This window comes from Acomys russatus, chromosome 2 (genome assembly GCF_903995435.1).
Source record: "Acomys russatus chromosome 2, mAcoRus1.1, whole genome shotgun sequence".
NCBI lineage: Eukaryota > Metazoa > Chordata > Mammalia > Rodentia > Muridae > Acomys > Acomys russatus.
The window spans coordinates 64,702,723-64,774,811 of record NC_067138.1 but is presented as its reverse complement, the minus strand read 5'-3'; the positions used below and the strand labels follow the sequence as shown (position 1 = coordinate 64,774,811).

Below are 72,089 nucleotides of genomic sequence, written 5' to 3'. Positions count from 1 at the left end.
GAGAAACACTTAAAGAAATGCTCGACCTCATTAGTCATCAGAGAAAGGCAAATCAAAACGACACTGAGATTCCATCTTACACCCATCAGAATGGCTAAGATCAATAACTCAACTGACACCACATGCTGGTGAGGATGTGGAGAAAGAAGAACACTCCTTCATTGCTGGTGGGAATGCAAACTAGTACAACCACTTTGGAAATCTATCTGGCGCTTTCTAAGAAAAATGGGAATAGGGCTTCCTCAAGACCCAGCTATTCCACTCCTTGGAATATACCCAGAAGATGCACTACCACACAACAGGGACATTTACTCAACCATGTTCATAATGGCCTTATTCATAATAGCCAGAACCTGGAAATAGCCTAAGTGTCCCTCAGTAGAAGAATGGATAAAGAAATTGTGGTACATTTACACTATGGAATACTACTCAGCTATTAAAAACTAGGAATTTCCGAAATTTGTGGACAAATGGATTGAACTAGAAATTATCATAATGCGTGAGTTCACCCAGAAGCAAAAAGAGTTAAATGGTATATACTCACTTATATTGAGACACTAGTTCAAGGGGCACGTCCCCATGGAAAACTTTACCTACCAGGAAAGTGGGTCAGAGGGGAGGACATCCTATTGAGACTTTAGGTGTGAGAAGCCTGGGAGAATGAGGAAATAGAAAGATCCAGAGGGTCCTGGAAAACTATAGGCAGGTCTGGGCCCTGGGGTCCTCCTCAAACTATGACACCAGTCAAGGAAAATATAGGCAGTAAACTTCAAACCCCTACCCAGACTAGCCGATGGACAGGACATTCTCCACCGTTAAGTGGAGAAGGAGATCTGACTTTCACACAAACTCTGGTGCCCCATATTTGACCATGTCCCTTGGATGGAGATGCCTGGTGGCACTCAGGGGAAGGATAATAGGTCATCAACAAGAGACTCGATACCCTATGAGCATATACAGGGGGAGGAGTTCTCCCTCAGTCACAGACATAGGGGAGGGGATTGGGGGGGAAGCGGGAGGGAGGGAGGAATGGGAGAATACAAGGGATGGGCTAACAACTGAGATGTAATTTGAATAAATTAATAATAAAAAAATAAAACAAAAAGGAATTTAAAAAGAAAAGAAAAGTGGTAGCTGTATATAAAATCAAGTTACTGTTAAAAAAAAAAAAAAAAAAGAAAGAAATACCTGTTCAGAGCTTTGGATCATTGTTAGTCAGCCTATTTACTTTTATTGGTTTTGTTGGTATTAAGTTACTTGAGTCACATGCATTTTGGAAATTGCTGTTTTTAGATGTACATTTACAAATTTTTTATCCCTTTTTCTAGGTTACCATTTTTATTCTGTTGACTGCTTTCATGGCTATCACAGATTTTAGTTCAATGTTATTTTATCAATGTTTGCTGTTCTTACTTACGGTTTTGTCCTAGTTTGCTTTTCTATACATCTGATAAAATACTTAGACTAAAGAAACTTAATGAGGAAAGGATTTACTTGGTTTACACTTCTTGGTCATAATTCATCACTGAGGGAAGTCAGGGTGAGAACTCAAGCAGGAACTGAAGCAGAGACCATGACCTACTTGCCAAGAGATGGTGCTGCCCACAGTGAGCCTTCCATATCACTAATCAAGACAGTGTCTTACTCACGTGGCACAGGCCAATATGATCTAGATACTTCCACAACTAAAATTAACTATCATAATGTTATATATTTTTAAAAATTGCTAAGATTTCTTTTAAAACTCTCTCTCATCTCTCATCCTGATAGATACTTGTTTCTAGTAGTTTTATAGTTTCAAGTCTTACTTTAAATTATTCCTTCCACTCGAGTTGATTGCTGGACATAGTGTGAGGTAAGAGTCTAATTTACTTCTGCACATTGATATCCAGCTTTCCTACCACCATTTATCAAAGAAGCTTTTACTCATTGTGTGTTCTTGGTACTCTTGTCAAAGATCAATTGACCATACAAGCCATGTGGCCTCTATTCTAATTCTGAGTGTATGCTATGTTCCATTTGTTCATTATGTTCTTGGTATTCTTATCAAATATCAATTGACCGTAGAAGCCATGTGGCTTCTATTCTAACTCTGAATGTCTGTTCTGCTTCATTTGTTTATCTTTCTGTTTTTATGCCAGTGTGAATGATGCTTTGTTTATGATAGCTTTGTAATATATGTTTGAAATTAAGTGCTGTGATGCCTCCAGCTATGTTCTTCTTGTAGAATATTGTTTTAGCTTCCTAGGATGTGCTATGATTTCTTTGATCTGAAAATTTACCAAGGCTCATGAGTTCGAGACTTGGCTCACAGATGGAAATCTTAAGGCATGTCTTGGTCTCCTGGTACCAAGTTCAGCAGCATGCTAATCGATTGAGGAATTCACAGCTAAATGAGATATAGAGGTAGGGACTAGTTGAAAGAAGTAGGCCATTGTGGTCATGCCTCTGAAGAATGTAGATTGTCCCTCTTCTCTCTCTGTCTCACTCCTCCTCCTTCTCCTGCTTTTCTATGCCCTTCCTGGTTGTAATTAGGTCAGTAATTCCCTCTGTCACACTTTTATGTTGCCATTATATTTTGCCTCACCTGATATCAAAGCAGTGGAAACAGTTGGCCAAAGGTTGAAATCTCTGAAACTATGAATTAAAGCAAATAGTTCCTCTGTTGGATTGATTTTCTCAGGTAGTTTTTTTTCACTTTTTTTTATTAATTTATTCTTGTTACATCTCAATGTTTATCCCATCCCTTGTATCCTCCCATTCCTCCCACCCCACCCCCCCATTTTCCCATTATTCCCATCCCCTATGACTGTTCCTGAGGGGGATTTCCTCCCCCTGTATATTCTCATAGGGTATCAAGTCTCTTCTTGGCTACCTGCTGTCCTTCCTCTGAGTGCCACCAGGTCTCCCCCTCCAGGGGACATGGTCAAATGTGAGGCACCAGAGTACGTGAGAAAGTCATATCACACTCTCCACTCAACTGTGGAGAATATTCTGACCATTGGCTAGATCTGGGAAGGGGTTTAAAGTTTACCTCCTGTATTGTCCTTGGCTGGTGCCTTAGTTTGAGCGGGACCCCTGGGCCCAAATCTGCCTATCATATTGTTCTACTTGTAGATTTCTAGGACCCTCTGTATCCTCTTATTTTGCTATTCTCCCATGTGTCTCTCATTTAGAGTCCCAATAGTATGCCCTCCCCTCTGTCCCAGTTTCCTGGTAAGTGAAGGCTTTCGTGGGACATGCCCCTTGGGCTAGTATGCAGATATAAGTGAGTATATACCATTTGATTCTTTCTGCTTCTGGGTTAACTCACTCATTATGATCATTTCTAGCTCAATCCATTTATCCACAAATTTCGGGAATTCCTTGTTTTTAATAGCTGAGTAGTATTCCATAGTGTATATGTACCACAGTTTCTTTATCCACTCTTCTACTGAGGGACACTTAGGCTGTTTCCATGTTCTGGCTATTATGAATAAGGTTGCTATGAACACGGTTGAGCAAATTTTCTTGTTGTGTGCTGAAGCATCTTCTGGGTATATTCCAAGGAGTGGCATAGCTGGGTCTTGAGGAAGCCCTATTCCCATTTTTCTGAGATAGCACCAGATAGATTTCCAAAGTGGCTGTACTAGTTTGCATTCCCACCAGCAATGAAGGAGTGTTCCTCTCTTCCCACATCCTCCCCAGCATGTGGTGTCGCTTGAATTTTTGATCTTAGCCATTCTGATGGGTGTAAGATGGAATCTCAGAGTTGTTTTGATTTGCATTTCCCTGATGAGTAAGGAGGTAGAGCATTTTTTAAGTGTTTCTCAGCCATTTGATACTCCTCTGTTGAGAATTCTCTGTTTAGTTCCAAGCCCCATTTCTCAATTGGGTTATTCGGTTTGGTGGTGTTTAATTTGAGTTCTTTATATATTTTGGATATTAGACCTTTGTCAGATGTAGGGTTGGTGAAGATTTTTTCCCAGTCTGTAGGCTGTCGCTTTGTTTTCTTGACAATGTCTCCTGCCTTACAGAAGCTTCTCAGCCTCATGAGGTCCCATTTATTAATGGTTGACATTAAGGCCTGGGCCGTTGGTGTTCTGTTCAGGAAGTTGTCTCCTGTGCCAATATGTTCCAGGCTCTTTCCCACTTTTTCCTCTAAGTGGCTTAGTGTCTCTGGTTTTATGTTGAGGTCTTTAATCCACTTGGATTTGAGTTTTGTGCAAGGTGACAAATATGGGTCCAGTTTCATTTTTTTACACATAGACCTCCAGTTAGACCAGCACCATTTGTTGAAGATGCTATCCTTTTTCCACTCAGGTAGTTTTTTTATGGTGAAGGATAAACATCAATTCTTTTATATTCAATATAAATTTTAGAAATACATTTTTCATATTTATGTGAAGAATGCCGATGGAAGGTTGGTAGGGATTTCCTTGAATCTGTTAATTATTTAGGATAGTATGGTTAGTTTAACAATATTAGTTCAATCCACTAACATCACATATCTTTCCATTTTTTCTGTGTTGTCTTTAATTTCCTTCAGCATTTTCTTTCTCTCTATCCTTCCTTGCTTCCATCCTTCCTTCCTTCCCCTCCCCCAAGACAGGGTTTCTCTGTGTAGCCTTTGCTGTCCTGAAACTCATGCTATAGACCAGGCTGACTGTGAACTTGGAGGTCTGCCTACCTCTGCCTCCCAAGTGCTGGGATTAAAGGCATATGCCACTACCACCTGGTTTGTTAATTTAAAAATATTTACTTTATTATTTTATATGTATTTTTTATATCTATGGTATTTTGCCTGAATGTTTGTATGTACACCATGTGCATGTTTGGTGCCTGAGAAAGTCAGTATGTCTATCATCTTTTTGGTTAAATTTGTGTTTTATTAATTGTATTTGCTTTATTTTAAATTTTGTTGCTATTTTATTAGGATGATTACTTGAGTATAGAAACACAATTGCCAGTTCATATTATACTCTTCAAATTCCTTGAATTCATTTACTACTTCTATAACAGATTGAAAAAAACCTACCTTTAGAGTTCTCTCCATATATTATCATATAATAGCCAATCACACAATTTTCTTTCTTTTTCTTTTTTTTACCAGTTTCATTTTATTTTAGAGCAAAGAGCATTTTTACAATGTATGCACACAATTTTCTTTTTTAAGTTAGAAGACTTCACTGAATTTCCTTATTGAATTGTTCTGGTCTGGATGTCCAGAACCATGTTTCTGCCAGCCAGTTTTATCACCACCATGAGCAAAATAGAAACAATCTAAGTATCAAGTTACCAATTAAAATTAATCACCAAAATCTACTCTTTGTTAGTTTGACACCCAAGCACATTTATTTAAATCATAAAATTCTACCACTAGCCCTGGTCAGTTGTCCATCTTGTACTTTCATTCATGCTATCAGTTCTCATAGTTTTAACAATAATGATGTTAAAAAGCCAAGTTCAAAATCTTGTTTGAGACTAACAGATCTGTTACCTGAATGTCCTTATAAAGAACAAAAGGCAGATTACATATATCCACTATGTAATAGTCCAAGTAAGCACTCTGGAAAAAAGGAGAGGGAGGTGGGGACTATCTAAGATGGATTTGAAAAGAACAAAATAAAAACCCAGCAGGGCAAATATTGACTTCTGTAGCTCCATGTCTTATAGCTGGGTTATATGTTGCCATGAGCTCCCAGTCCTTTCATAACTCTATGTCTATGGCTTTGTTTGCTGTAACCCACTTAGCTCTTTGGCCTCTCTCCTGGGCTAGCTTTGCTCATTTCCCCAGAAGATACTCTACATCATTGGTACCACCAACTTACTGTAGTCTACACTGCAGTTTCAGTCCTCTGAGGCCTGATAAGAATCACCCAGCAGGGTCTCCATCTAGCATTCTCAGCTATCTCTAGCCTATATCTCCAAATTCTCTCTACTAACCAATTTCAGAAGCTTTTGAGCAATGTGTCAGGTAGTCACAATCATGGACCCACTGTTCTGATATTGATGTTTTGTACTGATTACCTTTAGTGGGTGACAAAAATCATTACACAATTCTATACAGACCTGGAAAGATCAATTCTCAACTTCATATAGAAAAAACAAAAAACCCAGAATAGCTAAAAACAATCCCATACAATAAAAGATCATCCAGAGGAATCTCCATCCCAGAGCTCAAGCTGTACTATAGAGCAACAGTAATAAAAATAGCATGGTACTAGCATAGAAATAGGCTGGTTGACCAGTGGATTCAAATCAAAGACCCATAAATAAACCCACATAACTACAAACACTTGGTTTTTGACAAAGAAGCCAAATCCACACAATATAAAAAAATAGTATCATCAACAAATGGTGCTAGTCTAACTAGATGTCTACATGTAGAAAAATGAAAATAGATCCATATTTATCACCATGCAAAAACCTAAAGTCCAAATGGATTAAATACCTCAACATAAAATGAGACACGCTAAATCTGTTGGAAGAAAAAGTGGGAAAGAGCCTTGAACTCATTGGCACAGGAGACAGCTTCCTGAACAGAACACCATCAGCTCAGGCTCTAAGACCAACAATTAATAAATAGGACCTCATGAAACTGAAAAGCTTCTGTAAGGCAAAAGACAGAACAAAACTACAGCCTACAGACTGGGAAAAGATCTTCACCAATCCTAATCTAACACAGGACTAATATCCAAAATATATAAAGAACTCAAAAAAATTACATACCACTAAAACAAATAACCCAATTATAAATGTGTTACAGAACTAAACAGGTAATTCTCAACAGAAGAATATCAAATGGCTGAGAAACACTTTAAAAAATGCTCAGCATCCCTAGTCATCAGGGAAATGCAAATCAAAATGATTCTGAGATTCCATCTTACACCTGTAAGAATGGCTAAGATAAAAAACTCAAGTGACAGCACATGCTGGCAAGGATGTGGAGAAAGGGGGGCACTCCTCCATTGCAGGTGGGAGTGAAAATTTGTACAATCACTTTCGAAATAAATCTTGTGCTTTCTTAGAAATCTGGGAATAGTGTTACCTCAAGTCCTAGCTATACTAATCCTGAGCATATGCTCAAAATGATACTCCACCATACAACAAGAGCATTTTTTCAACTATGTTCATAGCAGCTTTATTCATAATATCCAGAATCTGGAAACAACCTAGATGTCCCTCAACTGAAGAATGGATAAAGAAACTCTGGTACATCTACACAATGGAATACTATTCAGCTATCAAAAACAAGGAAATATTGAATTTTGCAGGCAAATGAATGGAACTAAAAATGATCATACTGAGTGAGGTAACCAAGACTCAGAAAGATACTCATGGTATATACTTACTTTTTTTTTTGTATGTACTTACTTATAAGTGGATATTAGCCCAACATAGAAGTCCTCTGAGAGATTGCATCCAGTGGAGGACCAGGACAGATGCTGGGACTTGAAGCAGGACTATGGGAGAAGAGCTGCAAATTGTATACCAGAGTTGGAGGATGGAGGGTCTAGGAGGGGGCAGGAGCTCCACAGGGAGACCGTTGGGGTTTAAGAATGTGGACAAAGGGGGTGCCTGCATGGACTGATGTACCATTTAAGGACAGTGCATGCAGAAACCAAGATCTCCTGATTAGATGTAACCAATAGACTGCCCATTTTCCACAGGGGAGCGGAACTGCTGCTGAACCTCTGACATGCACTCTGGCACCCACAATTTGGTCCCTGCCCCTAGACAAGATGGCCTAGCAGGCACACAGAAGAGAAGGCTGCAGGCTAGCCTGATGAGCCCTAATAGCTTGACCCCCTGCCAGAGGTCTGTGGGCAGAGAAGGGAGGGAGGGTGGGAATGGAAGAAGAGGAGGGAGGGGATGGCAGTCAGGATGCAGTGTTAATAGATTATGGTAAATAAAATATAAATTTAAAAGAAGAAGGTCAAAATGAAACAGACATAGATGAAAAAGAGACTCCTAACTTAAGCCAGTCTATACTTACATGAATTCAAACTGCAGAATAAGCAGGTAATTATACTGCTTATCCCACTACACGGGAATAGCTCTGACACTTGCTGAGACATGAATGTCTATGCATAGACAATGTTTTTTGTTGGTTCAGAATCCCAGTGACTTATTTTTACATGCAATTCTTCACATGATGTGAATGAAGATTTACATATGTCTTCTTCTGCTCTTACAAAGAACAGAGAACCAGCCTTAATCTGTTCTGTGCATCCTCCACACCTTATATTTTTATAATGTTAGGGCTGTATCATGCTTTTGAGAAATTATATTTCGGAGCAAAAGAATGGAACACTGATGCTGGATCAGACCTGACAGGATCCACTCCTTTCAGCATGCTGGACTCTGACATCCTGCATCCTTCATGTTCCAGCACCAAGTGCTTCAATTGTTCCTCATCAGAACAGGACAGCTTCAAAGAAAGCTTCTGATCCCAATTGATCCATTATTTCAGACTGTCCCACATAGGACTTTTATTAACCATGGAGTTTCCCATTATGTAGAAACTGAACCACAAATGCTATTCCTAGGTTGCTTAACCATTTTCCCCAATTGTATTTGGGCCTCTACAAAAGTATTATTTGTGCCAAATTAGCCAGAAGAAGCCTTAAAAAGAGAATGATGCCCTTTAAGGGAGGTTGGGTAGGGTTTTTGGTTGTTTTCTTGGCATAAGGATGTTTATTTTCATTGAGAGTTGGTTATAAGTTATTATTGATCTTATTCAGAGAGAAAAGGATGTTGGACTCAGGGATGTCTCTCTTTTCCTTTATCTTTTTTTCTTCGGTATGGATATAGAGGTAGAAGAGAAAGAAGGGTAGAATTTCGATATATATAGGCTGACAGGACAAAAAATAATTATTGAACCTACTCCTCAACTTAAGACCTTAACTGTTACTCACAAACATGGTTATTTTTAATTCACTGGTATAGAATTTTGTATATGGATGCAAAATAAAACATTTGTGTGGAATTCAAGTTCACAATTATTTTTCACACATATTAAATATATTGCTACTCAAATAGGAGGTAGTGTACCTACACAACTCAAATATAATACAAAGTTTATTTCCAGTACTTTGAAGGTGATATTAAAGACTATTTAGGACAATTAAGTGCTACAAGTTAATTGTTAGTTATCAACTCATAGCCATGTCAATTATTGTCTATTTTTATCACAAGAATATGCAACTATGTTTAACAGATAGATAGGATTCTATAGATAGATAAAGTAAAATAGTTAGATAAGGTCTTCAAAAACCCCAGAGACCTACAGAATATGGCATTTAAAGATGCTTTTATTATTTTAAAGATTCTTTGACAGCAGGACAGGTTAACTCCTGGTAACACCCAGCCAACCTCAAAGAAGATGATGAGCATCAAAGAACCTCCTTATGGAGATGGCTTCAAATGTAGCAAATAAGCCACTGGGCAAAATGCCCTCATTTCTGCTACCAACAGAATTCTGCCTAAAAGTGGGAAACCTTGGATGCAGGCAGAGTCAATGGCCAAACTGTGCAAAGACAGGGTAATCAAGTCCTCATTAGTTCCTGCCTCACAAATATGCCTGCCTGATATAATGAATGGGCCAGAAGGCTAAAGACAATGCTGCAATGTTATAGAGAGTTTTGGGTGACTGTTCAGGCAGCTAACCATCTCTGTCATTTTCTCATTTTGGAAGCTGCTAACTTGCATTTCCTGTTTATTCAGATAATTAATTTTATTCCTTCTCAAGCCTCTGATGGGTTTGAAGACCAGATAACTTAGTTTTACAAATAAGCTTAGTTGTTTAAGGGTTAAGATGTTTTTAGCTCTAGATAGAAGTTTTTAGGTTGATAGAGATATGATAGACATTGATTTACATTCAGACTTGTAGACTCATCAAGATAGGAAAGATGTTGTCTCCAGAGTTTCCAAAAACAAATAGGCAAAATACTATGAATGTAACATTTATATAATTACTAATTGTCTCCTGGTCCTTATTGTTGTATGTAGTTTATTTTATATATGTGTAATACTATAAATACGTATGTAAAAGTAAAAAATAAAATAAAGGTTATTTATATATTTCTTATGTGGGTCACTTATCATGTATTATCTTAAATATTATTATATATAACATATATCATATTATATATATTATTTCTTAAAATATTTATTATAATATTTTCATTCTGGAACATTTTATTTAATTTACAGGCCTTAAAACTTTGAAAGAACTCAATTTGCCAATTTTTTCCTGTTAGAATTAATGCTATTGATTTTCAGGTTTTAAAAATTAATTTATTCAGACTGCTTCTCAATTGTTTTCCCATCACTTGTATCCTCCCGTTCCTCCCTCTCTCCTACCTTGATTTTCAGTTTTTAAAAAAAGATTTATTTACTTACTTTAGGTATGTGACTGCTCTATTTTCATACACAGCAGAAGAAGGAATCAGATTTTATTACAGATGCTTGTGAGCTACCATGTGGTTGCTGGGAATTGAACTCAGGACCTCTGGAAGAGCAATGAGTGCTCTTGACTGCGCAGCCATCTCGCCAAACCTGATCTTCAGTTTTAAAAAGTACTCATGTATTCCACATTCATGAAAACATTCTACAGGCCCTAAAATTTTTATTGCTATAACTTTCATAGTCTATGGTCTATCTAGAATTTATTTCTATGCACGGGACAGATACATACTGTGTCTCTATGTTTCTCATATAAATATTTGATAAACTAGTACATTCACTGAGGGGAGTAAGGCTCCTCTTAGCTGTGGCTCCCTTGTCATACTTTTGAGGTCCCATGGTTTAGTTCTGTATGTACGTGGTATAACTCCTGACTCTACTCACTCAATTTTCTCATGTTTTCACAAGAAATCATTTCTCACACCAATTTCCTAGAGCAGCCTCACTGCCCACTTAGCTATGTCTGAAGCTTTCTTTTTCACGATTATTTTTGCTGTTTCAAGCTAAAATTATATTCTTAGAGAAATTTTATATTAATTTTGTGTGTTTCTTCAAGAAAGATTACTGAGTTTTTGTTACAAATAAGTTTGCTTTGATGTGGCTTTTTAAGGCTGGTGAGTGGCCCATATTGGTGTTTGAATGCAATGCCAACCTCTCATTCTCAAAACAAACCCAGTTCACTCATGACACACTGTTGTTTTTACATAGATTGCTAATGAAATGTTTCACATTTCTGCATGTATGTTCATAGGGAAATTGGTGGTGATCTACATTTCGTGTGATGAATTTCTCATGTTTTGTGCCAGAAGTATGCTGGGCTCAAAGTACGACTTACAAATATTTCCTTTTTCTATTCTCCTGGGTTTTTCAAATTTTAAATATAATATTTGAGTTAATATTTAAATAACCAAAGAATAAAACATATCACACACATGATATTTTATTAAAGATTCTTTTTTTTCTCACATATGCATTTATTTTGTGTATGTGTGTGACTGTATTAGTGCACTCATGTCATGGGCCACATGTGGAGGTGTGGGGACACTTGGAGTCCGTTCTCTCCTTCCATCATGTGGGATCCAGGGATGCATCTCAAATCATCAGGCTTAGCATTATTTCTTAATACATATAAAAACTATTCATGTTTTTAATAATTTCCCTCCAGCTAATTGACTTGTTATTGTAATCTGCCAGCTTTGTTAGATCTTCAGACATTACAAACTCACAGTAACGTATATTTCTAAAGTCTATGAATATGTGATTGTGTCTTCCTTCAGTTCTTCTTCTGTTTCACTTTGTTAGTATTTGCTTTGTGTGTGTGTGGATAAGGTTTCCCGCTCTGTTCTAGGCTGAAGTAGAACTTACCATGTGCCCCAGGCTTCAAACCCAGTGTCACTGCCCTAGTCTCCCAACTACTGGGAATACAGACAGGCGCTACTGTGTGCATCTCACCTCACTAACCATGCCATGGCTTCTCAACCTTACTAACATTTCACAAAAAATGTGTTCTCACTTCTCTGTGGCTTGTTTAATTTCTAGTCTATTAATTTCTGATCTTGCCTTAACTTTTTTCTGTCTCTGATTTCTTGAGTGGAACACTGTAATAATTGTCAGTTTCTTCTTCTCTGTCACAGACATTGACAACTATTTCACTCCCAAAATCATCACATACCTCTTTTAGTCTCTGTTCCAATTGTTTTCATTACTATAGTTCTTGAAAATGATTTTTCACACATCTTTATTTAGAAAGACATTATTTGAGATATTTTCTGATTACATTTTTGCCACTTATTTCTAGTATACTTCTATTCTAATTATATAATCCTCCAAAATCATTTTAATTATTTGGCATTTATTGAGAGTTTCCCTCTGGTTAGTTATGTTTTTAGTTATGACAAATATTTCATGGCCTTTAAAAAGAATGTACACTTTGAGTTAGTGAGTGCTACATTTTCTATGTACGATTTAAGTTTGTTACTTTTATTATTCCAATAATAGTCTTATTGACATTTTTACATTTATTAAATTAGCCACAAAAGCATTGTTATATCACTATAAAGTATCATCTTGAATTTCTGTTAAAGATCTGTTTTAAAATTGTCTTTGTTACCATTAACAGAGTAAACATTGTTAGGTTAATCTTCACATGGTTTGCATTTGTGCCTTAGCTCTTTATTTCTGACCTTTCTCTGTTGGGAGCTATTCTATTAATAAGCACCATATTGTTCTATCTTTCTCTGCATTGAAATATTTAATCTAATTCCATTTAATGCAGCTGTGCATAGAAATATAATTTTGCCTACAATCTTTTTGAAAATGTACTTTTACTTTTAATTGGCACATGGTACTTTTACATGCTTATGGAATGCAGTGTGACATTTCAATATGTGTAATGATCAGGTCAGATCAATTGGCACATCTGTTACCTCAGACATTTATCTTGTCTCTGTGTTAGGAACACTCAAAATGCTAATAGCTCTTTCAAGCATTTAATTAATTATTGTCAGCTACAGTTATTCTGCCATGATATTGAGCATTTTGGAACTATTGTAAATGAGATGACTGTGGATATTGTCATACATGGTTTTGGTGGCTCTCTGAGCTCCATACTCTATAGTATAAGCCTAGAAATGAAAGTTCTGAGACTTAAGTCAGGCATAAAATAGTGCATATTAATTTGCACTTACTCAAACTTTGTGTCAATTTGCTTTCACACTTACGGCATGTGGTACTTTGAAAAAAAAAAAAAAAAAAAAAAACAGGCCCTGTAGGAATGTTCCTACATTCCTGGTGGGAGTGAAAACTTGTACATCCACTTTGGAAATCAATGTGGCAGCTTCTCAGAATATTGGGAATAGTTCTACTTCATGAATCAACTATACCACTCCTGGGTATATACCCATGATGTAGAACTCTTAGCTCCCCTCTGTCACCATGTCTGCCTGCATGCTGCTATGCTTCCTGAATGACAATAGTGAACTGACCCTCTGAACTCTAAGCCAGCCCTAATAAAAATGTTTTCTTTATAAGCAGTTCTGTTCTACCGTGTACTCCAACAATATCTGGCCCTCTCACAGACCTCAAACAATGAGGTCAGCCAATCATCAACTGGAACCTTTAGTACTTTGAGCCCAAGTAAACATTTTCTCCTTCTAAGTTGATCATCTTTAGAATTTTGTTATTCTAACAGAACTAATACAGTTACCTAAGGTCTCATGGTTCTTGAGAATGTTCAAGCATTCGCCTAGCTTCACTTACTATGTTTTTATCTTCTTGGTTGGTAGAATAATACAAATATATTTATTTATTCTGGTGTATTTTATTGAAAGCTACTCAATTTGCATTTTTGTGTCTATGAAGGACATTTTTAATTTAGGCAGGCAGTTCTTTGCTTTCAGCTCCTTCAGACTGTTGTACCATTGACTTTTGAGTTTATTTGTTTATTTCTGTGGAGAAATAATTATAAAACTAATGTTGGATCTTTTTAAGTTAACAAATTCATTTTCATTTAAACAGTTTGAAAGATTTTGCTGTCTATTTGTTTTTCCTTGTTTTATTAGTTCGTTGAGAACGTCATAAATTTATTGTAATTAGATTTTACCTCCTCCCTCAACTTCTTCCAGATCCATTCCCCCTTCTAAACCCATTCAACTTTATGTCCTCTTTTTTGTCTATTTTCAAGTCAAATTCATGCTATGTATATATTGGTAGATGTAGAGCCTTCCACTGGAGTGTGGTTCATTTCCAGAGGCCATACCCATAAAGAGAACTGGCTCTTTCTCTCCCAGCAACTATCAAATGCCAATAGTGGACATTTGCACCCACCTCTCCTCTCTATGCTGGGATTTTGTGTGGCTTGAGCTTGCACAAGTATAGTGCAGTTTGTCATAACTATTGTGTGTTCCTTTGTATAACTGTATTTCTGTGTATGGAAAACACTTTTCTTCTTGTAATCCACCATCTGTGACTCAAAAATCTTTCTGACCCTTCTTCTGCAACGATCCCATGTGAGGAGATAAGATGTCACATTTAGGATTTAGCATTCCAGAGTCTCTTATTCGTATAGCTTGATCAGTTGTGAGAATGTGTGTTCATAGCCATCTACCACAAGAAAGCTTCTCTGATGAGAGTTGGGATATAAATTAATCTATGGTGTAGAAATAAATCTTTTAAAACTCAGTTTAATACCAAGCCCAGAGGGTTTATGGTTTATCAAGCCACATATTCTAAGTTTTAGCAATGGTGTCAGGTGTTGGTTTCATTTTGTGAAATAGACCTTACATCCATTCATAAAGTAAATGGTTGTTCCTATGACATGCATGCCATTATTATTCCCATGGGCATATCATGCTAAGTCAGTCATTATTATAACTTGCAAAATTCACAGCTGGATAAAATTGATGCCTACTTTTCTTACTCAGTACCATTCATGGCACCTTCTAGCACTATGAACTTCCAGGACAGTACCCAGTTGGTTTCTCCATGTTCTATAACTCAAGTATATGGCATTTTCACCAGTAGGGTCTTACTGTCAAGTCATGAGAGGTAATCAAGAACAATTGTAATAGCCTATTTAAGGGTTGAGATGCCTCATCGGCCACCAACTCTAAAAGAAGTAACCAATTCTTGGTTGTGAGATTTTTATTTGTTAATCTGTGTTGTTGAGAACAAAGAGATCTGCCATAGAAATCTGGCTATAGCACTTTTGCGCACATATTCAGTAGTTATCTATTTATGTTAGAGACACTGTATCCTATGAAAGAGAGATAGACTCATCAATGTTCATTGCCGCCCTATTTGCAATAGTCAGGAAATGGAAATGTTCATCAACTGATGAATGGATAATAAAAACAAGGTATATCTATACATGGAGTATTACTTAGCAATTAAAAATAAAATTGTGAAATTCATGCTTAAAGGGATGGAACTGAAAACAATAATTCTGAATGAGATAATCCAAAGCCAGAAAGACAAATATTACCTGTTTTCTCTCATTTGTGGATGTTAGTGTTAAATTATCAGGTGTAGGTGTTTCATTTGGAATACCTACAGATACCAGTAATTTAATAAATGGCCTTGGTGGGGCAAGGGGAGTCTTGATCTTCCAAAGAAAGAAGATAGAACATAGTGGTATAAAGAGTTTAAGAAAATAATGAAGTAATAAAGTCAAAATGGCTTAGGGGGGATGGAGGGCACAGTAAAGGAAGGAACATAAGGTGGGATAACTAACATTAAAGACTTTTCAAAAAAAGTCATATCTAAACCTATTTCTGAAGAAGCTTCTGAAATTCATACACTCATATCTAAAAATATTTAAGTGGATTTTTTTACATATGTCTGAATGATGCATATGTAGTGTGCAGGTGTATATATGTATATTTATGTAGATTAGAATGTAGAAGTGCTATACTTGACATGTAGAGGTCAGATGGCAACTTCAGGTATCCATTCTTGATGCTGAACTTGGTTGATGGAGGGTCTCTTACTCTGAACTCTGTTCAATGTTGCGTACATCAAACTAGTTGGCCTTTTAGTTTCCATGGATTCTCCTATCCCTATTTCCCAGAATGCTTTAGGAATGTGGAGATTATTGACACACTCTACCAGCTTTATGTGGCCTCTGGAGACACAAATTTTAGTCCTCACATATTCATAATGCTTTAGCTTCTTTTCCTATTGCTATGACAAAATATTCTGACAAAAGCAACTTGAGGGAGAAAGAGTTTATTTTAGCTCACAGTTTGGTGCTTAGTCCATCACAGCAGGAAAGTCAAGGCAGCAGGAACTTGGAGAAGCTAGTCACATTATGTCCACAGTCAGAAAGGGAGAGTAAATTACTACATGGATACTATTAGCCTGATTTCTTCACTCTTACACAGTTCAGGATCCTATGTTTAGGGAATGATGCTGCCCACAGTAGGTAGGTCTTCTCATCTCTATTAAGGCAATCATAAATAATCTCCTACAGCCAAGGCCAGAAGCCCAACTTTCAGGTGATCCTAGAATTTTGTCAAGTTGATTGTTAAGACCAAACGCCACACATGGCAAGCACTTTGTCCACTGAGCTATCTCCACAGCACTTATTCAACTTTGTTCTTCACTGTTATTTTGTTTTTAGAATTTTTAATTTAAATAATTTATTCAGATTAAATCTCGGTTTTTGTCCCCTCACTTGTATCTTCTCATTCCCCCTCCCTCCCTCTTTCACCCTATTCCCCTTCCCAGGCCTGTGACAGAAGGGGACCTCCTCCCCCACCACATGATCACAGCCTATTAGATCTCATCTTGGTAACCTTCCTCCCCTTCCTCTGAGTGCCACCAGGCCTCCCCACTAAGGGGAAATGGTCACTTATGTACACTATCATATCATCTGTGAATGGGATAATTTGACTTCCTCCTTTCCCATGTGGATCCACTTGATCTCCTTTTGTTGTCTTATTGCTTTATCAAGAACTTCACGTACTATGGTACTATATTGAAGAGATATGGAGAGAGTGGACAGCATTGTCTAGTCCCTGACTTTAGTCTTCACTGGTTTTAAATAGAGAGCATTGGATATAGATTTCTTTTTCTTTCTTTCTTTCTTTCTTTCTTTCTTTCTTTCTTTCTTTCTTTTTGTTCAAATTTTCCCAGTGTGTTTTGAATTGGTGATTTAGTTCTTTAAACCATTTAGAAAAGTATATTTACATTATTTTTTCAAATTTTACATCTATCTGGTTCTTTCTCATCTTTTCCCTCTCCCTGGGAATTAATTAAAATGTATTACATATTTTCACTATGCCTTGAATGTTTATTAGGCGAATTATGTGTTTCCTAGTCTTTTAATTTTTTTGAGGCAGGGTCCTGTGTATATGGCCGTGGCTGGCCTTAAATGGCTCTTCTGTGCTCAGCCTCTTGGGTGTTGGGACTATAAGCATTCATTGCCACTTTCAGCTCCTGACATTTCACCTGAGTATTATAATTATCTATTTTCTACCTTAGTAATTAATTTTTATCTATCAGACCAACTTCTAAACAAATTTTAGTTTTAACTACTACATTATTTTCATCACAAGACTTTTTAAAAGTATAATTTTTTTTAAATGTAGGATTTTAAAAAATGTAGCATCAGCATGTCTGATGAAATCTTCAACATTGGTATACATTTTCTTGAGTGAGTCACTATAGTTCTGTGCCTTGGAATCCCTGTGATTTGGAAATCCATGGGTGTGCTTGCTTGCCTACTAGTTTTTATTGTTTTGTGGTCTATCCAGAATTTAAGTAAATTGAATTTTGGATGGGCAAGATGGCTTAGTGGGTAAAGTGCTTACCACACATGTGAGAAGACCTGAATTCTAATTCCCAGCACATGTATGGCTGAATGAGGTAGCACACACTGGTAACGCTAGTGTTATTCCCATGGTAAGATGAGAAATGGAGACAAGAGAATTCCATAAAATGGACCAGTTAGGCTGCAGCATCGAACAACAAAGAGAACAGGTCTCAAACCTGGTGGAAGACAGGACTGACAGACAAGGTTCTCTGAGCGCCACACATTCCCAATGGCAACTCCCATGCCCACACTCATACAAAGGTGCACATCCACGTTCTCTGTCTGTCTTGCTGTCTGTCTGTCTGCCTGCCTGCCTACCTGCTTGCCTACCTGTGTGACTGTCTCTGTGACTGTCTGTGTGTCTGTCTGTCTGTACATTATCCTTTTTACATTATCTTTTGAAATTTTGCTTCTGCCTGCCTCTTCTTATTTTTAGCTTTTCCCTCTCCCTGGGAATTAATTAAAATATATTACATATTTTCACTATGACTTGAATGTTTATTTCTCTTTCTCCTTCTTTTCCCTCCTCACACACATACTTACACATACACCCACACACACACCACACACAAACACACACACAGACTTTTGAAAAACTGAATATTAGATATTTTACATAAAAACAGTAGAGACCCAGAATGACTTTATACTGAGCAGCAGAGTTTTCCCTTAATTGAAGCAACTCTTAGTTAACATGACACCTGAAGTCCATCAAAGAGGACACTTTATGAAACTGGGATACCAGTTTACAATGTCTGTCCTATCTCTTATTTTTCCCTATCCCAACGATGTAGTTTTACAAGGTTGTCAATGTAAAGTCCAAAATATCTCTGAATGTTTGTTCTAAATTTATTTTTCTTTCAGTATTTTTAAAACTTAGATTTTTAAAGAGATCTTCTATCTAGCTTCTTCCCATGCTTAGTTTAAGAAATTAGTTTCCTTCAATCAAATTGGAAGGTGTAAACTATAATTTTTTGTATTTATCTTTCAGCTAAGACTCCTTGCTTGAATTGTTACCTATTTGCTTTATAAATAAATAATTTATTTTTACTATTACTGTTCTTTAGTTTTCCAGTTTCCCTTTTTATTAAACACAGATTCTTTTCTGATACAGTCTGAATACAGTTGCCTGTCTCTCTACTGACCCCAGTTCCTTCTCACCTCCTCTCTCATCTAGATCTACTTCCTTTCTGTCTCTCATTAGAAGAGAGCAGGCTTCTAAGAGATAACAACCAAATATGACAGAATAAAATATAATAAGATATAATAAACATTATCCTATCAACGTTGAACAAGCCAAGCCAACAGAAAAATAAAAAAAGCACCAAGATAAGGAACAAGAGTTAGAGACTCACTTGTTTATACATTCGGGAGTCACATAAAAGCACTAAAAGAAAGCTATAATATATATCCAGAGGACCTGGCAGACCGACGATTGTTGCTTCAGTCTCTATGAGTTCATATGAATGAATAAATGCACCATACCCATATTTTGAGACACAATAAAAGGCATTCTAAGAGGAAAGTTCTTAGCACTAAGTCTCTGCATAAACAAAACGAACAAACAAAAACTGGAGCAGTCTCATATTAGCAACTTAACAACACACCTGAAAGCTCTAGAACAAAAAGAAAAGAGTATACCCAAAAGAAACAGGGCAAAAGACTTGTTTTGTGTTTGATATGTGTTCAATTTTGGAGAATGTTCCAGGAGATACAAAGAAAACTTTATATTCTTTCGTGTTTGGGTGAAATGTTCTACAAATATTTGTTAGATCCATTTAGTTTATAATGTCTGTTAGCTCTAACAATTCTGTTTAGCTTTTGTATGGATGACATATCTATTGGTGTGAGTGGATATTAACCATTAAATAAATAATAACCAAGCTACTTAGACCCAGAAAGGTTAGGCATAGAGGAAGGACTAGGAAGTATACAGTGATCTCCCTAGGAGGGGAAATCTCATGGGTGGACTGGAGGGGGAATGAGAACAAAAGGATCAGTTGGGAAGGCGGAAGGGAGATGGGATTAAGGAAGGAAATGGGAAAGACAGCTAGAATTGAAGGGCATGACAATATGTTAGCTTAGTGCAATGAAAAATTTCTGTGATATATGAAGGCAACCCTAATGAAGTCTCCAAATAATGAGGGAGTTGAAAGTCCCGATTGGTCATCTCTTGTCATCAAACAAAGCTTCTAGATTGTGGCTGGGGTTCATCCAATTGAGTTGTTGGCCAAAAGAGTCCCATGGAAATCTCCAAACCACTGAGGCTGTTTCCAAGACAATAGGTGCTGTCCAGAAACCGACAGGAAGGCTCCATTGCTGAAGACAACACCCATACAATTTATTGAATGTGGAATGATCAAGTTGGTGCCTACATAGAACCTTTACCCCTGCATTCTAGTGTCATTAGTATGAGAATGTACTCTGTAGGTTATCAAAAGACAAATGTAAACACAAACCTAATGACAGAACTATTGATCTAACCTGGCTGCAAAACATGCTAAGGCAATGGTGGTATAAACCTTGTGGGAGTAACCAATGTTGATTTGACTTAAGGCCCACTCCATGAGATGGAGCACATACCTGACACTGCTGGACTGACCAAGAACCAGAGACTAGATAGCCTGGAGACATACGATAACTCCAAATCCTACTGACCTTCAGAAAGATGTAACAATAAAATGACTCCTAACGCTATTCTACTATCATAGATCGGTGTCTTATTCAGCCATCATCACAGAGGCTTCTTTCCACAGCAGATGGGAACAAATACTGAGGCCCAAGGCCAGATGTACACACACACACACACACACACACACACACACACACACACACACAGACACACACACACCTGAAATCAATAAAATAGAAACAAATAAAGAATCAATGAAACAAACAGTTGGTTCTTTGAGAAAATCAGTAAGGTCAACAAACCCTTATCTAAAGTTACTAAAAGGCAAAGATAGAATATCCAAAATAACAAAATCAGAAATGAAAAGGGGAACATAACAGCTAACACCAAGGACATCCAGAGAATCCTAAGGGCATACTTTAAAAACCTGCACTCTACCAAACTGGAAACTCTAAAGAAATGGATACTTTTCTCAATAGATACTATTTTAGTGCTTTGTTTTTTATTTTTGTTTTCATTTTATTCCAGGTACTGAGAGCTGCCTTAAGGTTAAAGAATCTAGCCTACTCTTGAAGCCTACTCTTGGTTTAGCCAAGGCCTTGGTCTTTCAAGCCCTGACTACAGAATTTAATGAATTATCTGAGGCCATCAAACAGACTTCTAAACAGTTTAAGCCACATCTGATTACTCTTGTTGAGACATCTGGTCTCTGAAACATTGTTTCCTAAGACTCAAGAGCAGAAGTCCTATAATATAAAATTGGCTTTCATTTGTCTTATTTGGGGGTGTTTAGTGTACATTTGTTGACAAAATTTAGCACTGTTTTTGAAATGTTATTATTATTATTTTTTTTTTTTGCATTTGTTGTCAGAAACCTGTTCCTCCTATAATGAGTTGGAGAACATCACTTTATTTTCAAAGCTCAGTTTTGTTTTGTTTAGGAAGTTACAATTTTTTTGTTTAGCTGTAAGGCTTATTTCAAATTCCCGAAGTTTATCAGCTCCCTAGGTTCTGTCATTTCTGAGGAAGCCACTCTATTGATAGATTGTTTGAATACTATATTTAGTTAATAATTACAGTTTTATTAACAAGACACTCATTTTGCATAAATTTCCTTCATGTTTTTAATTATGATGTCTTCCTCATCCTGGTTTTGATTTTATTTTTTATTGTTCTTTATAAGAATTTTTTTTTTACATTTTATTCCTTAAAGAAACAATCTTTCAGAAGCCCTTGTTCACATACTTTTTCATTTAAGTAAATTTTCCTCTATCTTTATTCTCCTTGTATACCTCCTTATGATTATTAGTTTTTTCTATATTATTGAGTTAAATAGTCAGTATATTTCTATTCTTTCTTATTTTTAAAAGTCTCAAGCTTTTTTTTGGAAGAACTTTGGCCTGATCCTGTGAACTTTATAAACAATACTCTTATTTTGGTTGTTTAAAAATCAAGTTTTGTGTTTAACTTTAAAACATTTTCTCTTTCATTACTATTTTTTTTTTTTTGTAAGAGTCTTTTTACCTTGCCATGAGTTTGGGCTTTTAATGGTGTTTCCTTTCTTTGATTTTCAGTTTTATAGCACTCAAGACAGAATTGGTTTGAAAAATCCTGAAATTTAATAAGTTCTTCATGAGGGAACAAATGAACCTTTGTAAATGTTTTATAAGCCTGTAATATGAGTTACATTTTTTTACTTTTAAAATTTGGGCATCACCATTTAGCTATAAGAAGAACTTTAACTCTATGTATTATATATTTCATTTCCTATTGCTAAACTTACATTAATTTGTTATTATCTTATAAGTGTTTGTGCTTCATATATTCTAATATTTTAATTTTTGATGAAGATAATTTGGTAATTATATTTATGTACAGAAAACTTAGCATTGTACATTTAGCTCAGCTTAGTGGCAAGTTCTTTAGCCTTTGCCTTTTCCAGCTTGGCAATGTGAGCCACAGATTTAGGACCCAGGACGTTGCATCCCCAGTGGCGAGGGATCTCATCGCATCTGTTGTTGTAATTGGTCCTAATAGCTTCCACCAGCTTAGCCAGAGCTTCCGAGTTAACCTCTGTGAAGGCAACAGTGGTGCAAGTCTTCCTGTGGACCAGGTGCCCCAGCCTGGCCTTTTCCTTGATGATGCAGTAGGAGACACCCACCTTTCGACACAGAGCAGGTAGGAAGACCACCAGCTCAATGGGGTCTACGTCGTGGGCAATCACCACCAGCTGAGCCTTCTTGTTCTCCACCAAGGTGGTGACTGTATTGAGCCCTGCTCGAAGGACAGGTGGTCTCTTAGTTGGGACGTCCCCTTTCCCAGCAGCTTTCTTCTCAGCACGTGCCAGCAGCCTTATCTTCTTCTCCTGCTTTGTCTCTGGCCTGTACTTGTGGGCAAGCTTAAGCAACTGGGTAACTGTTTGCCAGTGCAGGGCCTGGGTGAGCTGGTTAATGGCGGGAGGTACCTTGATCTGCATCCTTTGCCGCTGCAGCCTGATGTAGCTAGGGGAGCTATTTGACGAAATGAGTGAGATCTCTTTTGGGCTGGATGTCCTGCCCGATGCTGAAGTTCTGGGGCCTCTTCTCAAACAGAGGATTGGATTGATCACCTTTTTGGCCTCCTGGTTCTTCACCAAGGCGGGGGCCAGGGCCGACTTCCTCCCCTTGGCCTTCCTTCCCTTGAGCGTCTTGCTGAGCTGGAGGAGACTACATACTTTAATATTAAATTATTCAGATTTATAATTTTATTTACTTATCTTTATGTACTTCATCTAATATTTTTTCTTTTTCATTTTTAAAATGATATTTGTTTTGTTTTTTGACTTCAACGTTCTGTGCTTAGTGTTATTGTCCACATTATGTGATACTGGATTTCTGGCATTTAAATTTTGAGTTGCAAAACCACATTTTACTTTATGGGTCTAGTTTTCTTGACCATGTCAAAGGGTTTTATAGCTTGACAAATGGTGTATCTTACATACAATTCCTTTATTTTGCCTTACATTGCTTTGATTTATATTTTATATTTTGTAATAATTTACCTGTCTATTCTATGCATGTTTAAACACCATTTTTATTTAGTTTTTTCCTCAATAATTCATGTTTTTTGAAATACATCACTAAATATTTAAGATTTTGGGAGAAAAACAGAACTAATATGGTTGTGTGTGTGTGTGTGTGTGTGTGTGTGTGTGTCTAACTTAGGACCCATTAATGGTCATCTAATACTAAAAGTGCTCTCTTACAACAAATAATTTATGTTATTATCTTTTAATTTTTTATCTTTGATGTCATTACAGGACTTCATTTGAAAAAAAGAAGGAGCTTAATAAATTCCCTAGTGACACAGCTCTTGGCTGCTTTCTATAATCCTTTCTTTTATATTGCACTGTGTTTGTCTTTACCGGCTATTTGCTTGAATTCACTTATAACATAAATCTTATCTACCTTGTAGATTCTACTCAAAGCTCTCTCTTATTCTATTCATCAATTCCACAGGTAATAACTTGAATCCACGTCCAGCCCAACAGTCACCCCATCTTACTTTTTTCAGTGAAGCTTTATTTTTGTTCCACTAGTATTCATTTGTATATTCTTTTAATGTCCATTTACATGTTTTGAGGCATGGCCTCGGCCAGATTACCTTTGCCTTGAATGCAATGCATAGCCAAGGATAACTTTGAACTCCGCACCCTTGTCTCAGGCTTCCCACATCACAGGCATGTGCTGCCCTGCCTTGCCATCTGTCTAGTTTTAAGTTATCTTGTAAAGACATCCCTTCAACAGCAGATGTTGGAACCTTCTAGGTCAGGATTTGTTCCTAGTTAACTTTGTGTCATAAATAACAGTAACAGCAGTACCAGTTTTAATTTTTCTCATTTCTGCATTCTTAGAGAATTTTGTATAATATTGTTAAATCTTCAGCCCTCCTCACTATTTTTCATATGTATTTTTCTCATATGTACTTCTCTGTATCCAGGCATGAATTCATTATAGTATTATACAGTGTAGAATATTCATAACATAATATGTTGACGTGATGTACTATAACCCCCATTTAAAGCAATTGATACCATTCTATTCTAAGTTGGTATGCTTAGGCTCATTTATTTAACTTGTAATGCAGCATTCCTCCAGATTAATATAAGAATATATCTTTTAAAAATATTTACATTTGGATTCTTTTTTGTGTTTGTGCCTGTGTGTATTTATGTGCACTATCTACATGCAGTACCTGTGGAGGCCAAAAGAGCCTTAGAGGATTCTGGAGTTTCAGTTTCTGGCAGTTGTGTGTTGATGGATGGGCGCTGAGAACTGAAACTGTGTTCTCTGCAAGAGCGGGAGCATTGTTAACCACTGTGTCCTTTCTGTGGGCTTCCTATATGTTGACGGTAGTAATGACAGTACCTTTTTATTACTGGGAGATTTGCACTCTGTAAACGCACAGGGAAATCTGAATTAGCAAATAAAGGATTAGTTACTTTCTTGAACACCACTGTTGACGATTTGATCAGTCAGTAATAATCTTGTTTTACATGCGCTACTGTGTAAATACCTCTTTCAATAAACACATATAATAAAAGATGTACATATTTTGCATATTTCATGGCAATGAGCCACACACATGCTTCTTTATATTTGAACTCAAGGCCTAATGGCTCCGCCTCTCATGAGTGAGTTGCTTTATGAAGCTCATCATAGCTCCTCTCACTTAGGAACAATAAACAGCACTTTATCCCTGTGTTTGATGTCACCTTAGGCAGAAATTATGCTGAAAAGAACACAGGAAAGGTGAAAAACATAGCACAAGATGTACTCTGGAAAAGACAGTTGAAAAGCAGACCAAGAAGATTGAGAGACAAAAGGGTGTGTGACTTCAGTCAGCAAGGACTGCTAAGGACTGATTTTCATGTTGCACACATGTTTTTGTGAGTAGTGGCATGTCAAGTATAAACTCAGTGGATGATAAAGATACACACACGTGTGTATGTACATGCATATACACAAGTGTACATGTATTAAGTGTGTTTTATATGTGTATGAACATATATGTGACTGTATAGAGTGTTATGAACATATGTGTACATGGATATAAATATGTGTATATATTTGTGGGTATATGCGTGTTTAAGTACACATTTGTGTGTATGTATATTTATATGAGCATATCTATGTGCATATGTGTATATATGTATTATAAGTGTGTTTTATACATCTAAATATACATATGTGTTTGTATATATGTACATGTGTTCACGTGTGTGCATATGTGTGCATAAGTGTGTTTATGTGATGGTATATATATATTTGTGTGTGCATATAAAATATGGCTAAATTGAAGTCCTTTTATTGCATAGTGGTTAAGATAAAAAACCATTATGTACATGTATGAAAATTTCAAAGAATAAACATAAATATTATTTAATAGAAATGATATTTCCTGGATAATTTTAGAGATGTATTGGCAGAAGCATGTATCGTCCCTTATTCTTCCCAGGTCCTCATGAAGCAGATTTTGATGCTACTTGTCTTTGTCTTCATGTGCCCTTCTTTTTGTAATCCCCACACTTTGGCTTGTGCCCCTTTCTTGCCTAAAGGCATGGTTAGTTTTCTTTGCTGTCAGTTGTCCTTGACATGAATAGGCCTTGTTGACCTTGGGACGATATCTCGCCCTTGGATCTATTGCTGCCTCTGAGTGGTAGCAGCCCTTCCTCAGATCTGTAATTGGTAGGCTTGTCGATGAGCATAACTCTCAGGCTACTTTCTAATTGTTGCCAATTCTTGCTTGCTGTAAGAGTATAAAAATGCTGGACATTAGGTCATTACACATGCCCTGTAAACTGAGAAAAATATACAGGCAATATAATAAAAATACATTATTTGGATTCAAATGAAAATTCATTTGAGATAAATCTATGTTGTCAATTTTTCTTTCTTTCTTTATTTTTTTTATTTTTTATTAATTTATTCTTGTTACATCTCAATGGTTATCCCATCCCTTGTATCCTCCCATTCTTCCCTTCCTCCCATTTTCCCCTTGTTCCCCTTTCCTATGACTGTTCCTGAGGGGGATTTCCTCCCCCTGTATATACTCATAGGGTATCAAGTATATTTATTTTATTAATTTTTTTTACAAGATAAAACAAATAGAAATACATTTCAAGTCCCAAAATTTTATTTGAAATTTCACAAAAACATGAAATCCTGAATTTCAGGTGTAATGGACTCTTATTTAAGTGTTTGATGTTTTCCTCTGTCCAGCAACCTTCTGCTTTAAATAAATAATAATAATGATAATAGTTGTCTGACACCTACATATCTGGCCTTGAATCAACACAACTCACATGAATTATATTATCCTTTAGAATATATCCTGTTACTTTGGTGGACACTAGTCCTCCCCCATTTTGTATGTGGAACAACTAAGGCACAGAGATTCCTTCAAGGACTCCTAGTTTCATAGATGCAGGATCAGGATGCCTACATGGGCAGTTTGCCCCCTCAACCACTGCCCAATTAAAACATGATAAATGTTCTTTCTGTGACACACCTGGGCCTTCTGATCACCCTTTATTGTGGACTTTTCTCTTTTCCAGGCCAGGACGCAACACTTCCATTACATTATTCTTTGTTCTGAGTCTAGTGCATCCTCCCCTGAGTGGATAGCGAACACCAGGATGGGGTGCTTTGTAAACATAGAAGAAGAAATGGAGGGTGGCTTGTTTTTAAAACAATTCATAAACATTCCGTTAGTTAGTTATGCTTGTGTCTATGTAGGGGGCATATGTCTATGTATGTTTTTTTGGGGGGTGGGGCATGTAGAAGAGAGAGGAGGACATTATGTGTGCTGCTCTCTGATTCTTTACCTATTTCCTTGATACACCTTTCTCACTGAACCTAGAACTTGTCCAGCCAGACCCTTGTCTCCTGCCCCCACCTTCCATCACTGGGTTTATGGGCGTGCTCCATCACACTTGTCTTTTCACCTGATGTCTGGGGATTTGGATTCAGGTCTTTATCCATCAAGTTCCTTTAACCGTTGAGTTATCTCAGAAGTCCCAATGGTGTGTTTACTGATTCTTAACATGACAAAAGGTCTGTCTGTCTCTTGTCTACAAAGGACCTGTGTCTCTTATTGCAAGTAGAATACTGGAGAAGGGGAAAGGATCATCTTCCTCCTTATTTCTCTCCTCTCCCTTTTCTTTTCCTTCTTCTTCTCCTTTCTTCTCTTTTCCCCCTCCCTTTAACAAGCAATGCCTGTCTGCATTATGCTTAAACCCAAGTGTATTTTCCTCAGTCCTCTGTATCTTTCATATCGCAGTCTTGATATATTATTTCTCATTTTCAGATATTCTTTAATGATGTTGATAAAGGTTTGCTAGTCAACACTTAGCATTTCAAGCAGGCCCCCTCCCTCTAAGTTCTCCAATCAAGCTGTCCTCTTGAACCCCGAGTAAGGTTTCCTTTGATAACATCTTTCACTGGCTCCATCTTGATTCAGTTCAGTCAAGTTGAAACAGGACACATGTCATACAAGACGGACTGTTTTCTGTTTCCTTTTAAGAAAGGCATGAGGACCCTGGATGACTTTTCTGATCCCCTCATCTCTGGCTCTGAATGTCTGCTTCAACTGTATTGTTTGTGACCTGAGGAGGAAAAGGAAAGGATGACAGCAAGGACCACATCAACCCCCTGCCCCAGGGACTTTGATCTAGATGGATGTTTATGTCATTTCTGTATTGTCTGGTCCTAAATTTTCATGTCTATGCTGCACAGGCATCTGTGATTTTCCACACCTCTTGCTTTTTGCTGTCTACCACAGCCCACTGGGAAGTCGCACTATTTTTTTTTTTTTTTTTTTTTTTTAGTGTCACTTCTGCAAGCCCACATGGAAATGCTGTTAGTATGCCACTAGACCTGGGTGGCCTTCTTGGTACACCTTTCTCCACTCCCAGTCCCACAATCTACCTGTGACCTTTGGCCTCCTCCCAGCATCCTATGGAATTTCTGCTACGGTTTCCCACCGCTCTGATTCCAATGCTCCAAGGCCAAGCAATATTGCCAATGGAGTTTCTTGTTCCTTCAAAGCATTTAAAAGTGGTCCCCAGTTTTCTGATGTTTCAGCTCTTCTGAAGGGAACCAAGAGAATACATCAGATTTACATGCTCAAGTACTCATCTTCCATTAGTCTTCCATTTAACATAGTCTTCTCGGCACTGTGCTATCCACTTTCAATTATGAGGTATTACCTAATTCAAAAAATAAGCCAAGAAACTATCATATAATCCCTGCTTTACAGTCTGATACATAGGGTTCATAAGAGCATATTAACATGTTCAAGCAGTTGTAACTGATTACACGTGAAGCCAGGGATTAGAACCCACTTTTGGCAGCAAAGCCTGCTTCCTTTCTGCCACTGTGCTCTCCAGATAATGATCATGCTCACAGAAGCAAGTTCAGCCTTCAATGGTATGAGGTTTCACTCCTTTCCAGTTACATGACATGGGTGACTCAGTTTTTGCTTTAGTGAAATGTCAATAGCAGCATAATTTAGTCTCAGAATTCAGCAAGAGAACACACTCAAATGCCCTTAGAGACACAGCTGGTAGAGTAAGTACCAGTGACAGTTGTGTGGCAGAGTGTAAGACACAACCAGGTGTGTGTGTGTGTGTGTGTGTGTGTGTGTGTGTGTGTGTGTGTGATATGGGAAGGCTTGTTCCGGTAGGCTTCAGATCTGGCTCCTGGAATTTCACTTGCATGACTGTATGGCCATGATTAAGACTGAAAAAGAAAAGGGAAAACCAGAACTTTTCATGAGAAGGGAAAGAAGTAAACCAGGTGTTTTCAATGATGACACAATTGAAACTCTCCTGGGCTGCTGATGGCAGTCAGGATTGAGATAACTTGAAGATAACTCTGGCTACGTCTACTGACGTCAAGCATACAATGACATCAATATAACTCCTTAGCTTTAGAGAGCGCACTTAGATGAACATCCTCATGATAGTGCTCCTCAGCATGGCCCCACAGTAGGACCTGATAAATAAATCCTTTTCTCTCATTAATTGCTATCAGTTGTGGTGTTTGCCACAGCATCGTAATTAAGTTAGAATGTTTACTGTATGCTAAGTGTTTGCTCTCAACCAGATTCTTACATCTGCATGAGGAAAGAAAAGATCTTATAACCTTACTTAACTGCTAAGAATATGGAGTCTCAGAGAGTTAAATAATTTGCTCAGTTACCAAACTAGGGTTGTTGTCTCTTGGTGTTTACAGGGCACTAATGGCAAACTCTTCAGACACTTAAGTTCCTCATGAAAAAAAAAATGTAACAGCATTTGCATATTATCTATAACTGGTGCACATACTCCTGTGGACTTTAAATCACTTCTAGATTACGTACAGTACACTGCCTAGGGAATAGTGGCAAGAAAAAAAAATCTGTACATGCTCAATAAAGCTACATTTTATTCCTGATGAGTTTCTGTGCATGTTTGACTGAATCTACATCAACAGAATCCATAAATGTGGAGGGTTCCCTGTATATGGTAGAAATCAGCTCCGATTTACAGGCCCTCTTCCAGCAACGGTGGTCAAACTTAAGTCCCTGGGACTCAGCTGGACTTCTAAGGAACCAGCCTGTGTGCGTCCACTCTCTTTAACGGCCACTGTCGTCACACTTTACCAGTTGTCTCCTCTGCTGTCGGACCACAGTCCTGGCAATCCCCTGGAGTCAGCCTTCTCCTTAGTTTTCAGCTCTGTATCTCAAGTCTGTTTTTCTGACATTTATTTCAGTAGAGTTCAGGGCACTTTGCCCCATCATTCACAGTAAAGCTCTAGGCCGGGGATAGCAAAATGCTTTCACCTCAAAATTTCTCTCCAATAAATTGATAGTGGATTGTGAGACAGAGACACTCACAGGTGGAGCCTGGGGCGCTTGTTAGAAGTCAGGTGTAGCAAAGGCTTGGGGGGAAGGAGGAGAGATGGCGGCAACATCACAGCCAGTCTCTGTGGCTCTGTGCTCTGAGCGCTGTTCCCCTCTACCCAAGCCTTGGTTTCCATTCCAAGAGGAAGAAATGTGCTTTGGCTTTGAGATTCCCTTCTGGAAGAAGCTCACAAGAAGGGGTACCCAACTGGCGCGTGGAGTCTGATTCCGGAGAGGTTGGCAAAACAAAACAAAATAAAATGTCGTAGCGGAGACGTAAGTCAAGGCTCCTGAAACTGTCTCTGACCCTCTTTCTGCGCCTTCAGTATCTCTCCATAATCCATTTAGCGATGACTGTAGTTTCTAAAGTAGATGTTTACATCCTTGATCTGACAGACATTTTTTCCCCTTCAGCTGTGACTATTTTTACACAAGAAGAATCACATTTAGTGACACATTTAATGAATTGCCATCTTTATTGAAAGGAATCAGGTTTCCTGAAGTCAAGATGGTCTCTGGGCACCAAGAACATAGCTTTTGCCTTAAAAAAAAAAAAAAAAAAAAAAAAAAAAACAGTGTGGGAGAAGAGGACTGACGTATAAGCATTGACTTAATGGTTGTGGGTGGACCAGTGGGGCATGCTTTTTTTCCCCTTGGGACTCCCAGGTGGTTACTTATGAGACTCTCTGTCTTTAAGTTCCCTCGAGATATTACTCCTATGTACTTTTAAAAATTCCTCTGAAAGTTCAATTTGTTTCTGCTCTCATTGAAGAGGCTCAGAAATTTACAGCTCAGTGGCCCAACGCCTCCAGAACACTGCTTTAATATCTATGACCCGACTGCTCTGATTGAACCATGAAGACTATCCACTTACCTGTACCATGTGGTGTTTCACATGGTGATCCTGGGGAAATGAAGGCCTTTGTTAACAGTGGAGGATGCTTCCAGCAAACTGTGTGAAAGCCATGGCAAACTGGAGCTCAAAGGAGGCACGGAGGTCATGTGAGCCACGTGAGTGAGACCCAGAGAGCTGAACAGAATGTTCAGGTCACCTCACTAGCAAGGGGCAGAATAGACATTTACAGCCAAGTCCATGAGTTGAATGAAGGCCAGGGTGCTTATCTTAGTGAAGTCATCTCTTATAATCTCTGCTTCTGCTTACTACAGAACACACACTCTAAAGCTACACTTCCTTATAAATTTATGGATCGAATATTGCTTGCTTGGCATTACGCTGAGCTATGAATAGCATTAACCAATGGCTGGAGGAGCACAGAAATTCATTTTGTATGAATTTAAAGAATCTGGAAGAAGCTGTGGAGGTTTGGTTGACTGCTCCATCATCCAAAGAACTGAGGCTTTCTTCAGTTCACTGCTTTGTCTACCCAGAGGAGTGATTCTCGTCTTCTGGAGCAAAGATGGTTAGACATTGGCCCAGTGTGTGCATGTGATGGCTGAATACCTCTAAAGGTGATTTCCAGATGTTGCTATTTATTACTGGCACCTCTATATACTAGGGATGGGAATTTATTCACAGGACAACAAGACCAAGGGAGTCTGAAAAGCAGTGTTGATGCCTGAAGTGACATGGTGCTGTATAACTTTCAATCAAATTGAAGCATTACTTCCAGAAAAGAGTACGGGCACTTTGACCTGGGAAGTGAATGCAATTCACAAAGCTCAGGAGGCTTGGAAAATTCCCAGGCTAATCCCACTGGTTATATGAAAATAAATAACTGCTGGAGGAGGGATGGCTCTCCCATGGAGCTGACTTCAGGGATGCAGCTTTTGTGAGGTATCACCCATGCTGGGGTGGTTTTTGTTGTTTGATACAGCTGCCTTTGGTTCACTCATGCTTCTGTAACTAACCCATCACCCATGATCTTGTAAGTAACCCCAGTAAAAACAGGGATTGAGCCAACTAGACTTGGTTGAGTTATTGCTTTGTTGTGCCATCAGTGCCTCTCTTTGGCATAAATAGGTATTGGTTCATGTACTTTCAAGGAAAGTTATGCAATACATGGGACCAGCTAGGCATCGGAAGTCCAATGCAAAGGAAAAAAAGTGTTGTAGGAGGCCAATTAGTCATCTGAGCATCATGGGAAATTTTTTTGCTTAAATGAGACATAAGACATGTGAGTGTTTTGTGCCCAAGGACTATCAATTCACTGAGTTTTTAACTCATTATTGCATTTAATATGCAGATCAAGCTTATGATATGTGCACTCTAATTTATCTCATTTTATATATGGAGACACCGTTATTTAGATTTTCCCCCAAAAGTTTCTTAGCAAATACGTAGGAAAGCCTGAATCAGAGCCTTTCGTTAATATAAAAATCCAGTGATCATTCTGATTGATAAAGGCACAGACACAAGAGAAATCCACAGCTGAATTTTCTGGCCACCAGACTGGCAGATGACCAGAGAGAAAGAGCCTGGCAAGTCTACAGTGGCCCTACTGCTTCTGTGGGATAGCTAGCCTATTGTCTAAATAATATTGAAGACCTGGAGTAACTTTATTATTTTATTTCTGTTGTTTATTGGTAGTGTTCACTTATAGACTAAAAGAATATTTATTTATTTATTTATTTATTTATTTATTTATTTATGCCTTTGAGAAATGTCCTGTGCTCAGCTTGATGAAGGAAACTGAAAAGAAGAAAGAAATAAAAGAAATCATATTTTTATGTCAATGGAACTCTCTCAGTATAAGATTTTCTCTTATTTCCTCTACCCCATGTTTGAAAATGTCTCCCTCAGAACTAAAGCATTGTCTCAGGCTGGCAAGGTTGCTCTGCAGATAAGGGTTCTTGTCCATTGGCCTGAGCTCAACCTCCAGAATTGTCATAAAGGCACCAGGAGAGAATCGGCTCCATGAAGCCTTCCTCTGACTTCTGTACATACCATCCCCACATCAGGTACTCAGACACACATAATAACAATAAGAAATATTTTTCAAAAGAGCACTGATTGTTCATTTCCTGTCATATCTGGAAGATACAACGACGTTACATCAGAATTCCTGGACATCTAGCTCTTACATTTGTCCTGTTCCCTTTTCAGAGATGCTCCTTGGAGGGGTTGTGCTGTAGATGAAATCTCAACAATATGTTCTCCTTAATAAGACATCAACAATGACAACACAAACTGACAAAAGAACATGGATGGGGAAATCCAGTGGGCAAAGGACAACAGTTGAGAGAGAAAGAATTGGTTTTCCCAGGCATGAGTCCCCTAGTTGATTAAGCCAAGTGATCAATCCTAAAAATACAACATACATACAAGCAACACTAAAGAGACTTGGCAGGCTATATTTATATATTTATTCATTTATATGGATATGTAACAAGAATAATTAAAGAGGAAGAGGCCTGAATTTGAAAAGGAGCTAGGAGGGTGGAAGGGGTTGGAGGGAGTAAAGGGAAGGGAAAAGTTGTACAATTATATATTAATTTATGAAAATCTCTGGCTGGGCAGATTTTGTTGACTTATAAGATTGGGCCTCATTTCTTTATACTAACACACAAAACCATAAGGATCATGGCCACCGGCTACCCCTGGACAACCTTACTACTGCTGCTTAATTACATCGCCTGTGGCAGTGTGTCGCTCTCACCAGTGGAACTATAATATTTCCCTTTGTCTTGTAGGCACTGAAGGTTGAGATATGTGTCACGTCCAAAGAAAATTGATCCAGTATCTCCTGTAACTTTTTATTGATTCACACCCAGGTTCCATGCTGCCATTTTTGCATCAAGATTATCTCACCTGTGTTCTCACTGAACCCATCATTGCCGTATCCCTGTGTTCCTTTCTGGGGGTTTGTAGCATTTAAACTACAAAATGGTGTCACTACCTATAAGAAGAGGGGTTTTATCACTGGGCTGTGGTTTCCAACTCCTTCTCCTAGCTGGAATGCACTCTTCATGGCACCAAGTAGTTCCATAGTCCGTGTTGACTATGTTCCCCTCACTTGGCTGTTGTCCTGACCCTAGTTTGAGTGTCACTGTGCAGACAGTCTATGGATGTGGTTGTCATTTACAGTCTGTTGACTTTACACTGAGAATACTAACCAATATAGTTTTGGGGGCAAGGCGGGGGGGGAACTCTTGTGGGCATGTAAAAGGCTATAGGATAAGAACTAAGATTTTTCGAAGAAATTCTACCTGTGGGGTCAAGAATTCTAGTGTGTCCTTCCTAACTACCTGCCCCATGGATTTCAAATTCATCCAGCCAGTATCCAGGGCTGAAAAAGATTATTCCATAAAACAAACCCTACAATATATGCCTCTTACTACTTTTCTGCTTCTTTGGAAGAACCCTAGGGGATAAAACTGTTAGCACATATACTTTGTGGGCATGAGTTTTCAGAGGTAGCCTTTTTGTTACACCAGTTCAGAAAGTCCCAGATGTCACTATGCATCTGCCTTTCAGCATTCACACAGGAAATCTGAAAGTTCTGTTTGGGGACTGTGGCTCATGTATCCCAGGCTAGCTTTGAACTATCTATGGAATGGAATATGGTTCTAAACTCCTTATTCTCTTGCTTCTACCTCCCAAGTGATGGGATTTCAGATGCGTGCCACTGTTGCCTAGACCCAAAGATGTACCTCTTCAAATGCATTAATTCTTTCTGTAAGAACATGTGTTTTCAAGTACTTTTTAAAAAAATAGGTTGTTTTTTTTTCTCTTAAATAATTCTTTTTATTTTTTTAGGAATGATGTTTGCCACTCATTTTCCAGCTCTTCTTCCTTCATTTGGTTTTAGAAAAAGTTCATTTTTCCCATTTATATATAAAACAGCAAGTGTCAGAGTTAATGTCAGGCAATCACAAGCTCCCCTTTAAAAGTCAGAGCAATGACAGGGAGACTTGCTATTGGGTTTCTGGTCAGTGCTGTGGTAAACACCCTGAGATCATGAAACTGGGGAGATAAGAAAAATGCTTTATCAGCTGTTAAAAACACAAAAGAGCTACAGCAAAAGTCAAGATAATTGATAAGTTTAGCAAACGTAACTGGATGAAAGAAAAATCTAAATAGCCAATCTTGTTCTGAACTGCCAGAAATAACGCCGTGTTGAAGCAATTCATTAATAAATCAATGCAATCTTAATTATTAACTCAATACAATATTAAATAACACACAATGGTGGTGTACCAAAGACTATCTCTTTATAAGAGGAAGAGAGGTGCAAGTCTTCTATACCCAAAACTGCTATTAAAATAAAGCAAATGCAGAAATCTACCATGTACTCAAGTAAAGTGACTCAACAGCAAACATAAGTGAAGCTTTTAAAAGCAGTCTCAATCTCACACTGACCCCCTGATATTCTGTTTCTTACTGTCTTTCTGCCCCTTCTTCTGCAATGTTCCCTGAGCCTTAGGTTCAGGAGCGGTGCTGTACCTGCTGGCACTGGGCTCCATAACTCTGCATAAAGTCTACCTAAAATGTCTGCCTAAACATGAGCTGAACAAGAACAGCAACAGACCCATTACCATGAGGGTCCAGGAGCCCATGACATCTCAGTACTATACAAGAATTACAGGCAACTAAGGAATGCTGAGTTGAGATGTGGGTCTGTGGGTGGGGTGCATCTCCCAGGGAAGAACATGCCAATTGATTATTCAATACCAAATGATAAGCCCTGAAAACATGCATACAAGTAACATTATATGCCATAAGCAGGTTGTATTTATTTACTTAGAAAAAATATATATGTAACAACAATTAATGAAAAAGGAGGCCATTAATTTGAAAGAAAGCAAGGAGGAGTATATGAGAGAATTTGAAGGAAGGATGGAGGAAATGATGTAATTATATTATAGCCCCCAAAATTAAAATAAATTTAAACTGTAATCTCAAAACTCTGCTGTTCCAGTTCGTGTGTCTGTGGGTTGTTTTATGTGTATGGTAAAGAAACTGCAAAATCCATACAATATGCTTACATATATTCTGTATTAGTCTGTTTTTTAATTATTGTGACTAAATTTTTGGGAGAAATCCTTTGAGGAAGGAAAGACAGACTTTTGCTAATAAAATCAGAGGCTTCCATTCACATTTAGCTCTACTGCTTTAGGCCTAAGGTGAGGCAGAATTTCTGATTGGGTTGGCGGGAGTGATGGGCAGTGATGCTTATCTCATGGTAGCCTGGAAAGGGGAGAGCAGAGAGGAGAGAGGAAGGAGGGGAGAACAAAGATAGAGAGATAGAGTTAGATAGGTGATAGATAGAAAGATGGATGGATGGATAGATGATAAATAGACAGATAGATAGATAAAGATAGAGAGATATATACCGTAATGATGCCTCATCTCATATTTTCTACAGACTCTCAATAATGCTACTGCATTAAATATTCACCAAGGGATTAGTGTTTTGAGTGGGTCAGAGTCCTCAGGTTCCAAACATTTCCCAATAGCCCATCAGTCTAAGTTGTAAACAGATGGACCTTTAGGGAATATCACTTTCAAAGCACCACACATACACTATTATTCAGGAGCAACGTGAATTAATATAGATTTTTTTAAGTTAGATTATTTTGAGGAAACTGTAGATCCATATGCAATTGTAAGTAATAGATTCAATGAACCTTCTACTTACTTTCCTATCATGGAAATGTCCTGAAAAACCATAGTTCAGCATCTCATAGCCATGGCACAGAATGTTTCACTCATCATACACATTCCTTGTTGCTCTTTTATAGCCATGTCCCACTGTATAGAAGGCTTCCTCTAATCCTTACATCTTGGAAATAACTATTCTTCTATTCTATTCTATTCTATTCTTTCTTTTTTTATTTCAAGAATATAATACAAATAGAATCTTGCAATATACAGCCTTCCAGAATTGGTTGTATAGCTGCATATAAATCTCTAGAGATCCATCTAAATTGCTTTTTATATTGTAACTTCTTCCTTTTTATTGCTGAGGTAGTAGTATCCAATGGTAGTGTGATACACTACAATTAACCACTTATTGAAGGCCATAAATGTTGCTTAGAGTTGGGGCCTCTTGCAGTTAAAACCACTACAAGCATTCCTACATAAGCTTTACTGTGAATATAAATTTTCATTAAAATAAGGTTTAAGATAATCAGTTTCTGGGCTGTATAATAGTCTCACATTTACTTATTTATTTAGCTTATCCCAAGTTGGCTTTGAACTCACTATGTGGCCAAGAATGACCTAGAACTCCTGTCCTCTAGTCTCTACTTCCCAATTTGACTAGAATTAGGGCTGTGCACTACCATGCCTGACTTGAGTGTTTATTTTTTAAGACATTGAGAATTTCTTGCTCAGAGTTACTGTGCCATTCACTTTTCATTTATATCAACAGTGTATGATTGGCCCAGTTCTCTGTATTTTTGACAGCATTTGATATTATCCCTATTTTGTTTTTTAGCCACAACAATCAGTATGCAGTGCTACCTATTGTGATTTTAATAAAAAAACAGTTAACATCCTCACATCACTTATTAGCCATCAACATATCAACATTCTCTTTTTCAGGTGTCTCTTTATATGTTACACTCATTTTGTGAGTATATTATTTGCCATTGGCCTTGTTCTTTATATGTTCTGAGTACTAGTCTTTTTAAGGACATGCACTTTGCAGACATTTCCCTCAGTCTGCAGTTTTTTTTTTTTTTAAATCAGTTTGATAAGATATTTTTTCAGAGAAGAGCAAAAGTGTAATTGAGATGACTCTGAAAAATCTACTTTTTCTTTTGTGGATCATATTTTTGATGTCACAGAGATGCTTGCCTACCCATGAGTTCCAAATCTCCAAATTTTATAATTTTATTTTACACGTAAGTCCTTCATTAAGTTTTAGTTAATATTGTATAATACAATATATATGCTGAAGGTCTTTATTTATTGATTTTTATTAATTAAATTTTACCTTTACATGTAAATTATTTTTTATCATTTTAGTAAGAACACCAGGGCCAAGGGAGCTAGCTCAGTAGGAAAGTGCTTGTCATACAAATTAAGGGCTTATGTTCAGATCTCTAGGTCTCATGTGGAAAGCTGTGCAAAGACTGCATACCTATAACAAAGTGCTGGTAAGAGGAAAACAGGAATAGCCTATGAGTATCTGGGTGAGACAAGCTGTCTTGATAAGTCCCAAGTTTAAAGAGAGACTCTGCCTGAAATAATGTGGAGAGACATGAAAGAAGAAATCCTGTTTTGACTTCTGGCTTCCACCTGCTTCCATATATGAACATGCACACACACATACACATTAGCCTTTTTTACGTTTACTTGTTTTATTATGCTTTTGTGAAGAAACAAAGTGTGCACCTGATTTCTTTGTCATTCCATTGACCTATCTTTCCTCCCACTCTAGAATACCACATGGTCTTGGTAACAATGTGTCTGAAGTAAATCTTGAAATCAGGTAGATAGGTTTCATATGGTTTCCTTTTCTTTTATTATTACTGTCTGAGTTCATTTAGTGTTTCTAGTTCCGTTGACTCTTCAAACACATTCAAAACTGATCCTTTCTATATCTACCAATGAACTTGCTTGGATTTTGATCTGCAATGCTGCTGATTAAGGAAGCTGGCATCTACTTACATGGACCACTCTACTTCAGAAACCTGGTGTGTGTGTCCACTTATTTATATGTCCTTTCTTTTGAAAAGTACACATTTGTGTACCTTTCTTCTTCTCAACAGCATGATATATATTGGAACGATAAGATGGCAGGACAAGGACCATAACTCATTTTTCATAGTCTCTACATTGAGCACAACTCCGAGGCAGGAGTACAAAGTCTAACTGCTGACTGGCTGGCTGGCTGGCTCTGGGGTTGACATCTACGTCAGGGGGTTTCTCTTGCTTTCCTGACCTCTTCTCTTTCCAATGTAATTTTTTTTATAGGCCACCTGACTTCATTAGATTTCCTAAGAATTTGTCTTGCTGAACAAAGTCATTTAATTTCAGTGCAGTGCTGTGGCCGCGGGAAATTCACTTTCGATTCTTCAAGCTCGATTCATTCAGAGTAACTAATATCCATTTAGACCCATGTTGTCCACTTCCTTCCTATTCCACAGCTCTTTAGTAAGGATTACCTCTCTGTTGGCCAGAGCATATATTCAGTTCTGCGAAGAGCACCATTATCTGGAACATATCTCTAGACTATAAAATTATTTTGCGTCACTGTGGAAAGCCTAGTTGAGGATTTCAAAATACAGTATCAAGCACAGTGACTCATGTCTGTAGCTCCAGTCATTCAGGATCCCATGAATTCGAGACTGACCAGTTTGAGCATGACGATGTCACAACCACCAACCAAGTAAACAAATATTTTTTTAAATTTTATTTTATTAATTTATTCTTACTACATCTCAATGGTTATCCCATCCCTTGTATCCTCCCATTCTTCCCTCCCTTCGCTTTTCCCCTTACTCCCCTCCCCTATGACTGTGACTGAGGGGGACTTCCTCCCCCTTTATATGCTCATAGGGTACCAAGTCTCTTCTTGGTAGCCTGCTATCCTTCCTCTGAGTCCATCAGGTCTCCCCATCCAGAGGACATGGTCAAATATGAGGCACCAGAGTTTGTGTGAAAGTCATACCCCACTCTCCACTCAACTGTGGAGAATGTCCTGTCCATTGGCTAGATCTGGGTAGGTGTTTGAAGTTTACAGCCTGTATTGTTCTTGGCTGGAGCCATAGTTTGAGCAGGACCCCTGGGCCCAAATCTGCCTATCATAATGTTCTTCTTTTGGTTTCTAGGACCCTCTGGATCCTTCTACTTTGCTATTCTCCCATGCTTCTCTCATCTAGAGTCCCAATAGGATGTCCTCCCCTCTGTCCCAGTTTCCTGGTAAGTGAAGATTTTCATGGCAGATGAAACAAATATTTATATAGACATGATGGTCCAGAGGCCTGAGTCTGTCCCATAGTCAACACTTTTTACACATATTCAACACTTTCTTAGCTTCAAATTTTCATTTGTTTAATAGGCAAATTTGGAATTAATCACTGCATAGACCCTCAGGTTTCAAATTATGTGTTTGTGGTTACTGTTTCCCAACCTTTATTATGTATGGAAAAGCACAACATAGTTTCCCTACTATCAGATAATTAGATTTGCCTAAAATTATTCAGATCATAGTACAATTCAAACTTACACCAAAATCATATACATATGTAGCCAGTCCACATGGGCTTCTTGGTGTATCTCTAGCTCCAGTCTAGGAGCAGAGAATCTAGAAGTGCATTTGCCTGTGTGTGCATGTGCCTGTGTGTGCACATGTGCATGTGTGCATATGTACATGCATGCACTCACATGTGAGCACATGTGTGTGTAGGCCAGAGGTTGAGTCTGGGCATCTGTCTTCCTTCAACACTCTCTGCCTTACTTTTTAGAGACAGGGATTCGTCACTGAACTTGGATCTCACTGATTCAGCTAGACTGCCTGGCCACCAATACACAGGGCTCCTCTTGTCTCTGCCTCCCCAGCACTGGGATTAAAGCTGTGCACCATTGAATATTGGCAGCAGTGTCCCATGAGCTTGGGTGCCGGACACCATAAAAAGAGCTCCAACATACCCTGCTGCCTGTTTCCTGCTCTTCCAAAACGTGAAGAGTGGCAGCTTGATGCTCTTGTGGCTGTGGATTCCACCACACCATCCATGCCACGATGAATGACACCCTCTGAGACTGTGGAGCCAAAATAACACCTTCTTCCTGTAAGTTGCTTTTTACGTGTAATTTGTCAGGGATGAGAAGAGCAACTATACTGTGATGAATCTGATTTGTGCCAGAGTTGAGCTCTCACTTAACCTCCCTTTGTCTTCTTGTTTCAACACTCTTCCCTGAATCTGGAATCACCAAACAGAGAAAACATGTCTGAAGTTCACACCCTCTGAATATTTGAACAAACAGTTCACTCTACATGCGTGTAACTAAGAGACTTGGTTACCAGGTTAGACTCAACTCTCTAGAGGAACACAGTCAATAAAATGGCCACACCTGTAAAGAGGATTTATTCCATTGCCCTACATGATGTGGGCTGCTAATCCAACAATGATTGTCTTCATGTGTAAGAGCTGGAAGAGACAGTAACTGCTCCGTCCACAAGGCTAGATGCCTCAGCAGCCCCCATCTAGGAGTGAAGGCCTACAGCATCCCTGGAGAGTCACAGGCTTTAGTCCACATTGGAAAGCCGATGAAACTAGTTTCTATTATCAGCAAAGAAAACCAGCAGCAGCAGCAGCACAGCAGATGCACTCACCATCATGGATGAAATGTAGACAGGCCGAAAGCAACAGCTTTCCTCTCAGAACTCCTTATATATGGGCTGCCCACTGTGCAAGAGAGTCTTTCCCACTCAGTTAATCCTTCCAGGAAATACCATTCAAGATCGGTTTAGAGGCATGCCTCTTAGTTAATGCCAGATTCAATCAAGCGAATAAGACACAATGCCTTAGTGTCAGTTTCTTTGTCGGCGAACACATGTGAGCCTCAGCTCTGTATTCTCTGCACTGTTTCCTGCTCTGTAATACTTGGTTGCACTTGTTGGCTTCTTTGTTATCTCCTCTATCGCCCAGGTATTTACTTTCTGGAGTGAATCCTCCAAGGATTCTGTAACTGTGTCCTCATGACACAAGTGAGAAGTTAGGCCCTACAGGAGGCCATGCTTCTGGAAGGAACCTCACTTACTTATTTTGAAAAAGACTTGTTCCTATTCTGCATTACCTTTTGTATTAAATGATGATGCTCAGCATATTTCAGCAATTCTCTTGTGTTTAGGTCAAGATATTTTACCCACCCCCACTCCCCCGGTTAAGGTTGTAGGAATAAGAAAGAAGCGGTTGCTGCTTTTTTTTTTTTTTAATTAATTTATTCTTGTTACATCTCAATGTTTATCCCATCCCTTGTATCCTCCCATTCCTCCCCCCCCCCATTTTCCCATTATTCCCCTCCCCTATGACTGTTCCTGAGGGGGATTACGTCCCCCTATATATTCTCATAGGGTATCAAGTCTCTTCTTGGCTACTTGCTGTCCTTCCTCTGAGTGCCACCAGGTCTCCCCCTCCAGGGGACATGGTCAAATGTGAGGCACCAGAGTATGTGAGAAAGTCGTATCACACTCTCCACTCAACTGTGGAGAATATTCTGACCATTGGCTAGATCTGGGAAGGGGTTTAAAGTTTACCTCCTGTATTGTCCTTGGCTGGTGCCTTAGTTTGAGCGGGACCCCTGGGCCCAAATCTGCCTATCATATTGTTCTACTTGTAGATTTCTAGGACCCTCTGGATCCTTTTATTTTGCTGTTCTCCCATGCGTCTCTCATTTAGAGTCCCAATAGGATGCCTTCCCCTCTGTCCCAGTTTCCTGGTAAGTGAAGGCTTTCGTGGGACATGCCCCTTGGGCTAGTATGCAGATATAAGTGAGTATATACCATTTGATTCTTTCTGCTTCTGGGTTAACTCACTCATTATGATCATTTCTAGCTCAATCCATTTATCCACAAATTTCGGGAATTCCTTGTTTTTAATAGCTGAGTAGTATTCCATAGTGTATATGTACCACAGTTTCTTTATCCACTCTTCTACTGAGGGACACTTAGGCTGTTTCCATGTTCTGGCTATTATGAATAAGGCTGCTATGAACATGGTTGAGCAAATTTTCTTGTTGTGTGCTGGAGCATCTTCTGGGTATATTCCAAGGAGTGGAATAGCTGGGTCTTGAGGAAGCCCTATTCCCATTTTTCTGAGATAGCACCAGATAGATTTCCAAAGTGGCTGTACTAGTTTGCATTCCCACCAGCAATGAAGGAGTGTTCCTCTCTCCCCACATCCTCGCCAGCATGTGGTGTCGCTTGAATTTTTGATCTTAGCCATTCTGATGGGTGTAAGATGGAATCTCAGAGTTGTTTTGATTTGCATTTCCCTGATGACTAAGGAGGTTGAGCATTTCTTTAAGTGTTTCTCAGCCATTTGATACTCCTCTGTTGAGAATTCTCAACGGCCCAGGCCTTAATGTCAACCATTAATAAATGGGACCTCATGAGGCTGAGAAGCTTCTGTAAGGCAGGAGACACTGTCAAGAGAACAAAGCGACAGCCTACAGACTGGGAAAAAATCTTCACCAACCCTACATCTGACAAAGGTCTAATATCCAAAATATATAAAGAACTCAAGAAATTAAACACCACCAAACCGAATAACCCAATTGAGAAATGGGGCTTGGAACTAAACAGAGAATTCTCAACAGAGGAGCGGTTGCTGCTTTTAAAAAGTGGAGTTTTTTGTTTTGTTTTGTTTTTGTTTTTGTATTGTACGTCCTTATCTGTCTTCTGATGTTCAGACACTCATATGAACCATACCTCATCCTGAAAGGTGGCTGCAAGAGCAACTATGTTCAGGCAGAGCTACAAAATGAAGACCCAGGCAACCTGGATTCAGGTTCTGCCACTAAAGGACTGGGTGACTTTGAACAGATTGATCAAACTTTTCATACTCGTTTTCTTTTTTTTAAAATATGTTTTATTAATTTATTCATATTACATCTAAATTGTTATCCCATCCCTTGTATCCTCCCTTTCCCCCCTTCCTCCCATTTTCCCCTTACTCCCCTCCCCTATGACTGTGACTGAGGGGGACCTCCTCCCCCTGTATATGCTCATAGGATACAGATTCAGTGCAATCCCTATCAAAATACCTACACAATTTTTTAAAGACATTGAAAGTTCATTCTCAACTTCATATGGAAAAACAAAGAACCCATAATAGCTAAAACAATCCTATACAATAAAAGATCCTCCGGAGGAATCGCCATACCTTATCTCAAGCTATACTATAAAGCAACAGTAATTAAAACAGCATGCTACTGACACATCAATAGGCTGGTTGATGAGTGGAATTGAATTGAAGACCCAGAAATACATCCACACACATATGGTCACTTGAATTTTGACAAAGAAGCCAAATATATTCAATGGAAAAAGGATAGCATATTCAACAAATGGTGCTGGTCTAACTGGATATCTACGTGTAAAAAAATGCAATTAGACCCATATTTGTCACCTTGCATGAAACTCAAGTCCAAGTGGATCAAAGACCTCAACATAAAATCAGAGACACTAAATCAGTTAGAAGAAAAAGTGGGGAAGAGCCTGGAACACATTGGCACAGGAGACAACTTCCTGAACAGAACACCAACAGCCCAGGGCTTAAGGTCAACAATTAATAAATGGGACCTCATGAGGCTGAGAAGCTTCTGTAAGGCAGGAGACACTGTCAGTAGAACCAAGCGACAGCCTACAGACTGGGAAAAGAACTTTACCAGCCCTACATCCTCATTTTCTTTATCCGTAAACTGAGGGTCTTAATGAAATCTTAGAAGGATTGCTGAAGACTGAGTGTGTTAGGATCTGGAAAGTCATCGGTGCTAATGCTTGTGACTCAGTGACAAGTGAAGTACTCAGTGACTTTCATCTGCTGCTTCTGTCCTTGGTCACATAGTACTAGAAGATTTATAGTGGTACATCTACCCATTAACAGTAAAACATAAAAATGCAATGGTTCACATTTCATACAATCTAAACAACCTGAATAGAGAAAGCCACCACTGCATGGCAATATCTCCTAAGTGAAAAAACTTCTGAAACACTGGTTTTCCTTCCAATTTTTTCGTGCTCTGAAAATAATTTTCTGAGGACTATTGGGAAATATGCAGAAGAGAGAGAATAGGATGTCTCAAGTGGTAAACTGGCATCCCAAGTCACCTGCATGTGAAGACAGCACCACCATGCCATGAAGCGTCTCTTATACCCACAGCACTTATAGGCTGCAGTGTGGATTCCAGGATCCCAGATCTCTCGAACATCATGAATGTGCCATAATGATGCTCCCTTTGGATTCAATACTAGCCTTGCCTTGGGACCACTGTTGTGTGTGGTATGTCTCTCCATTGTGCTTGGTGACATTTTAGTCCCACTGAAACTGTTATGTTGGCCCATCTACAGTGACATGATAGGTTCTGTAGCAGGCATGACCCAGCGCTGGAGGCTGCAGGAGGCCAGTGATTGGTGTCTGTTGCTATTTAGCAGAAGTGTCAGGTATCAATTAATACACTCCATTCAAAAATTTTACTCTCTCAAGAATCTTAACAAGACCTTCTGGGAAGAACAGCTTGTCTTCCTTTCATAAATAATACACCAAAAAGAACTAGACAGGCACACAGCTTAATGCACTGCATATTTTCTTTATGCTGAAAAAACCCTACTTAAATGCCCTATAAGAAAAAAAAAAAGGCACCCCTGTGCACATATCCATTCATGACACTTTCAAGCTGTTTTAATCTACTGCTAGAAGAGGAGAAAGTCATGAAATTTCTCATTCCACAGAGGCAATTTAAAAGAAAGGGAACCAGACAGCACATTCAGAATGAGGGATATTCTGACATCTGCTTTGAGGAGAAGGTCAACTCAAGGTCAAAGACAATGTAAGAAATTGCTAAAAGGTGGGAGACTACAGCTCCTGGACTTAGGGATGATGGAAAAAGTCTTGCCTTCCTGAGATGCCCTCAGAAGGATGAGGCCTGTGGCTCAGTAATCATGAGTGGTGCTCAGTCAACAAAGGACTTACTTTTTTCAACATCAAATCACAAAGCAGCTACCAAGTTCCATTAGAGAGTCCAGGCTCCACCTAAAAAAGGGAGTGAAAGCAACAGCTGTAGGCACTAGACTAATTTTTTATTTCTATTTCATTCTTTTCTACTGTTTCTTTACATATTTTAAAACTAGATTTCATGTCTTTAGATTTTATATTTGTGAGCTATATTTATATTTAGATTTCTGGTTTTGTGTGTTTTTTCTTTTTGAATAATTTCTTTTTAAGTATGTGTGTGTGTGTGTGTGTGTGTGTGTGTGTGTGTGTGTGTGAGTGCGCGCATGTGTGTTATGTTTGAGGCAGGGTCTCACTCTATAGTCCAACTTGGCCTAGACGTCAAGCGCTAGCCAAGGCTAGCCTGGAACACATGGTGCTCCTTAGCCTCATCTTGCCTCTTGTCTGAGCTACCATGCCTGGTTCACTTTTAATCTAATACAATAATGATACAAGTATTTTCTCTGTGAACTGGCTAACTGTTTCTAACCAAGTATTTTCATCCTATTTTAGTAGAAATGTTGATTTACTTGTCACTGGAAAAAAAAAAACTCAAATAAAATCAAATGGATAGAATTTAAAAATACAATGTGCAGATGTGTCTGGCAGGGGAACGTAACCCACTCGCCTTGGTGCTGCGTGCTAACCCTGTGCATGTCCTCACATCCTGGTTTCTGCACTCAATCCACTGACCATTCCAACTGCTTCTCCCTCCTTCTTGTGCAGACTTATCCTTTTAAGGCTTTCATTAATTTTTTAACACATTTTATTAGTCTGAAATTATTTCACTTATATTGTCTAGTGATTATCATTGCAGCTTAACAACTTCATTGATAAATAATTTACACATTATTTTTTTACCCATTTAAAATATACAGATTGGTGGTTGTTTTGTTTTTTTTTTAGTAGACTTACCCAGTTATACAATGGTCATCATAGTTTAACATTTCTGTCACTACAAAAATAAACATGGTGCTCCCAGGCACTCTCTATCACCTCTCACTAACCATCTTTCCTTCTCCATAGGCCTGTTCGACTACAGATATTTTCTCCCATAATGAATTTGCCTGATATGTGTGTATATGTATGTATATATGTACCCATCACATTATGGGAATGTCCACCAAAGGTCATTTATCACTGCCTTCTTTCGTTTACCATACAGTTTGGGGAAGTCATCCTTCTTTTAGCCTGAATCAGATCTTCATTTCTTTCCACCAGTGAATCACACCCTAGTGCAGGAATATACTCTATCTGTCAACTGATGGGCACTTTTGTTGCTTCGTTTTTTAGCTATTATGAACACTAAAAACTATGTATGAACACATGGTTATATCCATTTGGAGTACCTACCTGGGAGTAGAGTTACTGGATTATGTGTAAATATGCATTTAATCTTTTGAAGAAGTATCAACCTTTCTTGAGAGGGAGCCCATTTATATCTATAACGTTATATAAGGGTTCCAGTACCTCCACATGTCACCAACTGTATCGATTATGTCTTTTTAAAATCATAACTATTATGAGGCATGTAAGGTGGTTTTGGTTTGAGTTTTCCTAATGACAGAGAGCATGGACTATCTTTTCATGTTTTTATTTACAAATGACATATCTTAAGCATTATTTTAATGGTGTCTGGTCTCCCTCTCAGTCCATATACCAGTTCTGCAGTTAATGCAAGCAGTGAGTGAATTTCAACAGTAAGTTTGACTAATTTCTTCTTCATTACTTCCCTATGCACCTGACTTCAACTTCCCAGCTTAACTTTGGCCTTCTCACTGAATAGTTTCTAGTGATGATTTTTTCTGGGGGTATAGGCTGTACCTTTCCTCTGTTAATGCATCTCTGTAAAGATCATGTTGCATCTTCACTGTCTAACGAAACTTTGGTTATGGAGTTCTAGACTTGAAGCAATTTCAATCAGTTAAATTTTATCTTTTCATGTAGCTACTGCGATAGTTCATGTCAAACTGACTTCTTCTTTTGTAGATAGGTGAATTTTCTTTTTGTTTCCTGGATGATTTCCTTTTTGTTTTCCACCAGTTGAGGGGCTGAGATTCCTCTGTGTAGGATTGTTTGGTTGAATATCATTTATAACTCTTGGAGGGTTGCCTTTCTTTAATTCCAAAATCTATTACTTTAAAAATATTGTTTCCTCTAAAACAAAGAGCTCACTGTTAGAGCTGTTGAGGTCTGTTCTCTGTGATTCTTAATCCTCAAAATCTTGAATTTCATTTTATCCCCTTTGCTGTTTTCTGTGAAAATCCTTGGGCCCAAATCTTCAGACCACTATGCTTCTATGGGAGCCCAGTCGTGCCCATTTTATAATTCAATTGATTATTCACTTTTGTCTTTTAATTATCGACTACCTTTTAAAACATCTAGTTGACCTTTAGTTTATGTTTTAGCACTTAAAAACCCTTTTATTTTCTTCTTTTTTAAAAAAACATGTTACACTGTCAGTCACCCAATTATTCACTAGCCATATGTTCTGCATTTGCAGTTTTGCAGTCCCAGCATTGCCTTTCCTCAAATCTTCAGGAGGGGGTAGATGAGGAACCGTTTTTTGCTCTGTTTGTCTCTACCCTATTGGTCACTCCACCTGTTAGGAGGCAAGGAGCTTTGTCATGGATGTGTTCACCTTTTCCCGGGAGGCAAGAGAAGGAATGAGACCAATGTCTGGACAGCTTTAAGGGGTGACCTGTGCTCTAGTATGGGTGCCCCTTGCCAGATGTTACCAGGCAGCCACCTGGGTGTCTTCCTTCCTCATCTTTCTGATCCTAATCTTACAGCGTTGCTCTTCCCTGGAGGCAAACACTTCTGCACTGGGCAGCTGCTTTTCAGCGGAAGGGGCAGGAGTCAGACTGACTCTTCCCCATGACTCCAGGTCTGTCACTCCCTGTTTCCTCTTCTTTGTTCTCATCCTTGATTGGCAAGTGAATATTTTCTAGACACTTCCTTCATGGCTATACTTCCCACTTTCATACCAACCCTTTCTGCCTTCTGATTAAAGAGCTCATTACCACTTCTGGACAGACCAAGGGTTTGGTTTTTTGTTTTTTAAATTTGGAAACTCGTGTTAAATTTAGTTTTTAGAAATCATTTTCCGTGGTCTTTTCAGATTTGGTGTGGGAAAAGAAGCTGCGGTGAAGTCCCGTCGTGTGACAAGTGTCAGTAGTGCTTTATTGGAAGGCAGAGTCCTCTGGCCATCACCATCCTCCTGTTCTGTTCAATCCTCCAATTGAGAGAAAGACACAGTGAGAGGGATGAACTTGGAGGGACGCATTTCAGGAAGGGGCACCTCTTCAGTAGCTCAGGGCTGTTTATCCTATTTACATGTGCTGTAATGACAGGTGCCACCTGCAGCCAAGGAACAAAGGGGGTCTTTTTCAGAAGTATGGGACAGAACGAGAAGCTCAGCTATAGACAAACCCCAGCTGGCTTCTTTTCACCCTGTCAATAAAAGGCCCTGTGCTTGCACTGTGGCTCCATTCTCCCCTGCAGCTTCAAAGCCAGGACAGGCTCCTCCTCTCTCCAATGCTGACAGCAGCTCTTCAGCTGAGCTCTGCTTCCTGGTGCAAACGCAGCTGCGCACACTCCACATGGTCTTTGAGTCTCTTCTTCTCTCCTCAGACTCACCAAGGGCAGCAAGACATTTCTTCCAAGAGCACACTGCTCCAAAGCAGGCCCAGTGTCTGGATATCTGATTGGCCACTTTAGTATTCTTTTATGTCTAGATTGACGTTTCAGTTTTTATTTAGAGGTACTTCACCATTCAGCCATAAACATCCATTGATGCTGCTGTGAGCAAGTCCCTTTGGGCATGGTTGGAGAAGGTCATATTCTCAAAGGTATCCCTGCAGAAGAGAAAGCTCCCAAGTGGAGTGGACAGCTACCTTCCTTTCCTATATCCTGCTAACAGCAATCCATATTCCTTTGAGGAAGTACTACTTACCTCTTACTTTGGAGAGACTGACCTGACCAGTGACCGAAGAGTCCCATGCTTGTCATGATAGCCAGGATAGTTCAACCTCCTCCGTCACAGGGGCAACTAAATGATGGTCCTGGCATGGGCCTATGATGTGAGTCCTTCCTTAGGATTGATGACAATGAAGCAACACTATGGACTGAATGATGTCACCCTTCTCATTCATATCATCAATATGTTCATGTTTGGGAGATGGGTCTAAACCACTTTATGGCAAGAGAAAGCCAGTGGTCCAGCTTCTCCTTTTTACCAGGACACAAGAAGAAAGTAGCAGCCACTGTCAGGAATGAGGGCTTCCCCAGAACCAACAAAACTAGCACCTTGATCTCAGACTGTTAGCCTAAGACTTGAACCCACAGGCATTTCTTACATTATTCTTTTACTGCACTGAATTTTGAAACATTCTATATTCTATGTTGTCTTTATATGCTTTCACATGATTTATAACTAAAACAAACAAACTTCTTTAACTGCTTTGTTCTTAGGAAACATTTAGTTTTTCACCAGGAAGTAGCCCTGTGTCCTGAATTCGTCCACACACTATGAGGGTTCTAGTCCCTGCTACTACCTAGAGCGCTTTAAGAGACTTCCAGACAATGGCTTCAAGGTTAGTTGTATTGACTTCTTCTTCTCCTACTTCTTCTTCTTCTTCTTCTTCTTCTTCTTCTTCTTCTTCTTCTTCTTCTTCTTCTTCTTCTTCTTCTCCTCCTCCTCCTCCTCCTCCTCCTCCTCCTCCTCCTCCTCCTCCTTCTCCTTCCTCTTCCTCCTCCATCAGATGCTGAGTTCTTTAAAGGCAAGAATGTATGTCTGACTCACCTTTAAGTAGGGCTGCATATTGGATATAATATCTCAGCTACCATACGAGGACCCTCGTACAAGTATGGGCGGAACAGAAGGTAATTTTTCTATTAAGAGAGCTCGCTTCTGCTGTCACACCATGTACCCCTCTCTCCTAAGACTGTTCTCTGACAGAAGTTCGAAGTTCTCTGAGTGCCTTTCAGTAGCAGAAAGAGATCTAGGGTTTTCTTTTTCATAATCTCAATGTTTTCTAGAATATATTAATTACATACAAGAATGGATTCATTATGATTTTTTATACATATACAAAATATATTGCAATCCTATTCATTCTCTTCCCATCACTTTCTCTAGAGTCCTTCCTCTTGCCAACTAGACTCCCTTCTACTTTCAGGTCACTTTTTGGTGTATGTGACCTGGTGAGGTAGGGTTATTTAGAGGAACATAGGCAGGCACTTGTTCACAGGATCAAGTATCCCTTACCGATTGGCACCACTGTCTTTTCCCCTGTTCAACCCTTATCTGCTTATACATCCTCAAAAAGGGTGTTGTTAAAATTCCTTACCAGAAGGAGACATTAAAAAATATCAGCCTCTCTTCCCAAGTTCCCAACAGCAAACCAAGGCACAATTTCACCACAATTTACTCTGAGGGACCAAAGAGTTATCGGGCTTACTCACTGGTCACAAGTGAGGACAAAGCACACAGGGTGCTCGTACCTAAAGGCATCACTGGAAAGCAAAGTCCCTCTCCATCATGGGTGGTACCTTTCCCATGGCTGCATAGCTGGAGCTCTCTTGACCTAGTCTTTCCATGCCTGTATACATTAGCCTCTTACAGGAGCCATGTGTAATAAGACAGAGTTGCATACAACTGGTGGTAGGGAGCAGTTGGAGACTCAGGTGGGGGTCTTGCCATCCTCTGGTGCCTCCATGCTGGGATATGAATAGTGAACCAAGCTAGCAGGAACAATCCTTTTACAAGAGGACACAGCTAACTCCCCAGGAGTGTGGTGACTTGGCTTGGAGGACAGTCATGAACATGGAGTGGTAGATCCCTATGAGCTCCTCCGTATTTTACTTCCAAGTATAGATAGAATTAATCTTGTGATAATCTTATGCAGGTAACTACAGTTACTGTGAGTTCAAGGATGCAATAACCCTGGCATGCCCAGTGTTTCCCACTGATCCCCGATCGCTCCTCCCTGTCTGCAAACTTCTTCAACTTCTTGAGCCCTCTGAGCCTTGGAGGAGGTGTTACAGATGTTCCATTATGGCTGTTTATTCAATTAGTCTTTTATTCTCTGTATTTTGACCAGCTATGAGACTCTAGGTACTGTTGACCACTGCAGACAGAAGCTTCTCAGACCGAAGCTTACAGTGGCACTATTCTCTGGGTATAAATAGTTATTTAGAAGGGAATTTGACAGGCATATCATGTCCATTTATCAAAATAACATCAGTAGGACCAATGCTAAAGCCTATGACCTCCCTAACTAAGATGGAGTTTATCGTACCAGATGTGAAATCCTTCCTATGGAGCAGGTACAAAATCTAATCAGAAAGCATGTGGTTATTCCTATAATAGACTTGTTATTATTGTACCAATGGACTCTTGATTGAATGTCTACTATTCCTGTAGGGTCCACATTTGAATATGATTGTTGGTGACAATTCTTCCACAGCAGACTGTCTAGTGCCTGACAGCACTATAGGGGCTAGGTGACATGGAGGAATCTTCTGGTTCAGTCTTAATATTTGGCTTCTTGATGCGCCACCACCAAGGTGTGTGGCATATTGAGCAACAATGTCTTACAAATGATTTCTAGGGAGCAACCAACAGAAGTGTCTGTTGCCTAAACTGTTTTTGTGTGCTTCAGGAGCTTCCCTGGACAACAATTCATTTGGAAGGAGCTCACTCTGATAGTAGGATTTAATGAGCTATGATTTCTAGGACCAGATTTATTTTTATGTCATCTGAGACACCTGGGCTTTATACAGATTAGAATAGTTGTTCTTAACCTTCCTAATGCTGTGACCCTTCAATACTGTTCTGCATGTTGTGGTGACTCCCAAACCATAAAATTATTTTGATGCAACTTCATGAATTTAATTTTGTTACTGTTATGAATTATAATGTGAATATCTGAAATGCAACCTCCAAAGGGGTCATGACCCACAGGTTGAGAACAGGTGGAGTAAAAGAAAGTCATGGATGAATTTTAATCAAGGACATTTATAAAAATTATTAGAGTACAGTATTAAGGGAGACTGAGATGGAGACAGATGAAGTTGACAGAAAAAAATATCAGTGAGACTTAAAGTGGGTATTTGAGCCAGAGAAAAGGTCATAAAGTCAGAGAGGGACATGGTTGGAGGGAAGATGGAGAGCTTAGCATAGTGAGTGGCCTCATGTCATGGTTAGTCTTGATTGCCAACTGCTTAGAATTAACAATCAGCATGAAAATAAACCCCAGACACATCATCTGGGAGACAGTTTTCAGGTTGGATTAACTGAAGTGGGAGAACTCACCCAAAACTTGGGTCACATCATGTTATCTACTGTGGTCTTGGACTGAGTAAAAAGAAGAAAGTGAACTCATCACTCGAGTTGATTGCATGCTGCTTCCTAACTGTGTATAAGACATGACCTGCTGCCACAAGAGCCTGCTGCCATGGCCTCCCTGCCATGACAGACTGGAATTCAAACTGTAAGGCAGAATAAACTCTCCCTTCTTTAAGCTGCATTTGCTAGGTATTTTGTTGCTATAGAACAATCACTAATATAACTCCCTTATTCTCTCTCTCTCTCTCTCTCTCTCTCTCTCTCTCTCTCTCTCTCTCTCTCTCTCTCTCTCTCTCTCTCTCTCTCTCTCCCCCCCCAGTGAATAACTGCAGCCATCTTTCTTCTTGGTGGACTTCTGCTCTGACTTCTCCTCATTCTTCTCTGTCTTAGCTACAAGCTTCACACTGCCTCTAAATCAGGAGAGAGTGATGCTTTTTCCATGCCCCATAGACTCCTTGGGGGTTACATCTTTGTCAGCATTTCTGCTTCCAGCTCCAGTCACATCAGTTCATGTTTCTTTTATGAAGCAAGGACACCTGATTTCTGTCAGTGGAAGGCTTCAGACCGCCTGATCAGCACTGTGTTCAGACTAGCCATATCAAATAGACAGAGAGAAAAAGCAACCAAACTGGTGATCAGATTCCAAGGTGATGCTGCCAGGACCCCACACCATTTGAGACAGTGGAGATAGATGGAACTGCAGACTCCCATGGAGCTAGGATGACAGCCATTTGCAGCTGTCTGTTCAGGAGCATGGGAAAGCTGAAGACCAGCTGCTGGCCATTTGGCCTTCTAGATCCATCCTTTCCCTTGTGTAGTCTCAGTTTCTCATCACTACACCATCAGGGATCCCTTGGAGTCTCTTCTGAGCTCTCATTATCTACACTGAGTGACACACAGATGTTGTTTTTTGTGTAAACCTGTGGTCCCAACAGTTGAAGACCCACTCTGTGATTCCTTCCTGTACTCGTTAATTTATCAAGATACACTGGCAATCCACTTACTTATTCATACATTCAGACAATATCTACTTGGTCTATAGTCTCTTCTAGATCCAGTGCTCAGTTTTAAGAACATGCACCTAAGCAAAAGACTTTCTGGATCTTAAAAGTTTATCATATGGAGAATGATACAGAATTGGGACTAAATAACTAACATGTGCCAAAGTTTTCGAAGAATGCAGCAAATCCAATAGTTTAGAGTTACTGTTGAAATATACAGCTTTATTCATCTTATATCTGACATATTCCCTGGAGTAAAAGTTAGGTCTTCCATAAATGTATAAGGTCTTCTTCTAGCCAGCTCTATGAGTTGAATTTCTCTGGTAAGGAAGAAGGAGAGAAGCCATTATGAAGAGAGGAAGTTTAAGGGTCAATACTGTAAGTATAACAGAGTATGCTCATTCTTGGGAAGCATAAGGAGTCTCTCTGAGGCTTCCATTGGACTCAGAACATGATAAAGTTCCACTAGGAGAAAAATAGGGAGAACCAGATGGTAGGAGAATTGTGCCATGTCATAGAACTTGGGATATAACATAACAACAACAGCAACAAACCCACTGAAGGTACATAGCAACAATTGTTGAAAGAGTCCCTTGGTCCTGATGTGAGTGAGTTGGGGCAGAAGATGCCCTAGGCTGAGAGGCCTGTGAGGATCTTTCTCGAAGACTGTGCATCTCTTGGCTGAAGGCTGACTGGAATGAGTAGGACCTTCCAAATATGGATTCCTCTCTACCTCAGCAGAGTGTGTTAGGGTCAATGATTCCGGGTGCAGGAGAAGTCTATTTGAGCAACACATTGCCCAAGAAGAAGCAACAGATTGAATACATCAAGGAAACAATTGGTATCCAGTCAATATCAAAATATACCAGAAAAAAAGCATCTGGGTGAAATTCTGTGTTCACCCTACTTTGCTATCACCTAAGCCAGGAGATTACACTAAGAAGCATATTCTTTATTGCTATATTCAAGTGAAATAAAGCAAAACTGTGGATCAAAACGAACAAATCTCATAGGGAAGCACATTTCTGTTTACTCTCTTGGTTATGTGGGGATGAGAGCAGACAAGTAGACGGGAAAAGCTCTGGCCAAAATCCCTTGGTGAGTTAATGCTAGTGCATAGATGGGATGCAGAGTCTCCTGTCAGGCCACCCATTTCCCTGGAGTGACCCATGGCCTCTGCCCATGTCATTGAAGGGGTAGTGAAATTGATTTAGTTGAGTCGGAGCAGGTGGTCTTGCTCTCTGAGAAGAGGAAGCCAGACCTTCTCTGAGGTTCAGTGGACCAAGACTTCACTATTATGCTGACTCATTTCCTATAAGCAAGGCCATTCCCTATCTTGAATGTTGTGTGCCCATGAGGACATTCAAACTGCATTGCCTGGCATCCAAACCTTTTCTTCTTCATGTCTTGCCTTAGACTCCATACTTATATCTCACATAGCTCATCTCTTCTCTGGTTCTCAGCTCTATCTGCAAAGCTTTTAAACAAGTCTGGTGCCACACAGCGTGTACTTAGAGAAGAGGGCCCTGGCATAAAGTTGCCATGGCTCCAATGACTATCTGGATTGGAGGTGTCACTCTTTGACCATAGTTAATTCTTTTCTGTTGTCCGAGTCTGTCCTTCCCTGCCTTCTCTGAGGCTGGGGGTATTACTCTCTTGCTCTATTTCACCCCCATTTCTCCAGATAAACTTCTTGTAACAGGTATCCTCCTTTTTTCTTTGGGTCTTTGTACAGTCCATCACAATACCATTTGTACATCTTTGCTCATGTGCCTTTCTGGAACCCTAGAGACTGCACACTCAGAGAGAAAGACACTGTCCTGCGTATCCTTTCTTTGTTGTTGGTATTACACAGCCTAATATATGATGTACATTGGGAACATCTGCTGTCTGCATAAATTCTGATCCTGAACAGGGGACCGCTGTTCTGACCGCATTTCTCAGGTAAAGCTAAGAGATCCCCGGGATGCTATGTCTCCATGATTGGTCCTTCACATCTCCTATTTCCATGAAATACTCATGAGTACCCGCATACGAGAACACCATGTCTCTGCTATGGAGTTGGTCTACTGTATAACTGAAGAAGGGAAGCAAAGTATTTTGACTGGAGCTGGAGAGATGGCTCAGCAGTTTAGAACACTGGCCGTTCTTCAACAGGATCCGGGTTCAATTCCTACCACCCACGTGGTAGCTTACAATTGTAGCTCCTCCAGTTCCGTGGGATCTGACACTCTCACAGAGGCATACTGCATCACACAGACAGCTACATAAAAGAAAAATAAATGAAATGTAACAAATAAGACATTCTGACCAAGACAGACATTGCTTGGAAGCCCTCACTACCTGGATGAAGTATGCGATGATCTGAAAAGTGTCTGAGCATCTCTGCAACAAAGGACACCGACATTAGCACGTCGTCTGCCACAGAGCAAGTTGCCACTCTCCTTCCTTCAAGGAGAAACAGTTTCAGAGTCTCACAATGCTCCCTGGCTGAGCTTTCCTAAGCATGCTCACTCTCAGCCTCTCTCCTCCCTACTTTCCTGCCTCCCCCTCCCAGTCTCATCTCTGTCTCCTTCACACTTTTCAGCTCTCCATATCTACTAGTTTTTTCTTAGACTGTATCCCAGGAGAAGGAGAAGATTCCTTTAGTGCGTTCCCCTCGCACCCCAATCTGTGGCAACTAGGGACAAGACAGGCATACCTAACCAGATTAAAGCAAGTTGGGAGACAAGTCTAATATCCACTTTTTGCAGCAGTCTGACTCCAGAGCAGCAAGCACCCGGTTTCCTTGCGCTGAGAAAGAGAACTGAGTGGGGCCTTTGACATAAATTCTGCACTGTGTGTTTTTATTACCGCATAATCCGTGCTCGTGCCACTTGTCCGCATACCATGGGTAATGGAAACCTCATGTTCTAGTGATCTGGGCTTCTTCACGGTTAACTCTTGCAGGGCCAGGTATGCAGTCAGGCCAAAGGAAATCCTTCCCGAAAAGGAAGCTGTTTTGTTAGACAGGAAGGCGCTGCCTCCCGTGTTGAAGGAAGTCATAGCGCGGAGTGGGGTTAGCTTAAAGGTAGGAATGTGACAGATTGCCACTGGTTTAGACAGCCATGGAGAGCTCCTCCGGAAGTAAACCATGGCATTGGTGTGCATTCCCTGGCCCAGAGTAGGAGCTACCCTGGATCCATGGAGCTGGCTGCTCCTCCTCATTTCTTGCTCATTCTCTTAGAGCTTTGATTTATTCAGGGGCGGTGGGGGGGGGGGGCAAGGTCTAAGGAGGCAGGCACAGCATGAACGCAGAGCAGAAGGGCATTGCCTTGAGACAGAGTGCGTGTCGTTGATTTGTTCATGGACTGTGGTGGCTCCAAAGAGAAAAATCACTGTCGGTGTCTATGATGGCCAGGAAAAGCCACTAGAGGAGAAGATGCCTGATCTTGACAGTTTTGACAAACAAAGAAATGAGCTTTAAATCAGGTGAACCCAAAGAAGACGTGAAGAGGCCCGTGCAGCCAGAGCAATGTGTGCGCAGGGTCTTCAGTGTGTTCTTATACAGAAGAGGAGGTAGGAGGTGGTGAAGTGGTTGGGGTCTGATGATGGGGTCACCCTGCCTGCAGATCCCAGCCTGCCTAATGGCATTGTGACCCAGTTTCAGAACCTGATGCTTTTGTTTCCTCATCTGTAAGCCAGAGACCTTAATAGCGTCTGCTTCAGAGCGCATGCTGAAGATTAAATAATGAAACATGTAAAGCTGCCCGTCCGGTTCTTAGCACTTTAAAGGCCTGGATGAATGTTGCTCTGCCTGTGCTACCAGGGAACAAAGGACACCCTGGAATGATCAGGACACATGTTGTTCAGAGACAATGGAAAGACCCAAGGTTAGCCAGGGGACAGATGGTGAAGGAACTAGAAGCTGCTTCAAGGATTTGGATGTGATCCTCAGGGTCATGGGAAAGCTTTAGAGGTTAATTCACTCAGATACTGTTCTCCAGTTGGTTCCCCCCTTGGAAGAACCTCCCCATAAAGCCTTTTTTAAAAAAATCCTCCACTGGGGATACTATCTCGGTGTTGCTTGTCTCTTTCCAAACAGAAATATCAGCCCCATATGGCTTGGCCCCCATTCCCTGCACTATCTGGCCACCTCCTTCTGCTTCTAGGCCTGCCCTATGATTCAAGAGTCTGCACCCAGGTTTTCCTTCTCGTCATTTCCAACCTAGGTCCATAATGACAGAAAAGGGAAGCGGAACCCAAACCCTTATCTCTTCAGAGTTCTAGGCCTCAAAGCAAAGTTTAGAGAAAACAGTGTCTCCTTGTCCCAGTTAGGACAAAGTCACCTGACAAGTGAAAGCCCCTGGAACCTGGCCACAAAGTGAGGATGCAGCCTCCGAGTAATGCTGATGGGATGTGAGTGGCCTCTCACCAGTGGAGGCTCCAGGTCTGTTTGTGGGGTCATCAGGGTAATAGATCCTGGCACTCGGCTCTCGCTGTCTTTGCAAACGTCACTTTCATTTTATTGTACATTAACCCCAATCTCTTCACAAGCTCTAAAATAAAACTTTGCAAACAAGCAAGGTCCATCTGCTGTGCTGTTAAAAATACCCCTGCGTGAAAAATCCCAAAGCATTAGCTAAACCCACAGTAAGGGTTGTCAGAGTGGGCTCACCTGAAGATGCCTGTCATTAGGAGGCAGGGGCCTTTCTTCTCCAGGGGGTAGATTGATACCAGGTGGAAAGGTCAGAATTCAAAATTCCCTAGATGGATCAGATTTCAAATATTGCCCCTCATGTCCTTTAGAGGCCCACATATGGCTATCACTATGTACTTTCAATGGGTCTTATCCTACAAGCTCAGGGAAGATTCATTCTCTAGTTGAGAACGAAAGAATGCACGGGCAGTGATTAGCAGGTAAAAGGCTCTATGACGTCACTTAGTAAACAGGACTCTTATTCACTTCTTGCTCCACTCCGTGACAATTTCATTACTGAGTAAGAACACTTCTCCATGTTCCTGCCAGCAATCTGCAGGTTGGGTCTCATTTCCTCTCCTGAAAAAGCAACCCCCAGCCGTGAGTTTTTCAACTGATCCAATTCTGCTGCCATACTGCCCAGCCCATCTATCACAGCAATTTGTCCAAATGCCACTCCAGCATCCAGGCCTCTGTATCATGTATTTTGAGATTGCACAGTTCCTGAGGCCCTTGTAAAGCAAACCTTTCATGAATAAATCAGGAAATACCCTGATGCATGCTTTATGTAGAGGAAGATATTCTATTTAGGTCACGCAGGGAAGTTCTGCCAAGTTTGCTAAAATGAACAGATCCCCTGAGTGCTGTCTACGTCTTCACATTCGGAAACACCAGCAAGCATCTCCCAGACCCCTGCGGCTGTGCTCCACAGACTTGGAGGGCTCCAGGTCTGAAAATATATATATAACAGTTTGAACACCTGAGGCGCCAGAGACTTTCAAGTCAGAAGCCAGGGGATGAGTTTTGCTAGTCCACGGGAGGAACTTTGCAAATGGAAAAAGGGTCCAACGTGGAGCCCCGGGGCAACAGGACTTCTGCAGGCAAAGGAGGAAGGAAGAAGCAAAATTACAGTGTGTCTGTTCTCTCAGCCTGTATTTTGAATCCACTTAAGAAAGTCCCGTACTTTGTTCAAGTTCAAAGCACTGCAATTGACTTTTTTGAGTCTCTCCCCAACACAGGATGTGGCCTAGTGCACCCCCACTCCCTTTGGCCATGGAAAGTCTCCTGATAAGAATAAGGATTTCCAGCCAACCTCAAATTAGAGAGGGTTATCTGGGGTAGAAAAATGCAGAACAAAATGCTGAGCCATCCCCCTTCCCTTTTAGGAGGGCAGGCAAGGCCAGCTTCTTTTACCCAGAAAAAGCCTTGTGAGATCTGAAGACCTAATGTGAAGAGGTTCATGGAGCCACTAAGTCAGAGCATGGAGAAGTGGAGATGCTCGAAGAAGCTAAGTTCCATACGTAGACAGGGTCTAAGACAATGGGCCTTGTTGAATCAAAAGCTGATGCTTTGGGGGTGCCAGGATTTATCTTAGGCAGTGCTGTGTGTTGATTGGTCATGCAGGGACCCATGTCTAACAAAACTCACAGGAAATAATACTCAGACAACAACAACAACAATAATTGAAGCCTTTCAGCCTGTTCTTGGAACGCCTGGTTTAGAGTGACTCTTTGGGGGAAGTGAAAAGTAACCTGAAGGTTATCTGTAAGTATAGAATTTGAGCAGACACTTTGTTTGTATTGAAGTCTCCAACCTGAATGGGTACCTATTCTGCAGCTTTGTCCCTCAGATTGTGTTCAATTGCTGAAGACTCTTCCTTGTTTCTAGTACGTGCTCCCAAACATCTTCCTTCAGTTGACACTTTCTTCCTTAGCTTTGCCAGTGCCCAGATTTAGAAGCCTGAACTCTTTTGAGAACCCTTTTAAAGGTCTCATTTCATACCTGCCCCCGAAGTTTTAATCTCCATAACCATTTGTTGCCAAGTTAAAGGTTTCAGTTATGTTTGGTCACAGACATTATTGACTTGATTTCTTATTAATAGTTGTCCCTTGGCACACATGAGATATGGTTCCAGGGTACTCGGAGTATGAAAACCTGATGATGATCAGGTCCCTTATAGGAAACTGAGTGGTTTTTGTCTGTAACCCACTCACATCCTCTCAGGTACTCTAAGCCATCTCTAGGTCATTAATAATAGCCAACACAATAGAAATGCTGTACCGACAGCTGTTGTGCCCACTGTTAAGGGAATAACGGCAAGAAAAGTGTTGCATATATTGCTCATGGACACATTTCAAAAACATTTTTTTTTTTGATTCACAGCTGAATTCATGCTTCAGACCCATAAACATGGAAGGTAGAGTGAATTATCTTTTCAGAGTATCACTGTTTTTCAAGTTCTTCTGAATGTAAATTTCAGGTTGTTATACCACCTGATTCAGAAGTTTGAGTCCACCATTTCAGTCTCTCTCTCTCTCTCTCTCTCTCTTCTCTCCAAATCCATGCTGTTGTGCATTTTCGGGAAGCACTGTATACCCCAGCTTAACTTCATCTTTATAGTGAATAACCTTGGGCAAGATTCTTCATTCATAAAATGCTAGCCAAAACATTTGTCTCCTGAACCTGGGCAGAAAGAAAAATGTAGAGAATTCGTGTTGAAGCATGGTGTGAACTCTGAATTGTTATATGACTGCAAAGTGATTTTGTTGAAGCTTCTTCAAGTAATATGTCTGCATTTTCCCTGCCTTTCTCAGCACTCGTGCTGCTGTCTGGCACACAGTAGACAATCAATAAGGCTTGGTTGCTGATGGTTGTCTCGTAAATGAGAACCTGGATCTGGGAACCAATTCTCCAAGGAAACAGGAAAGGACTTGAAAGAGCATGCATGTTTTTTTTTTCTCACTAGGAGGGTAATTTGAGCTCAAATGATAAAAATTTAGAAAATGCATATGAAGAAAATTTAAATAATATGGCATATTAACAACCTGTTAGCACATGGTTGTGTTAAATTGAGCACTTGACTTGAATTCCATCTTTCTCATTCCCTTCCCCCCCTCTCTCTTTGACTGACACACACAGTCCTGATTTGTCAAAGATTTACACCAATTCTTTAAGTGCTGACTATAGCTCAGATCTGAGTACCTTTTTTTCTCCATAGGCAAAGGGAGAGACCATTAACTCTCTGTCAAATGTATTTATTAATTTACAGAAATTTTAGAAATGCCATAGAAGGCCTATGAAGCCTCCTTTTCTTTTGGTTTTATCTTTAAGTTAATAAAAGTGAGATAATATTTATTCAGTCATTTTTATATGCCAGACATTAGTCCCAGCCTCTTATACATATTAGCCTATTTTGTCCTTGTGGCCCCATGATTGGCAGATGCTACTGGTATCTTGATTTCTGCATGGCTAGCTGATAGCAACTGTGTATCTACAATTCTACAGTCTAAACAGTTCTGAAAATGAGACCTTTTTGGCAAGTTCAGTGCAGTCTTGCTCTTAAGGTAAAACAATCCAATGTGAAATGAAGCTATGTGTGATCTTTATTTGTCCTCTTGCGGATGGCCAACTTTCATTGCTCCCCTCCCAATTACTATGCTTGATTCTGGGATGCTATCCCAGAGTCCTCTAAGGTCTTATGTACACACACCTGCCTTACATACAATTTAAGGAATTTTGCATCAGCTAGATCTCTATGATTTCAAGGCCAGCTGGAGTATCATATTAAATTCTAAGCCAGCCAGGGCTACAAAGTGATCCCTGCCCCCAACAAAGAAATTTTGCACCCCAATTTACATTCCAATCCAAAGGTTTTAGGTCTGTAATTTTTGTGCATTTGCTATTACTTCTAAATGGAAAAACCAGTTCCTAGAGCCACAAAAGAGCTTACCCAAGCAGGACCAGGATTCTAATTCAGAATGGTGACTGACTTTACAGTCCATCTTTATATTATTATTTTTAAATTACCATTAATTTTTTATTTTTATGTGTATGGATGCATTGCCTGCATGTATATTTGTATACTATATGTGCCTGGTGGCCTTGGAGTCCAGAGGAGTACTTCAGATGCCCCGAGATTGGAGTTACAGATAATTGTGTGCTGCCATGCATGTTCTGGGAATCAAATCTCGGTTGTCCAGAAGAGCGCCTAGTTCTCTTAACTGCTGAGACATTTCCCCACCCTCTTTATAATTTTATTCTCCGAGATATGGTCTTACTTTGTAGCCAGGCTGGCCTGGAGCTTGCTATATAGAGCTGGCTGGCTTCAAACTCATAGAGATCTCCCTGCCTCTGCCCCCTGAGGCTGAAATTGAATTAAAGGTAAGTACCTGGCTTGACAGGCTCTCATTCAAGTCTCATCCAAAAACATGTGTATAGCCTTTTCCAGCGTACTCTCTTTGAAAGGTCTGCATAGATTTTACAGTGAAGACAAATGAGATTTGCAGAATCCTTTGACTTGGCCCAGGTCCCACCCTCAAACACTACAGAATTACAATGCAGGTGAAAGTCTGCTGATGATTCTAATCCTATTTTTACCCAGTGTCCTCTTGGCTGACCTGAGGTTACCTGGCTAATTCACAGTTTGTATGCTAGCAAAGAGTTACTTTTCCATGTATGCCAGCATGGCTTCTCAAGCTAGTCACACAAAAATGATTCTACTTCCTTCCAATTATTTCTTTAAAGATTTATTTATTTATTTATTATGTATACAGTGTTCTGCCTGCATGTACAGCTGTAGGCCAGAAGAGGGCATCAGATCACATTACAGATGGTTGTGAACCACCATGTGGTTGCTGGGAATTGAACTCAGGACCTTTAAAAGAGCAGGCAGTACTCTTATCCACTGAGCCATCTCTCCAGCCCCTCCTTCCAATTCTTCAGAGACCCCAAACTAGGTTAACTCAGAGTACAAAATCTTGGCGATCCTAAACTGAACAACACACTACAATTTCCCAGCCAAGGCATAGGGCTCAATCAACATTTCTTATATCAGGCACAGAGAGATTAAGACAAGATTTTTGCAGCTACCAAACCCTCTTGTTGGAATAAAATAGTGGTAAGAGTGAAAGGGGCACTGAAACATGACAGCAATGACCAGAGGCCTTAACTCTGGCTCTTTAGGCTTAGACTAAGTGTGGCTCTGAACTGCCTGGAGACACTCACATGTTCCACCAATGTCACACAAATATTCCATGTGCTCAGAAGTTTCATACATTGAAGCCCAGAGACACAGTATTATTATCAAGACATTTGATGTGAAATCGCATGGGGCTTGGGACTTATCTCATTTTAGGATAGCTCAATCTTGTAAATATAGCAAAATGGTGCAACTGACAGACGATTGTTCAGGTGCTAAGCGGCACTGTAGAAAAAGAAATGCTCTGTTGCCTCTGTGCTCAGCTTGCCTGGATTGCTATCACTGGTCTCCTGCCCCATATGCAGAGTGAGAGAAAGATAATCCTTTCTATTGTTTTTTTTCCTTTCCATCTTGCAACTGAATGTTTTCCACTAAGCCATTTCCATCCCAATGGACTAGAACTCAACAGTTCCTGCGTGTCTTCAACTCAGCAATATCATACATACCAAAAGAGCCCATTCATAGTTGCGGAGACATGCTCACACTTTACCATTTAGTTTAGTTTCTGTTTCTGAAGTTAGATTCTGCTTTTGTTCTGCTAAGGCAACCTGGTTGAAAGAAGTCAACTCCATAGAGTTAAATAGCAAAAAAGACACACAAAGTGGCTGAGACTTGAACCCTGGGCCTTGTGTACAGAAGCAAGTACCCTCCTGTTTGGGTGATGTCCCATGATGAGGTACCTATGACCCTGTGGACATTCAGATCACTGATGGCAAAAATAGCATGGTCCTCTCCCACCCATCCTGACAGGAAGTCCTACAATGCTTCCACTGTCTCCTTGGCTTGGCTTGCTTCCCTCAGACATGACAGAGATGAAGGGCATTAAAAGCAAGTTTTGGCCATCACCACTCAAATTTTAGCCAAACATCTTCTCTCTCCCTGTGTTCTCAGCATTAGGCTCCACATCTGCTTACCGAACTTCCTGTCCTTGGCTGTGCCTCTAATAACTGAAGAGGTTAGGGGGGAGTTCTTCAACATAGGACTGGAACGTATTATCCAGTTCCTTAAAAGTTAGATAGAATGGACATACAGTAAGGCAGTAAGTGAATCACAATGGGGGGGGGGGCTTTTAACAACCCTCTATGGGTCACTTGGGCAAGGCACAGCTCTGAATCCTATAGGCCTTCTCCACTTCTTCATGGTGAGGCTTTGGAAAGTGACTCACATGTCCCCACACTCTTTTGTGCTATTCTGTGGGGTATGTGAATCATTAATGAATAGCAACTCCTTTTCCTCCTCAAGGACAACCTTGAGGACCAGAGATCAGCTTCATGAAGTGAGGAGAGGAGAGAAGAGGACGCCTTCTGTAGTGCCCTTCAGGGTTTCACAATCACCGTCTATCTGAGGCCAGTCCGTCACTTCTCCTTTATTCAGGCTTCCAGCCCCTCACAGGCCAGTCCTGCTCCTCTTTCTTACTTGTGTCTCATTTCCCAGCACTAAGACTGGGATCCTGCTTCTGACAGGAACTTAGACCGGCCGCTGAATGTCTAAGCTACCGAGTCATTCAAGGGACACAATTGGGAAGTAAAAGTACATCCTGATATTTATCTTCTGTGGGAAGCCAGCTCAACAAGAGCTGACAGAGTTCTTTCCTTTGGACAGTTTCATGAATCAGAGATGGTCCCTCCCCAGACTAAATATCAGATGTCTACTTGTTTTGGGCAATGTGGACCACAGGAAAATACAGAACTCTCGTTGGATTGCAGCATCACTTGAAGTCAGGAGTTCTCTGGCTGCACCTCTAATAACCTGAGACTTCCAAATATGATCCTTGGAGCTCACTTCAAACTAATTGAATCTAAAACTGAAGCTGAGGTTTAAGCACAGGTATTTTTTAAAGTTGTCCAGGTGAGACTCCTAGACAACAAGGATGAGAGGCGCCTTCTAAATGACGGTTAAGCACTAACGTTCTTTTTGACCTTGTTTCATCACTCTCAGCTCTGTGGATCTCAATTTTCCACCTGCAATGTTAGGAATCATTATACACCCCTCTACAGTCTTCATGAAGGTTATATGAGATGATTTACACTAAGAGTAAGCTTGTGTGCCACAATGTCACTGTTTATATTAGTGTCACTATTTTATTTCTATTTGATTTCACCATCTTAGAATGCTTAGGTACCAAATATATGCTAGTTACTTTGATTAACAAATACATATTTCACCTAAAATGTGACAAAACTTGTAAAAGATAATACATAAGTGAGTCATACCCACTACCTCTCTGTAAAGCAAACCATGCGTGCCAAAACACCTGCTATATGTTAAGCTCTTTATATATGTTGTCCCATATAGGACTTCCACTCGACCCATGAAAGGATCATCACCAAAATTTAGAGGTAAAGAAACTGAGGTCTAGAGTGGTTATCTACACAGTCTTTTGTTGTCAGTGTGTGACAATCTGAATTTGTACTCAGGTATTACTGTTTCCAGGTTTGTTCTCTGACCATTGTGTCATCTGTGAAGACCTAGTTGATTGTGTCAGATGTGATCTTGTCCCTTCTACAAACTGTTCTAGTTTGCTAGCTTTCTGGTGCTGTGATAATCAGCATTTGGGGGAAGAAATGTTTTATTTCATCTTGCAGGTTATAGTTTATCACCAAGGGGAGTCAAGGCAGGAACACAAGACTGGAACTTAAAGCAGAAACCAGGAACTCAAGGCAGGATCTTGAAGCAGGAATCTCCGAGGAACACTGCTAACTGGCTTGCTCCCAGGCTCACTCTTAATTAACTTTCTTTCTTTTTTTCTTTTCTTTTATTAATTCATTCATATTATATCTCAATAGTAATTCCATCCCTTGTATCCTCCCATTCCTCCCTCCCTCCCACTTTCCCCCTACTCCCTTCCCCTATGACTGTGACTGAGGGGGACCTCCTCCCCCTGCACTATCTCAGAAAACTGGGAATAGGGCTTCCTCATGACCTAGCTATTCCACTCCTTGGAATATACCCAGAAGATGCTCCAGCACACAACAGGGACATTTACTCAACCGTGTTCATAGTGGCCTTATTCATAATAGCCAGAACCTGGAAACAGCCTAAGTGTAACTCAGTAGAAGAATGGATAAAGAAACTGTGGTACATTTACACTATGGAATTAGCTTTCTTATACACCCCAGGCCCATCTGCCTATAAATGGTATCATTCACTGCTGATCGAGCCCTTCTACATCAATTAATAAAGATGAAAATGCCTGCAGACATGCTCATGGGCCAATCTGATGAAGGAAGTTCCTCAGTTGAAGTTTTCTTTTCCTAGGTGTGTGCCGACTTGACAACCAAAATTATCCATGGTACGAACCTTATAGGGAAATGGACAGAATGAATTATGTCAAGCACAGAACAAGCTGAAAAGACTTTCCAAGGGAAGTGAAAACCCATTTGGGCCTTCGAGTGGAAAAAGAATGCTTCGCCAGCTGGTAAGAGAGGTTAGGGGGCAAGAACATTCTTGGCAGGAGAACCCAACGTGAACAAAACAAGGGCAAGGACACACTGAGATGAATTGGGGCGTCTGTGCCTTCCCAACACTCAGCTATTTCATCATCATTCTTTATCTCTTGTGTTCTTCTCTTAACCAAACGTCTTTCCTTTGGAGGAGAGCTCCTGGAGGGACCGGAATGTCATATTAGTAATGTCCTCCCTCCCATGGTTGACTTGTCATTAACAGCTAAGATTTCTCATTCATTCTGGCTACTGTTCTACTGGTGTCTGTGGGAGTTCTACATGTCAACCAAATGTCAAACTTGCAACAAGGAGCACCAGCATGGACAGGGGTTTTCTTCTCTCCCTTCATTTTAGACAAAGCGGGTGTGTGTGTGTGTGTGTGTGTGTGTGTGTACACACATGCAAACAGACATGAGAAAGAGCCTGAAGGATTCAGTTAGGTCCAGTTCAAAAACTACCTACGAGGCTCAGTTCATTTTTCTTTGCTAACCAGACTTCATGTCCCATCTGCTCCATGCAAGGCCAATGCCAATTTCTCTTTCATCATCCATGTTTGTGGCTGAGCTATCTGCGGTGGCAGAAAATGAATACTCTCTGTAGATCTCAGCTCTAGGGTGGCCACTTCCAGTCTGCTTGCAAAATGTCGCTGTGCTACCACCTTACAGCCAAGCAGAATACACACTGCTGTCTTGATCTCCTTTGCATGGGAAAGCCATGGGAGGGAAAGAAGATTCTCCCTTTGGAGGAAGTCTGTTCCAAGGTATTTTTTTCAATCCTGGTGAGAGCTGCAAGAAAAACATAAGAAAAAAAAGAAAGAAAGAAAGAAAGAAAGAAAGGAGGAAAGCTTAATATGAACTGTGATTTTTCCACTGGTGCTTTTTTCAGCTTATGCTATTTTCTTTAAGGTCTCCAATTCCTTAGGAAGAATAACAACAACAAAATGTGTGTGTTAACCATGCGGCCCCAGAGGTCAGATCAAACTGCTGATTGGAGACTGAGGTTAATAATGGGTTCATTCCTCAGTGACCTATGCAGGCAGGCTTGCAATCCAATGAAGGAGATCCTGTGCAAAGTCCAGTCCCAGAAGGAATCTCCTGTAGCCCTGCTGCTTGGATTCCCATAGGAGAGACCCCAAGCTCCAGACTGATATCTGCAAAGGACTCAGCGAGAGGGTTACAGGAGCTGAATGCATTGACCGATGTCAAATTTTGTAGTGTGGAGGAGAAGAAAGCTCTTAGAAAGTAGGAGCCTAGGCTTATTATTGTTGGAAGAGAGGACATGGAAACTTGGCTTCTCCTCTTTGGCTGAAAGACTCCAGCTTCGTGTTGAAGGACCCAGATGGGACAAGTGAGAGTCTCTCTCTCTCCCTAGGCAATGGGCAGATACAAAGCATGGGTAAAATCACCATTGATGCTGAGACACTCTGTGAGCTTCTATTGTAAGCACCTCCTGGTGTTCATTAGATCCCACAATTAGTAGCTATTGCACTCTTGTCTGTTGTCTGAACTGTCTTGATCAGAAAGGCAGTCAGTCTAATAGCCAGTCTGATCACCGTCGTGGCTGCCTATAGTTCTTGGACACCAGGACTATGTAAAGGATTGGAGCTGGTTGTCTTACCTGAGGTTGCACCTTTGGGAGACAGAATTGCTTGATGCTACTTGTTTCAGAAAAAAATTTTTCTGTTTTTTTGGAATTAGAAGACTTGACGGACCATTTTCTCTTTGACCAGAGGGGAGGCAGTTCCCCTGATGGAAGGTCTGCTGTGACTGGTGGCAAGCTGAATATTGTCCCAAAACACAGGTCTTAACGAATATGATTGGTTCAAACTGAATGGCTGTCATTGGCTAAATAAATGATACTGACATCTTAGGCTACAGGAGCAGGCCACTCAGGCTTTGTCAGTGAGTCAGCAGGGTGGTACTCTCTTGTGCTGCCTTCCCTGATGTGGCAAGCTAGCTCAGAGTAAGAGTAGTCTGTCATCCCTGGTACCTGGGGAACTGATCTGATGGGTTTTTGTGTTTAGGTGCTGTGCAAATCTAGCACCCCTGATTATTCAGCATCCGGTACTGTTCCACCACCTATGTCCAGGCTCCCAAACAGCCCAACTTATGTTCCTGGGCCTCCAACTTTGGACTCCTAGAGTGTCTTCAACTTCTTGACAGCCAGGTAGGTCGGGTAGCCTGGGAAAATCCCTGCAGCTGGGTCCCAGTTTACGGAACTCCACAGTAAGCATCATAATAACCCCTTGTGTGATTGCCACCCACTTCCTGAGCGATGAAAGCTGGCAAAAGGTGCTTGACAGCTTGCAGAGCTAGCTCCAACTTCCCCAATAGCAGCACCCATGGGCCTGAAACACCATTACTTTAGGCCTCCTCTTTAGCCTTCTCAGAAGTCTCACTTCTCTGTGGGAGCCTGTTCCATGATGTCTCTGCCACAGCTCTTCTCATGAGAGGCAGATGTCTGTGTTGGGGGTCTGGCTGTGGATGAAACCAGTTCAGAATCAGAATGGTCCTTCAGGCACTTAAGCCTCGAAATACTATCTCAACAGAAGCAAGACCCCCATGTCACCTTGCTCATAGCCACTGACAAGTAAATGTGTACCATGTGACAGTGGCTGTGGTAAAGGGAAAACGGGGAGCAAAAGCAGAGATGACAAGAGAACAGGCCCTAGCCTGCTAAGTTTGAGTGAACTGTCAAATCTGGGGGCCAAGGATCTCAGTGCCTAGGCCAAGAGATGTAATATGTTCCTCTTAAGGGCTAAGAGTCCAAATTCGTAGTGCCTGCATGGGGACAATGGCATTTGTAGGGCCCAAGTCCTGACATCTAAATCCCTCACATCTCCCTCACACCTACCTACTCCCTACCAGCCCTGACAGACACAGGGGAATGAAGACTGGTGGAGACCAGCATGGAAGACCTTGTCACTCACTCTATCCAGGAGGAAGGAAATGATTAGCTAGCTTGGTGGTGAGAGGACTTTGTGATACAGAGTTAAGAGACCTAGAACAAGGATCCAGGGAGAAAACCTGAATGTCATCACTGTAGAGATGAAATGGTCTCTTTAGTTTGCTTGCAGTGATTTTGTGTTGGGGAAGTACATGCGTTTCCCAATATAAAAATAGATGCTAAACGCACTGTGCAATCTAACACAGCTCTTTCAGGGTCCAGGGGCCATAATCTCAGCATCAGGTGTGATCTCAGATTCCTCAGTTCCATAGCCATGTGTTCTTGACTCATCATATACTTCAGACTGTTTCCTCATCTGTGAAAAGGAATAAATAGCAAAAGGCAGGATGTTAAGGGAACAAATACGTTATGTGTAAACTAGTAATCATTTCCCCCATCTGTAAATCCAAACTATCTATTAACAGTCCTGTCCCTGATGCCTTTATTTTAACCTTTAGTCACAGAGAGCCTCTGAGAGTCTTAAAAGCAGACAGCATGCTGGATACAGATGGGATGAGAGGATGGAGGTGAAGGGATGGAGGAGCCAAGAACAGTTCCCAGGTTTCTTCCTTCAGCAACATTGTGAGAATCAGTACCAGTGATCAAGCTGAAGAACAGAATTAGTAATTCTGAGTCAGGAAGCTTGAGATTTCTCTAAGAAATCCAAGAGAAAGGCTGGTGTGGTGATGCAGCAGGCAAAAGTACTTGCCACCAAACCTGATGACCACAAATTGGCTTCTGGTCTCCAAGTGCATGTTCAAGCACACACACACACACACACACACACACACACACACACACACACACACACACACACACACACACACATGCACACGCACGCCGCATGCGCACAAGCAGAGGAACACACACAAACACACACACATCACCATCATCATAATTGTAATAGTAAAAAATTAAAAATAAACAATTCTAAGAGAAGACAATGATCACTATCAAGGGTATATAGAGACAGTAAGAGAAGTGTCACTGTTTTGAAAATAGGAATCTCACATCTTTAATGTTTTAAGGCTTAGTTTTTGAATAGCGTTTGGGTAGCTATTGGGTCAACATCCATTGATTCCAAACATTTAAGAGGGAAGTAATGCATAAAAGTTATAGCTAGACTGTGTAATGGAGAATGGCACTATCCAGGCACACAGAAACATGGCTCATGGGCCAGCCACCCTCAGCTAAAAAGAGCCACAAGAAATGTGTCATAGAAAACAAAAGGGCTCAGCTAGCCCTGGGGCCAACTCTGATGACTCTCCAGGGGAAACTATACCTCTTTCTTAGACAAGTTCTTTGGCCTTCTAGATTCTTGTTTCCTGGAAATTTAGGTTGATAAAATAGGATATGAACTAGAATACTAGTTTACTTTTTCTTCTTCCATATTCTGGTTATCAACTGAAAAAAATTAATATTGATTAAAAAGTTTAAGAAAGTAGCCAAATGTCAGATTAAAAAACAGTATTTTTCCCTTGTCCGTGAAAAATACCAATTAGTAGCACATATTAAATAAAAACACTCAATTCATCAGGAGCCAAAACACATTCCTAAAATAATCGCCAAGGGAAATGGGTTGGAAGAAAATAAAGAAAAGCTGCAAAACTCTAATGAGAAATATGAATTAAGATGTGAGTAAATGGAGAGGCAGATTGTGTTCCTGTCTGAGAATCACCCTAGGTATTTTAAGGCTGCCAATTCTTCCAAATTAGTACATAGGACTAAGAAAATGCCAATCAAAATTGTAA

General features: G+C 40.1%; 1 pseudogene; it reads right to left on the bottom strand.

The window, feature by feature from the left end:
• Positions 1 to 22,290: 22,290 nt before the first annotated feature.
• LOC127198403 (60S ribosomal protein L7a-like) lies at positions 22,291 to 57,338 on the bottom strand (annotated as a pseudogene).
• Positions 57,339 to 72,089: the final 14,751 nt, after the last annotated feature.